Source organism: Sus scrofa, chromosome 2 (genome assembly GCF_054392235.1).
Source record: "Sus scrofa isolate SSC_HxYL_T2T_F1_AM1 chromosome 2, Sscrofa_HxYL_maternal_Yorkshire_Landrace_v2.0, whole genome shotgun sequence".
NCBI lineage: Eukaryota > Metazoa > Chordata > Mammalia > Artiodactyla > Suidae > Sus > Sus scrofa.
In genome coordinates this window covers 53,533,777-53,605,865 of record NC_139384.1, presented here as the reverse complement: position 1 = coordinate 53,605,865, position 72,089 = coordinate 53,533,777, and the positions used below count along the sequence as shown (strand labels likewise).

The window sequence follows — 72,089 nt, the reverse complement described above, 5'->3', positions numbered from 1 at the left end:
CTGTGGCAGGGGTCAGAGCCAGGAACAGGCAGGGAGGCCTGTTGGGGACCAGAGCCAGGTAACAGGTGAGGCCCAAGGATGTACTTGAGCAGGTACATCCCCCAAGTGGGGATCATAACAGCCCAGGTACAGACCACAGCCTGAGGGGCCAGGTTAGGACCAGGCGAGGATTCACATCTCTCGGGGGCAGGTATGTACCTGGTGGGATTGGAGCCAAGGTTGAGCAGGTGAGGTCCAGGGGGGTCCAGAGGCAGCAGGAGCAGGTGTGTCACTAGCAGGATCAGAGTAGGTAGGAGCAGGTGAGGTGCTAGCGACTACTCTTGGGGCAGGGTCTTGTGGTGGGCCCAGCATCAGGCATTCCTTGGCTCCCTCAGATGTTCTGCTTACACCCTAACCTTGTTGCCCTATCTGGGTTTCAGGGGCGCTGGTCAGGGTCTCCAGCAGCCCCATGGGATGATGCTGACCTCTCGCTCTACAAAGTCACCAACATTCTAGGTTTTTTTGCTGTGAGACATCTGGATACCCCCTCCCCTTCTCCCCTGGGAAGGGTTGCCATTTGCCAAATCACCTCTGGAGGCAGGACCCTTCAGCCTAGCTCGGGGCCTCCAGCCCTGATGGCCATCTGGGACAAGGGTCCACACTAGGCTCATGATGAGAGAGCTCAGGGAGGTGGTGCAGGCAGAACTTGGGGCTGGGCTGGCCTGGGCCTCAGTCCCGTGGCCTCCACACCCACACTGGGGAGAGCCCAGGGTGTCTGTCCAGCAGTGTCAGGGTCTGTCCAGCAGTGGGAAGAGGGACACCTCCCAGGGTTCTGCAGTCTGCTCCAGAGCCATCACCATCCTGGGGTCAGTCCACTTCTCTAGGTCTCCCAGGATCAAATGGGGCATGGCAGGGGCAGGGATTTGGGGGCACCTGGTCCCCACTACTCTACTTCTCTTGCCTTGCAGTCAGGATCAGCCTATCCTCAGCACACAGGGCCTCAGCATCCATGACCCCAGCACCCATAAGTTGAGAGTGAGAACCCATTCATGCTATGCTGGTGGGAGGTGGGATGTGGGAGGCAGTGAGGGGTGGCTGTGGTTCGCTGCTGCCTGACCATAGAGCAGTTGAGGGGTCCTCAGGCTGTGAGGGGTCTGTTCCCTCACTGGTTCCTCTAAGATCACAGCCCTGAGTCAGGGCCACTTTAGGGAAGTGGGGAGCTTGACTAACACCACCGTGTCCCCTTTTCCAACAAAGAGCCCTGGAGATCAGGCAAGCCACTAAGTAGGTGAAGAGGCTGAGAAATTGGAGTAAACCCTGGAGCAGTCAAAAGGTAGAAAGCTGAGCATCCTGACCCTGAAGGGGGCTGGCCTGTGTCCCCTGGAACTTCCCTGGCCACTCTAGCCCAGAAAATACAGGGCAGGACCATCCATGCGCACACCACAGCCTATTCTTTGTCGAGGGAGATGGGCACAGGTTCGGGCAGAGCCAGCCTCTCCTGAGCATCTTCTGGATGAGTCTTACTCCATCTTGCAGGGTGTCACTTGCAAACTTAGGGCCCCTTCTTTCCTGCAGATGCACCAGTGGATCTACAAGGGGATTCCTCCACAGGTGAGAGGACAGGCATGGCCTCTGCTGTTGGACCTGGAGAAAGTGAAGGCAGAGAACCAAGGGAAATACCAGGTATGGCCCCTAAACCTGTGCTTCAGGGACCCCTCACACATCCCAAGCTTTCCTGGTACCTCCCAGGCTCACAGGCCCAAGGCCCACCTGCCAGGAAAGCCATGTCCACCTCCTTGCTGCCTGTTCCCCTAGTCCAGTGCAGACACTGGGTCCAGAGTTGCACAGGTACCACCTGGCCCTAGAATAAGACTTCCCAGATACCTGAGGAGGACAGAGTCACAGAGCAAGGGACAGAAGCCAAGAGGAAAGAGTAAGGAGACCCCCACAGAAACCATAGAAGGAGATGGCCAGGCCAGATGAACCCAGGCTTGGCTGACTTGGGACAAGAAACAGGTCTCAACCCATTGACCCAAAGAGGTCCCTGCCCCTGGCCAGTTCCCACCATTCAGCCCCATAACCACGGTGGGTACCCCAGGTCCCACTGCCCAGGGAGGTTGCTCTATGCATCCAGGCTGGACACCATTGGCAGGGTACATGCAGTGGAAGTGGCAGTGACCGTGGCCATGGTTATCCAAGTGGCTTGAGGATGGGCAGACTGAGAGGCCCAGAGCGTGGTCAATATCCACTGACACTGTGGGAAAAGAGCCAGCATCACACTTAGTCCTCAGGCTCTCAAAAGGCCGTGAAAACCAGGCATGGGCTCCCCTTCTGGCCCTCTGCCTCACCCAGCCTGTGTGTGGTGGGACTCAGAGGGGTCAAGGGACAGAGGCCCAGCCACCCTCCCAGCCTCCCCACTTCCCTGGGACACCCACACCTGGGAACAGCCTCCCAGGGGACAAGCCCAGGCCCGAGGTGGTGGCACTGTCATCCTGGACTGCCTTGTGAGGGGTGGGTGTGGAGGGGATCTGGTGGCCTGGCCGGTGTGTCACTATTGGGTGGGGGTTTGGGCCCTTCAGAAGCCACAGGCTGATCATCCACAGGCTGGCATCCCCTGCCCAGGGCTGCTGGGCACAGGCTGTGACCGGGGCACCCCTGTGACCCTGCCTGGCTTCCGAAACTAGCAAAAGAAAGGTTCCACCAGAAAACACTCCCGTTGGGCCAGCAGCACCCACTCTGCTGTGGCAATTGATTAGGGTTCTAGATGTCTGACCTCACTGCCCTCCACCCCAGCTCCACCCACATAGAATGAAGGAGCAGGCCAGGCTCTACTCTCTGGACATCAAGTTTATTGAGCCACACCTTCCAAAACAATATTATGTTCTGGGAGCACTACAGCATCAAGTGAGGCCACTGAACCCCTGGTCCTGGGGCAGAGGGGCAGGGGGTTGGTGGCCAGGGGTCCTAGGGTTGGGGAGGCACAAGGATGAGGTGTGGAGCTGAGGTGGCAAGAGTGGGGCCTGTGGAAAGCAGCTGTGGGAGTGAGGGCACACAGGGTGGGAGTGGCCCTGAGGGTGGCTATCTGTGCCCTCAGGGGTCAACAGACCCCCATGGGGAGGGTAGGGGCACTGGGTAGCAGAAAGACTGGACCAGGACACAAGAAGATGGAGTGAGAGTCAGAAGGGTCAAAATGACACCTCACTTTGATATTTGTCTACTTTTTTAGACAATCTGTATCATTTGTTAAAGTAAAGTGTAATGGAGCCCCCAAGTCTATCACCCCATCCTACATTAGACCCTTCCCCATCCAGTGTCCCACACTCACCACATACTTGACCAGTGGCAGGTGTTTATAGTGAGGCCATTGTCCCCTTTCCAGGCAGCAGGCCCTCTTCAACCTGCTCGCAGCTTACTCTGTCTACAACAGAGTGAGTACCCGCCCCTGGCCAGCCTGCCCACAGTGGGGTCTGGTGCTGCCCCACCACCATTATGGCCCTCCAAGCACCACACATGCCTGTCAGCAACCCCCTGCCTTTCCTCATGACAGGACCTCCAAACCTTGCTGGTCCCAAGCACCCAGCATGCCTCATCTGGGAAAGGGGGCCATGGGATGGTACCCAGGCACAAATGGGAGCCCGTCCTATAGCTGAGAAGCAAGTGCCAGGGAGGGGGTGGTGGAAGCCTCCAAGGTGGTCCCTGCAGCTATGTCTGACTCTTGCAGGAGGTGGGCTACTGCCAGGGCATGAACCACACTGTCGCCATCCTGCTCATGTTTCTTAATGAGGAGGATGCTTTCTGGGCACTGGCCCAACTGATGGACAACCAAAAACACGCCATGCATGGTAGGTGACTGCCATGGACCACTGGATGTGACTCAGGATCAGGAGTCTCCCTGCAGAGTTCCCCCGGTGGTGGGGCTGGCAGGGACAAGCCTGGTCCATCTCCCCAACAGCAAAGGTCACCAGCTCCCCCCACAGCCCTCTGGGTCCTGTAACCACAGCCTGCAGCCCCAGCCATGTCCAGATTACTCCATCCCTGCTGGACTTTCTGCCTCTCTTCTGCCACCCACTGGGCCACCTCCAACCCTGCTGCAAGCCCCTGATCAGGAGAGGCCCAGGTGGCAGCATATCCCTGCTGTGCCCCCCACCTGACTCCAAAGGCCAGGAGATGTTTGTGTACACCCCATCCCCCATCCCATGGGTCACACTCCCTGCCCCTCAGTACTGGGACCCTCATCCCCCTGCTGCAGCCACTGTGGGAAAGGCCTGTGCCAGAGACAGATGTTTGCCTCATGCTCAGCAACAGGCACCCGCCAAGCTGGGCTTCAGTGAGCATTTTCTCAACCCCAGGCCACACCACGCCTCAAAGGCAGTCAGTCCTGTCTGGGAAGAGCCATCCAGCCAGGCTGGGTTGGGCCCTGCACACTGGGGTCACTGCATAGGGAGGAGGCCCTGGATGGGCACACAAACCCCTGCCAGACACACCTCTGACTTTTGGGTGGGTGATTCTTGTGGCTTCTCAGGCTCCTTCATTCATTCCAGGGTTCCTGAAACTGCAGAGACTGCAGGCCCATCATGATAAGATTCTGGACAGGACCCTCCCCAAGCTGAAGTGGCACCTGGTGAGTAGAAGTGGCCCTCACAGGGCCTGGCCTGCCTGCACTTTCATCTTCCTGGTCCTGGTGTGGCCAGGCCTGAGCTGGGGTCCACTGGCCATGGGGGTGGCTTCACGGGGCCCCCAGTGGGGAGGTTTGGGGCCAAGCAGGCCGTCCCTGATCACTTGTGCCTCTGTCAGGACAAGGAGCACATGTCCACAGCAATTTACACTAGTTGTGGTTTCAATGATGCTTCATTGACTGCGTAATTGTGCCCAGGGAGACCAGTTCCCTGAGGGACATCCCAGGGGAAGCCCAGAGCCCTGGGGAGGGGTCATCTGGGTTCCTCAGGCAAGCCGTCTTCCCCTGGGCTCCTGGAGGGAAGGCTGGGTCAGCCCAGGAGGAAGGCAAGCCTGTGCCCACCCTACAGTCAGCCCCAGCCTCTTCTGAGGAGCTCCTATGGAGCATGGGGCAGTCTTTTTTCTCCAGGTCAGCAGAGGTGCAAGCCAGGCCCTTAGGATGCCAGGTGGCCTGATGGGGACCTCATCAGTCCACTCAGTTTAGAGCTGTAGGACCTTTTGGGAGACAGCCTGTGGGACTGCAGGACCCAGAGGCAGTGGGGGCTCCTACCCTGTGCTGCGACACCCCCCACACACACACCTCATGCCCTGCTCAAACCGCCCCTCCTGGGCCTGCTGTCCCCAGACACCATTCTCACTCACACTGAAACTAAGGGATGCATACCTCCTGGAGGGTGAGCAAATGCTCACAGCCATGGCCTATACAGTCATCAAGCTGCACAGAAGTGAGTAAGCCTGAGCCTGGGTCACTCAGGCCACAGAGGAGGGCCAGCTGACACACAGGCTGGGCAGGAGCCCTAGGAGAGGTGCTGGGAATGGGGCCGGCCCCTGGCCATGGCACTGCCTTAGCTCTGCTGTGGCTCTCCTAGGCCCAGCAGAGCATGCCTGCTGCCCCCAGGGAGGGGCCCCAGGGTGGGGGCTGAGTCTTCCCAGCAGGGCCCTTGTTGGCCTGATGGCATCTCCACCCCCAGAATGCCTCCTGAAGCTACCCCTTTAAGGACTGCATGAGTTTCTCCAGGATATGATCTCTAGGCCCTGGCCCTAGAGGATTACGCAGTGATCAAAAGGCTACAGGCCTTGATGACTGAGCTGTACAGGAAGAAATATGACCTTCCCCCCTGGGTGGGCTCAGCAGGGGTCTTCTCCTAATTCTCCCTCCAGGGGAGTGACCCGTGGATCATCCAGGGCCTTCCTGCTCACCCTGTCCACCTGCTCCTCTGCTCTAAGTCTCAGCCATCATGGGCTGGGCCTGGGGGCAGCCTCTGCAGATACTGACTCTAACCTTTCCTGGGCTGAGGGATGGTCTCAGGGTGGGGCCGGGTTGGCCATTCAGGCCACTGGGAGCCCCACCCTGCACAGACTGCACAGCCTGGGGAAGACACTGACCCCAGTATGCTCACTTCCAGCAGAACCTGAGGAGTTCCCCACAAGGTCCCTGGGCCTGGGCCTTGCCTGGGTCCCTCCCTGGAACCCAAGCATCAAAGAACTCTCTGGAGAGGATGGGCTAGCCCTCCCTGGCCCACCTGCCCAGCACCAGCAACCCAGACCCTCACCTGGCCAGGCCTGCCTGAAGGCTGAGGAGAAGCAGCAAGAAGGGGCCATGGCATCAGGACTCCCTCAGAGGCCCAGGAGTCTCTGAGTCTGGCCTGTCTGTTCCCATCATTGGGCATACTTCAGGACAGGATGCAGCCATGGAAATGGACTTCCCTGCCCAACATTCCCAGAAACTATGAGTGTCCACTCAAATGGCCAATCAATATAGGGTCCTAGCTGGAGTTTTGGGACCTTTGCCCTTCAGGATGGGCCAAAGTCACCCTCAGGGCCACACTGCAGGCCTAGCCCTGCAGCCCCACCAAGGCCCAAGCCACAGGTCCTGCCCCAGCCCACTGAACATGCAGCCACAGGGCCCAGGACACCCCTCCTGACCCATGGTGAGTGCAGCCAATGCCCCTCCTGGGACAGTGACCAGCACAGCCAAGATAAGATATGTTATTTCAATTTCATTAAGATTTGTAATGCTACTCCATCATTTTGCAAATGACCCCCTGACATTATCCATGACATGAAGGGCATTTGTGATGAAGTTAAATTTTCTACAAAAATCCAGTGACTTCTAGGATTTGTCTTTCAAATGAGATGTATCTGGTCACTTGTAGCAAGGAATTATTGAATCCCAAATCCAAGTGTCCACCACAGCATGGCAGAATTCATCTTCTGCCTCAGTCCTCAGGCTGCAAGTATTCACGCAGCAGACACTTTTAAAAACATGTAAACTTTCATATTGAGGAGCTCCAATGACAATGCATGAATAATTTTCCACTATAAATCCCCCAGAGCTAATTTCATTGATTTCTTGTTACTATGATGCAGAAATGGTAGTGGTGAATTTGGTAGGGTTTGTAGAATGTCTCTAACAATCTTGGACAATGTTATTCCCAAAAACTTGCCTCATTAATTAAGCCCTGTTGTTTGGCTAAACTGAACAGTTATACAGTTACCCAAATTCACACATATATATTTAAAATAAGGATTTTTCAGTATAAAATCTGGAATTCCTACTGTGGCACAATAGGATTGGAAGCATCAAGGACACAGTCTCAAGCCCCAGCCTGGCACAGTAGGTTAAAAGATCCTGTGTTGCTGCAGCTATAGAGTAGGTTGCAACTGCATCTCAGATATGATTCCAGACCTGGACACTCCATAAGCCACAAAAATATGTTTCAATTAGGATAATTTTAGTTGTAAATGAAAGAAAAATCAAATGAAATTGTTTTTAAATGTTGGGATTTTTGTTGATTGGCTTATGTAAATACAAACACCAAAATCCTGGAAAGCCTTATAGTGAGTTGATAAAAATTATATATGATACTATAATAAAATCCTTTACTTTCTTCTTTTTGTCCCATTTTTCAGTGTTGGAATTAGCTTAAATCTTAGACCTGGGCACTAGACGGAGTGCAATCTGTAATAATTCATAAAAGAGGCTCTTTCTATGACACTGGCAGAGGCAACTGATCCTGAATACTAGGTGGAAATGGAGATGCTATGACAGAGTGGGGTCAGGAAGAATATTTTTGAAGAAGTGTTTAGACCTTGTATGGGTAAGGTTCAGGACTAGACCTCCAGCTAATTTATGGAGGTCAGTTGAGCTGCAGGTGAAAAGTGGAGCCAGAATAGAATTGACAGTGAAGGAAGAAGATGAGAAGTAGAAGATGCAGCTCTAAGATCAACTGAAGTAGCAAAGGACAGAATTCATCCCTCTAACCATCCCTTCTAAGTCACCCTCAGAAACAGGACCCTAGAGGTGTCACACTCACAGTGCATATAGGAAATGGATTCAAGCGGCATAAGGGATGGACTGTGGTGACTATGGTAATGTATTAGAAAAGAATAATTTATTGCTCCTATTGCTGGGGGTGCTGTTAGCAGACAGCCTCTTAAAGATTTGCATATGCCTCCTCATCAGAGACCTCATGTCCTTATCCAGAGCTGTCTCTCATGGCTTTTGAATCAAGAAAGTTTCAGGCATCACTAGAGCTCAAATAGGAAACAGAGTCTTGTTCCAGAAGGAAGTAGCTTGTTCAATCAAAAATTGTAGAATCTAGGAACAAACATGGGAATGTATCCTTTTGCTAATGGAATGGATAAGGGGAAAATATAAGGCTTCATCTGGGAAATTTCATTAGCATGGGGGTCTTTTCCCATGAGTATGGCTAGCATGAAGTACAAAATGGCCAAAGCTTACTGAGCACATACTGTATGCTAAACATATAGGAGGATATTCCAAACTTTCAGTGTAGGGTGTACCATGTGGTACTACAGCTCAGCCTTCAGCAGGAAATGCCAATTTTCCACTCGGTTAATGATTCTTGGTGATGGGAGGTGGAATGACGCCAGTGAATTCTATGATGGCAAGTGATTTGCTTTATTTACTATATAAGGTGTGAACTTGTTAGAGGTGGTAGTGAGTAGAGTAGCATGGCAAAGGATCATGGATTCTGCTCCATGAATAATAAAGCATATGGAAGAACTACAAGTAGAGGGAACACATATACACCCAGAATATATTATGACAAGATGCCGTCTCCCCCAGGTTGAGAGGGTGTTTGTTTGTTTCTGTTTGTTCATTTGTTTGACTGCTGGCTGTGCCAAAGGCATGTGGAAGTTCCTGAGCCAGCAGTCAAGCCCACACCATATCAGTGATCTGAGGCATAGGCATGAAAATGCAGGATCTTTCACCCATTTTGCCACAGGAGAACTCCCAGGTTGAGGAGTTTTAATGATCTGAGATGCCACAATTTTTGGCTGGTTTCTCTATAGAATTATGCCCTATAAGGGAGTTAGTGGTGGACTTTACTAATGGAATTTTGGACATTCAGCAATGACAGGAGCCATTCAAGGATGGTAACAGGTAGATCCTGTTGCTCATTGAGTCTATACAGAGCATTCTTCTCTGCCACAGTGCACAGTGACCATAAAAGTGGATGAAAAGAATTACTGACATCACATTCTGATTCAAAACACTTTTGCTCTCTACCAACTTTTGCAAGAATTGATTTTTTAAGAGCTAAGCAACTGAAATTTATTCCATAACAACCACTCTGTTTCCCACTGCCCAGCAATTACCACCGCTTTCACATATAAACTCTCTTTATCTATTTTTTCAGCTTTCCATCTAGTTCAATTAGTTTATATAATACTAGAGTGTCTAAATTACTGCAGTATTTCAAACACCTTTGTCTTATTTAAAAAAAAAATCACCCCTAAATATAGTGGTTTAAAACATCAACGTTTACTATTATATTAGATGGTTTCAGTGGGGTCTGGAATTTGATCAGTTCATTTGGGTACTTCAGGCTCAGCATCTCTGATGAGGTTGCAGTTAGAAATTCTCTAAGCTCTGAGTTCCCATCGTGGAGCAGTGGATATTGCACCCAATGAGTATGCCTGAGGATGAGGGTTGGATCCCTGGCCTTACTAAATGATTTGGGTATCAGGTGTTGCTGTGAGCTGTGGTGTAGGTGTCAGATGTGGCTCAGATCCCATGTTGCTGTGGCTGTAGCATAGATCATCAGCTGCAGCTCCGATTGGCCCCTAGCCTGGGAACTTCCATATGCCACAGGTGTGGCCCAAATAAATAAATAAATAAATAAATGGAAGAAATTGGGTGAGGCCAAAGTCATCTAAAAAATTCTTTATTCATATAATAGATGTATAGGTTGGAAAGCTTTGAACAGTAGAGACTGAAATAGCTGTTGCTTCTTAATATAATAAGGGTGGGGCAATAATAGAGTAGAACTAGTGTTTGCATGTTTGCTTAGAGGAAAGGCCATGTGAGGACAGAGTGAGAAGGCAGTCATCTACAAGCAGGGAAGAGAGGACACACTAGAAGCCAACCCTGTTCTCCTCACCTTTATCTTGGAGGTCCAGCCTCCAGAACTGTGAGAAAATAAATGTCTGTTGCTTAAGTTACCCGGACAGTAGTATTTTGCTGTGGAAACTCTAGCCAATAATCTGACAACAATGATGACAATGATGATGATGATGATGAAATACAGTCTGAGTTGGTGAATAGAGATGGATGAATGAATCACCAGATTCAATTCAGAACAAACTTCACCCTCAACCAATCATCAAAGGTGGATATATTCCATATCCATAGATTTTTTTACTTTATTTTTTATTACTCGATTAATTTATTACATTTATGGTTGTACAATGATCATCACAATCCAATTTAGAGGATTTCCATCCCACACACCCAGCACATCCCCCCACCCCACAACCTCTCTCCATTGGAAACCATAAGTTTTTTCAAAGTCTGTGAGTCAGTATCTGTTCTGCCAAGAAGTTCATTGTGTCCTTTTTTCAGATTCCACATATCAGTGATAGCATTTGATGTTGGTGTCTCATTGTCTGACTGACTTCACTTAGCATGGTAATTTCTAGGTCCATCCATATTGCTAAAAAGGCTCTTGTTTCATTCCTTTTAATGGATGAGTAATATTCCATTGTGTATATATACCACATCTTCTTTATCCACTCCTCTGTCAATGGACATTTAGGATGTTTCCAGGTCTTGGCTATTGCAAATAGTGCTGCAATGAACATTGGAGTATATGGGTCTTTTCGAGTCATGTTTTTTCTCTGGATGTATGCCCAGGAGTGGGATTGCTGGATCAAATGGTAGTTCTAGTTTTAGTTTTCTGAGGAATCTCCATCCTGTTTTCCACAGTGGTTGCACCAATTAACAGTCCCACCAACAGTGTAATAGCATTCCTTTTTCTCCACACCCTCTCCAGCCCTTATTGTTTGTTCACTTTTCGATGATGGCCATTCAGGCTGGTGTAAGGTTGGACCTCATAGCTGTTTTGCTTTCCATTTCTCTAATAATGAGTGATGTTGAACATCTTTTCATGTGTTTTTTGGCCATCCATATGTCTTCTTTGGAGAATTGTCTGTTTAGATCTTCTGCCCATTTTTGATGGGGCTGTTTGTTTTTTTGGTACTGTGCAGCAGGAGGTGTTTATAAATTTTGGAGATTAATCCCTTGTTGGTCAATTCATTTGCAAATATTTTCTCCCATTCTGTGGGTTGTCTTTTCATTTTGTTTAGTGTCCTTTGCTGTGAAGAAACTTTTAAGTTTAATTAGGTCCCATTTGCTTATTTTTGTTTTTATTGTCATTACTCTAAGAGGTGGGTCTGAGAAGATGTTGCTGTTGTTTATGTCAGAGAGTGTTTGGCCTATGTTTTCCTCTAAGAGTTTTGTAGTGTCAGATCTTATATCTAGGTCTTTAATCCATTTTGAGTTTATTTTTGTGTATGGTGTTAGGGAGTGTTCTAATTTCATTCTTTTCCATGTGGCTCTCCAGGTTTCCCAGCACCACTTATTGAACAGGCTGTCTTTTCTCCATTGTATATTCTTGCCTCCTCATCCATGGATTAGTTGACTGTAGGTGCGTGGGTTGAATCCTGGGCTTTCTATCATGTTCCACTGATCTATATGTCTGTCTTTGTGCAGTACCATATGGTTTTTATGACTGTTGCTTTGTAGTATAGTCTGAAGTCAGGGAGCCTGATTCCTCCATCTCCATCTTTCTTTTTCAGGATGGCTTTGGCTATTCTGGGTCTTTTGTGCTTCAAAATAAACTTTAAACTATTTTGTTGGAGTTCTGTGAAAAATGTTCTTGGTAACCCTAACCCTAACCCTAGGGGTTGCATTGAATCTGCAGATTGCCTTGGGTAGTATAGTCATTTTGATGATATTGACTCTTCCAATCAGTCATAAAAACCATATGGTACTGCACAAAGACAGACATATAGATCAGTGGAACATGATAGAAAGCCCAGGATTCAACCCACGCACCTACAGTCAACTAATCCATGGATGAGGAGGCAAGAATATACAATGGAGAAAAGACAGCCTGTTCAATAAGTGGTGCTGGGAAACCTGGAGAGCCACATGGAAAAGAATGAAATTAGAACACTCCCTAACACCATACACAAAAATAAACTCAAAATGGATTAAAGACCTAGATATAAGATCTGACACTACAAAACTCTTAGAGGAAAACATAGGCCAAACACTCTCTGACATAAACAACAGCAACATCTTCTCAGACCCACCTCTTAGAGTAATGACAATAAAAACAAAAATAAGCAAATGGGACCTAATTAAACTTAAAAGTTTCTTCACAGCAAAGGACACTAAACAAAATGAAAAGACAACCCACAGAATGGGAGAAAATATTTGCAAATGAATTGACCAACAAGGGATTAATCTCCAAAATTTATAAACACCTCCTGCTGCACAGTACCAAAAAAACAAACAGCCCCATCAAAAATGGGCAGAAGATCTAAACAGACAATTCTCCAAAGAAGACATATGGATGGCCAAAAAACACATGAAAAGATGTTCAACATCACTCATTATTAGAGAAATGGAAAGCAAAACAGCTATGAGGTCCAACCTTACACCAGCCTGAATGGCCATCATCGAAAAGTGAACAAACAATAAGGGCTGGAGAGGGTGTGGAGAAAAAGGAATGCTATTACACTGTTGGTGGGACTGTTAATTGGTGCAACCACTGTGGAAAACAGGATGGAGATTCCTCAGAAAACTAAAACTAGAACTACCATTTGATCCAGCAATCCCACTCCTGGGCATACATCCAGAGAAAAAACATGACTCGAAAAGACCCATATACTCCAATGTTCATTGCAGCACTATTTGCAATAGCCAAGACCTGGAAACATCCTAAATGTCCATTGACAGAGGAGTGGATAAAGAAGATGTGGTATATATACACAATGGAATATTACTCATCCATTAAAAGGAATGAAACAAGAGCCTTTTTAGCAATATGGATGGACCTAGAAATTACCATGCTAAGTGAAGTCAGTCAGACAATGAGACACCAACATCAAATGCTATCACTGATATGTGGAATCTGAAAAAAGGACACAATGAACTTCTTGGCAGAACAGATACTGACTCACAGACTTTGAAAAAACTTATGGTTTCCAATGGAGAGAGGTTGTGGGGTGGGGGGATGTGCTGGGTGTGTGGGATGGAAATCCTCTAAATTGGATTGTGATGATCATTGTACAACCATAAATGTAATAAATTAATCGAGTAATAAAAAATAAAGTAAAAAAATCTATGGATATGGAATATATCCACCTTTGATGATTGGTTGAGGGTGAAGTTTGTTCTGAATTGAATCTGGTGATTCATTCATCCATCTCTATTCACCAACTCAGACTGTATTTCATCATCATCATCATCATTGTCATCATTGTTGTCAGATTATTGGCTAGAGTTTCCACAGCAAAATACTACTGTCCGGGTAACTTAAGCAACAGACATTTATTTTCTCACAGTTCTGGAGGCTGGACCTCCAAGATAAAGGTGAGGAGAACAGGGTTGGCTTCTAGTGTGTCCTCTCTTCCCTGCTTGTAGATGACTGCCTTCTCACTCTGTCCTCACATGGCCTTTCCTCTAAGCAAACATGCAAACACTAGTTCTACTCTATTATTGCCCCACCCTTATTATATTAAGAAGCAACAGCTATTTCAGTCTCTACTGTTCAAAGCTTTCCAACCTATACATCTATTATATGAATAAAGAATTTTTTAGATGACTTTGGCCTCACCCAATTTCTTCCATTTATTTATTTATTTATTTATTTGGGCCACACCTGTGGCATATGGAAGTTCCCAGGCTAGGGGCCAATCGGAGCTGCAGCTGATGATCTATGCTACAGCCACAGCAACATGGGATCTGAGCCACATCTGACACCTACACCACAGCTCACAGCAACACCTGATACCCAAATCATTTAGTAAGGCCAGGGATCCAACCCTCATCCTCAGGCATACTCATTGGGTGCAATATCCACTGCTCCACGATGGGAACTCAGAGCTTAGAGAATTTCTAACTGCAACCTCATCAGAGATGCTGAGCCTGAAGTACCCAAATGAACTGATCAAATTCCAGACCCCACTGAAACCATCTAATATAATAGTAAACGTTGATGTTTTAAACCACTATATTTAGGGGTGATTTTTTTTTTAAATAAGACAAAGGTGTTTGAAATACTGCAGTAATTTAGACACTCTAGTATTATATAAACTAATTGAACTAGATGGAAAGCTGAAAAAATAGATAAAGAGAGTTTATATGTGAAAGCGGTGGTAATTGCTGGGCAGTGGGAAACAGAGTGGTTGTTATGGAATAAATTTCAGTTGCTTAGCTCTTAAAAAATCAATTCTTGCAAAAGTTGGTAGAGAGCAAAAGTGTTTTGAATCAGAATGTGATGTCAGTAATTCTTTTCATCCACTTTTATGGTCACTGTGCACTGTGGCAGAGAAGAATGCTCTGTATAGACTCAATGAGCAACAGGATCTACCTGTTACCATCCTTGAATGGCTCCTGTCATTGCTGAATGTCCAAAATTCCATTAGTAAAGTCCACCACTAACTCCCTTATAGGGCATAATTCTATAGAGAAACCAGCCAAAAATTGTGGCATCTCAGATCATTAAAACTCCTCAACCTGGGAGTTCTCCTGTGGCAAAATGGGTGAAAGATCCTGCATTTTCATGCCTATGCCTCAGATCACTGATATGGTGTGGGCTTGACTGCTGGCTCAGGAACTTCCACATGCCTTTGGCACAGCCAGCAGTCAAACAAATGAACAAACAGAAACAAACAAACACCCTCTCAACCTGGGGGAGACGGCATCTTGTCATAATATATTCTGGGTGTATATGTGTTCCCTCTACTTGTAGTTCTTCCATATGCTTTATTATTCATGGAGCAGAATCCATGATCCTTTGCCATGCTACTCTACTCACTACCACCTCTAACAAGTTCACACCTTATATAGTAAATAAAGCAAATCACTTGCCATCATAGAATTCACTGGCGTCATTCCACCTCCCATCACCAAGAATCATTAACCGAGTGGAAAATTGGCATTTCCTGCTGAAGGCTGAGCTGTAGTACCACATGGTACACCCTACACTGAAAGTTTGGAATATCCTCCTATATGTTTAGCATACAGTATGTGCTCAGTAAGCTTTGGCCATTTTGTACTTCATGCTAGCCATACTCATGGGAAAAGACCCCCATGCTAATGAAATTTCCCAGATGAAGCCTTATATTTTCCCCTTATCCATTCCATTAGCAAAAGGATACATTCCCATGTTTGTTCCTAGATTCTACAATTTTTGATTGAACAAGCTACTTCCTTCTGGAACAAGACTCTGTTTCCTATTTGAGCTCTAGTGATGCCTGAAACTTTCTTGATTCAAAAGCCATGAGAGACAGCTCTGGATAAGGACATGAGGTCTCTGATGAGGAGGCATATGCAAATCTTTAAGAGGCTGTCTGCTAACAGCACCCCCAGCAATAGGAGCAATAAATTATTCTTTTCTAATACATTACCATAGTCACCACAGTCCATCCCTTATGCCGCTTGAATCCATTTCCTATATGCACTGTGAGTGTGACACCTCTAGGGTCCTGTTTCTGAGGGTGACTTAGAAGGGATGGTTAGAGGGATGAATTCTGTCCTTTGCTACTTCAGTTGATCTTAGAGCTGCATCTTCTACTTCTCATCTTCTTCCTTCACTGTCAATTCTATTCTGGCTCCACTTTTCACCTGCAGCTCAACTGACCTCCATAAATTAGCTGGAGGTCTAGTCCTGAACCTTACCCATACAAGGTCTAAACACTTCTTCAAAAATATTCTTCCTGACCCCACTCTGTCATAGCATCTCCATTTCCACCTAGTATTCAGGATCAGTTGCCTCTGCCAGTGTCATAGAAAGAGCCTCTTTTATGAATTATTACAGATTGCACTCCGTCTAGTGCCCAGGTCTAAGATTTAAGCTAATTCCAACACTGAAAAATGGGACAAAAAGAAGAAAGTAAAGGATTTTATTATAGTATCATATATAATTTTTATCAACTCACTATAAGGCTTTCCAGGATTTTGGTGTTTGTATTTACATAAGCCAATCAACAAAAATCCCAACATTTAAAAACAATTTCATTTGATTTTTCTTTCATTTACAACTAAAATTATCCTAATTGAAACATATTTTTGTGGCTTATGGAGTGTCCAGGTCTGGAATCATATCTGAGATGCAGTTGCAACCTACTCTATAGCTGCAGCAACACAGGATCTTTTAACCTACTGTGCCAGGCTGGGGCTTGAGACTGTGTCCTTGATGCTTCCAATCCTATTGTGCCACAGTAGGAATTCCAGATTTTATACTGAAAAATCCTTATTTTAAATATATATGTGTGAATTTGGGTAACTGTATAACTGTTCAGTTTAGCCAAACAACAGGGCTTAATTAATGAGGCAAGTTTTTGGGAATAACATTGTCCAAGATTGTTAGAGACATTCTACAAACCCTACCAAATTCACCACTACCATTTCTGCATCATAGTAACAAGAAATCAATGAAATTAGCTCTGGGGGATTTATAGTGGAAAATTATTCATGCATTGTCATTGGAGCTCCTCAATATGAAAGTTTACATGTTTTTAAAAGTGTCTGCTGCGTGAATACTTGCAGCCTGAGGACTGAGGCAGAAGATGAATTCTGCCATGCTGTGGTGGACACTTGGATTTGGGATTCAATAATTCCTTGCTACAAGTGACCAGATACATCTCATTTGAAAGACAAATCCTAGAAGTCACTGGATTTTTGTAGAAAATTTAACTTCATCACAAATGCCCTTCATGTCATGGATAATGTCAGGGGGTCATTTGCAAAATGATGGAGTAGCATTACAAATCTTAATGAAATTGAAATAACATATCTTATCTTGGCTGTGCTGGTCACTGTCCCAGGAGGGGCATTGGCTGCACTCACCATGGGTCAGGAGGGGTGTCCTGGGCCCTGTGGCTGCATGTTCAGTGGGCTGGGGCAGGACCTGTGGCTTGGGCCTTGGTGGGGCTGCAGGGCTAGGCCTGCAGTGTGGCCCTGAGGGTGACTTTGGCCCATCCTGAAGGGCAAAGGTCCCAAAACTCCAGCTAGGACCCTATATTGATTGGCCATTTGAGTGGACACTCATAGTTTCTGGGAATGTTGGGCAGGGAAGTCCATTTCCATGGCTGCATCCTGTCCTGAAGTATGCCCAATGATGGGAACAGACAGGCCAGACTCAGAGACTCCTGGGCCTCTGAGGGAGTCCTGATGCCATGGCCCCTTCTTGCTGCTTCTCCTCAGCCTTCAGGCAGGCCTGGCCAGGTGAGGGTCTGGGTTGCTGGTGCTGGGCAGGTGGGCCAGGGAGGGCTAGCCCATCCTCTCCAGAGAGTTCTTTGATGCTTGGGTTCCAGGGAGGGACCCAGGCAAGGCCCAGGCCCAGGGACCTTGTGGGGAACTCCTCAGGTTCTGCTGGAAGTGAGCATACTGGGGTCAGTGTCTTCCCCAGGCTGTGCAGTCTGTGCAGGGTGGGGCTCCCAGTGGCCTGAATGGCCAACCCGGCCCCACCCTGAGACCATCCCTCAGCCCAGGAAAGGTTAGAGTCAGTATCTGCAGAGGCTGCCCCCAGGCCCAGCCCATGATGGCTGAGACTTAGAGCAGAGGAGCAGGTGGACAGGGTGAGCAGGAAGGCCCTGGATGATCCACGGGTCACTCCCCTGGAGGGAGAATTAGGAGAAGACCCCTGCTGAGCCCACCCAGGGGGGAAGGTCATATTTCTTCCTGTACAGCTCAGTCATCAAGGCCTGTAGCCTTTTGATCACTGCGTAATCCTCTAGGGCCAGGGCCTAGAGATCATATCCTGGAGAAACTCATGCAGTCCTTAAAGGGGTAGCTTCAGGAGGCATTCTGGGGGTGGAGATGCCATCAGGCCAACAAGGGCCCTGCTGGGAAGACTCAGCCCCCACCCTGGGGCCCCTCCCTGGGGGCAGCAGGCATGCTCTGCTGGGCCTAGGAGAGCCACAGCAGAGCTAAGGCAGTGCCATGGCCAGGGGCCGGCCCCATTCCCAGCACCTCTCCTAGGGCTCCTGCCCAGCCTGTGTGTCAGCTGGCCCTCCTCTGTGGCCTGAGTGACCCAGGCTCAGGCTTACTCACTTCTGTGCAGCTTGATGACTGTATAGGCCATGGCTGTGAGCATTTGCTCACCCTCCAGGAGGTATGCATCCCTTAGTTTCAGTGTGAGTGAGAATGGTGTCTGGGGACAGCAGGCCCAGGAGGGGCGGTTTGAGCAGGGCATGAGGTGTGTGTGTGGGGGGTGTCGCAGCACAGGGTAGGAGCCCCCACTGCCTCTGGGTCCTGCAGTCCCACAGGCTGTCTCCCAAAAGGTCCTACAGCTCTAAACTGAGTGGACTGATGAGGTCCCCATCAGGCCACCTGGCATCCTAAGGGCCTGGCTTGCACCTCTGCTGACCTGGAGAAAAAAGACTGCCCCATGCTCCATAGGAGCTCCTCAGAAGAGGCTGGGGCTGACTGTAGGGTGGGCACAGGCTTGCCTTCCTCCTGGGCTGACCCAGCCTTCCCTCCAGGAGCCCAGGGGAAGACGGCTTGCCTGAGGAACCCAGATGACCCCTCCCCAGGGCTCTGGGCTTCCCCTGGGATGTCCCTCAGGGAACTGGTCTCCCTGGGCACAATTACGCAGTCAATGAAGCATCATTGAAACCACAACTAGTGTAAATTGCTGTGGACATGTGCTCCTTGTCCTGACAGAGGCACAAGTGATCAGGGACGGCCTGCTTGGCCCCAAACCTCCCCACTGGGGGCCCCGTGAAGCCACCCCCATGGCCAGTGGACCCCAGCTCAGGCCTGGCCACACCAGGACCAGGAAGATGAAAGTGCAGGCAGGCCAGGCCCTGTGAGGGCCACTTCTACTCACCAGGTGCCACTTCAGCTTGGGGAGGGTCCTGTCCAGAATCTTATCATGATGGGCCTGCAGTCTCTGCAGTTTCAGGAACCCTGGAATGAATGAAGGAGCCTGAGAAGCCACAAGAATCACCCACCCAAAAGTCAGAGGTGTGTCTGGCAGGGGTTTGTGTGCCCATCCAGGGCCTCCTCCCTATGCAGTGACCCCAGTGTGCAGGGCCCAACCCAGCCTGGCTGGATGGCTCTTCCCAGACAGGACTGACTGCCTTTGAGGCGTGGTGTGGCCTGGGGTTGAGAAAATGCTCACTGAAGCCCAGCTTGGCGGGTGCCTGTTGCTGAGCATGAGGCAAACATCTGTCTCTGGCACAGGCCTTTCCCACAGTGGCTGCAGCAGGGGGATGAGGGTCCCAGTACTGAGGGGCAGGGAGTGTGACCCATGGGATGGGGGATGGGGTGTACACAAACATCTCCTGGCCTTTGGAGTCAGGTGGGGGGCACAGCAGGGATATGCTGCCACCTGGGCCTCTCCTGATCAGGGGCTTGCAGCAGGGTTGGAGGTGGCCCAGTGGGTGGCAGAAGAGAGGCAGAAAGTCCAGCAGGGATGGAGTAATCTGGACATGGCTGGGGCTGCAGGCTGTGGTTACAGGACCCAGAGGGCTGTGGGGGGAGCTGGTGACCTTTGCTGTTGGGGAGATGGACCAGGCTTGTCCCTGCCAGCCCCACCACCGGGGGAACTCTGCAGGGAGACTCCTGATCCTGAGTCACATCCAGTGGTCCATGGCAGTCACCTACCATGCATGGCGTGTTTTTGGTTGTCCATCAGTTGGGCCAGTGCCCAGAAAGCATCCTCCTCATTAAGAAACATGAGCAGGATGGCGACAGTGTGGTTCATGCCCTGGCAGTAGCCCACCTCCTGCAAGAGTCAGACATAGCTGCAGGGACCACCTTGGAGGCTTCCACCACCCCCTCCCTGGCACTTGCTTCTCAGCTATAGGACGGGCTCCCATTTGTGCCTGGGTACCATCCCATGGCCCCCTTTCCCAGATGAGGCATGCTGGGTGCTTGGGACCAGCAAGGTTTGGAGGTCCTGTCATGAGGAAAGGCAGGGGGTTGCTGACAGGCATGTGTGGTGCTTGGAGGGCCATAATGGTGGTGGGGCAGCACCAGACCCCACTGTGGGCAGGCTGGCCAGGGGCGGGTACTCACTCTGTTGTAGACAGAGTAAGCTGCGAGCAGGTTGAAGAGGGCCTGCTGCCTGGAAAGGGGACAATGGCCTCACTATAAACACCTGCCACTGGTCAAGTATGTGGTGAGTGTGGGACACTGGATGGGGAAGGGTCTAATGTAGGATGGGGTGATAGACTTGGGGGCTCCATTACACTTTACTTTAACAAATGATACAGATTGTCTAAAAAAGTAGACAAATATCAAAGTGAGGTGTCATTTTGACCCTTCTGACTCTCACTCCATCTTCTTGTGTCCTGGTCCAGTCTTTCTGCTACCCAGTGCCCCTACCCTCCCCATGGGGGTCTGTTGACCCCTGAGGGCACAGATAGCCACCCTCAGGGCCACTCCCACCCTGTGTGCCCTCACTCCCACAGCTGCTTTCCACAGGCCCCACTCTTGCCACCTCAGCTCCACACCTCATCCTTGTGCCTCCCCAACCCTAGGACCCCTGGCCACCAACCCCCTGCCCCTCTGCCCCAGGACCAGGGGTTCAGTGGCCTCACTTGATGCTGTAGTGCTCCCAGAACATAATATTGTTTTGGAAGGTGTGGCTCAATAAACTTGATGTCCAGAGAGTAGAGCCTGGCCTGCTCCTTCATTCTATGTGGGTGGAGCTGGGGTGGAGGGCAGTGAGGTCAGACATCTAGAACCCTAATCAATTGCCACAGCAGAGTGGGTGCTGCTGGCCCAACGGGAGTGTTTTCTGGTGGAACCTTTCTTTTGCTAGTTTCGGAAGCCAGGCAGGGTCACAGGGGTGCCCCGGTCACAGCCTGTGCCCAGCAGCCCTGGGCAGGGGATGCCAGCCTGTGGATGATCAGCCTGTGGCTTCTGAAGGGCCCAAACCCCCACCCAATAGTGACACACCGGCCAGGCCACCAGATCCCCTCCACACCCACCCCTCACAAGGCAGTCCAGGATGACAGTGCCACCACCTCGGGCCTGGGCTTGTCCCCTGGGAGGCTGTTCCCAGGTGTGGGTGTCCCAGGGAAGTGGGGAGGCTGGGAGGGTGGCTGGGCCTCTGTCCCTTGACCCCTCTGAGTCCCACCACACACAGGCTGGGTGAGGCAGAGGGCCAGAAGGGGAGCCCATGCCTGGTTTTCACGGCCTTTTGAGAGCCTGAGGACTAAGTGTGATGCTGGCTCTTTTCCCACAGTGTCAGTGGATATTGACCACGCTCTGGGCCTCTCAGTCTGCCCATCCTCAAGCCACTTGGATAACCATGGCCACGGTCACTGCCACTTCCACTGCATGTACCCTGCCAATGGTGTCCAGCCTGGATGCATAGAGCAACCTCCCTGGGCAGTGGGACCTGGGGTACCCACCGTGGTTATGGGGCTGAATGGTGGGAACTGGCCAGGGGCAGGGACCTCTTTGGGTCAATGGGTTGAGACCTGTTTCTTGTCCCAAGTCAGCCAAGCCTGGGTTCATCTGGCCTGGCCATCTCCTTCTATGGTTTCTGTGGGGGTCTCCTTACTCTTTCCTCTTGGCTTCTGTCCCTTGCTCTGTGACTCTGTCCTCCTCAGGTATCTGGGAAGTCTTATTCTAGGGCCAGGTGGTACCTGTGCAACTCTGGACCCAGTGTCTGCACTGGACTAGGGGAACAGGCAGCAAGGAGGTGGACATGGCTTTCCTGGCAGGTGGGCCTTGGGCCTGTGAGCCTGGGAGGTACCAGGAAAGCTTGGGATGTGTGAGGGGTCCCTGAAGCACAGGTTTAGGGGCCATACCTGGTATTTCCCTTGGTTCTCTGCCTTCACTTTCTCCAGGTCCAACAGCAGAGGCCATGCCTGTCCTCTCACCTGTGGAGGAATCCCCTTGTAGATCCACTGGTGCATCTGCAGGAAAGAAGGGGCCCTAAGTTTGCAAGTGACACCCTGCAAGATGGAGTAAGACTCATCCAGAAGATGCTCAGGAGAGGCTGGCTCTGCCCGAACCTGTGCCCATCTCCCTCGACAAAGAATAGGCTGTGGTGTGCGCATGGATGGTCCTGCCCTGTATTTTCTGGGCTAGAGTGGCCAGGGAAGTTCCAGGGGACACAGGCCAGCCCCCTTCAGGGTCAGGATGCTCAGCTTTCTACCTTTTGACTGCTCCAGGGTTTACTCCAATTTCTCAGCCTCTTCACCTACTTAGTGGCTTGCCTGATCTCCAGGGCTCTTTGTTGGAAAAGGGGACACGGTGGTGTTAGTCAAGCTCCCCACTTCCCTAAAGTGGCCCTGACTCAGGGCTGTGATCTTAGAGGAACCAGTGAGGGAACAGACCCCTCACAGCCTGAGGACCCCTCAACTGCTCTATGGTCAGGCAGCAGCGAACCACAGCCACCCCTCACTGCCTCCCACATCCCACCTCCCACCAGCATAGCATGAATGGGTTCTCACTCTCAACTTATGGGTGCTGGGGTCATGGATGCTGAGGCCCTGTGTGCTGAGGATAGGCTGATCCTGACTGCAAGGCAAGAGAAGTAGAGTAGTGGGGACCAGGTGCCCCCAAATCCCTGCCCCTGCCATGCCCCATTTGATCCTGGGAGACCTAGAGAAGTGGACTGACCCCAGGATGGTGATGGCTCTGGAGCAGACTGCAGAACCCTGGGAGGTGTCCCTCTTCCCACTGCTGGACAGACCCTGACACTGCTGGACAGACACCCTGGGCTCTCCCCAGTGTGGGTGTGGAGGCCACGGGACTGAGGCCCAGGCCAGCCCAGCCCCAAGTTCTGCCTGCACCACCTCCCTGAGCTCTCTCATCATGAGCCTAGTGTGGACCCTGGTCCCAGATGGCCATCAGGGCTGGAGGCCCCGAGCTAGGCTGAAGGGTCCTGCCTCCAGAGGTGATTTGGCAAATGGCAACCCTTCCCAGGGGAGAAGGGGAGGGGGTATCCAGATGTCTCACAGCAAAAAAACCTAGAATGTTGGTGACTTTGTAGAGCGAGAGGTCAGCATCATCCCATGGGGCTGCTGGAGACCCTGACCAGCGCCCCTGAAACCCAGATAGGGCAACAAGGTTAGGGTGTAAGCAGAACATCTGAGGGAGCCAAGGAATGCCTGATGCTGGGCCCACCACAAGACCCTGCCCCAAGAGTAGTCGCTAGCACCTCACCTGCTCCTACCTACTCTGATCCTGCTAGTGACACACCTGCTCCTGCTGCCTCTGGACCCCCCTGGACCTCACCTGCTCAACCTTGGCTCCAATCCCACCAGGTACATACCTGCCCCCGAGAGATGTGAATCCTCGCCTGGTCCTAACCTGGCCCCTCAGGCTGTGGTCTGTACCTGGGCTGTTATGATCCCCACTTGGGGGATGTACCTGCTCAAGTACATCCTTGGGCCTCACCTGTTACCTGGCTCTGGTCCCCAACAGGCCTCCCTGCCTGTTCCTGGCTCTGACCCCTGCCACAGCTACACCTGCTCCTAGTGACTTCACTCCCTCTGGGGCCTCACCTGCTCATACTTGGCCACTATTTCCGTCCATTCCAGGGCCAACAGTGTCTCCAGCTTCACCATCTCTGATGCTGCAAGAAAAAATCGTAATATTCCACTGCATGAAAGATCTCCAGAGAACCAACAGGTTAAAGTGGGCTCCTTGTTGGAAGCTCCCTGTCTGTCTGATCAGAGGGGAGAAAAACATGCCACCTGGGTGGGTGACATCCTATACATCCTAACACTTCCACTTACAGACCCTTCCCAGCAGCCTGGGAGAGCCTATCACAATGAGATGAGGGACATCAAGAAGGGGGCCCAGAGGCCCAGGGCAATGGCTGTCCCAGGTGAGCCAAGGGAAGGGCAGTCCCTGCAGGCTCATGGGACTCACATTTTGCCTAGGCATCAAAAGCCCAGGAACCAAAAGGTAAATATTGAAAAATTGGACTTGATTAAAATTAAAGTGGCTGCAGCTCAAGTGACACTGCCAAGAAAAAGGCAACCCACACAATGAATAAAAATGTGAGAATGACCTGACCGATAAGGGCCTGGTATACAGAATATGGCCAAACTCCTAACTCCACTACAGAAATGGACCTAGTAGACAATGGGCGAAGGGCCTGCATAGACATTTCTCCAAAGTCAACCCAACTGTAGAGAACAAGCACAACAGGCATGGGGGACATGGCTCAACTTTAGCATCAGGGGGATGCAAATCAATCAAAGCCACCAGAGGGCCAAACTTCTCACCCACTGAGGTGAATGTTACTGATTAAATGAGGATGTGGAAAAGCTGGAAGCTTCCTAATGGCTGACAGAATTGTAAAGTGGTGCAACGTCTATGGAAAACCAGTCCTTTCTCCAAAAGTGAAATGAAGAGCCACCACATGACCCAACGGTTCCACTCCCAGGTATAAACCCAAGAGAGGTAAAGACTGGGATGCAGACCTCTAAACAGGTATGTTCACAGAAGAGCTACTCACAAGAACAAAAAAGTGGGCCCCATCTAAGTTTCCTTGGACAGGTGGCCAGAGGCCCAGGATGTGGTGAAACATCGTTCAAACAGAGAGGGAATGAAACACTGCCATGTGCTGCAACATGGAGAGAGATGATGCTCAGGAAAGAAAGCAGGCACAGAGACTTCCTATTGTGAGGTTCCGAGGAGGTGCCCTGTCCAACAGAGCCAGGCCAGAGCCAGAGAGACAGGAAGAGGTCAGTGGTCCCCAGGGCTGCATGAGGGCTGAGTGGCAGTATCTGCTGATAAGAGATTTTCTTGGTGAGGTAGTGGAAGGTGGAAAGAGTGGTGATAGTGGCATGGCTCTGCTAATACACTAAAAACCTTTCAGTCATATACATTAGCAATTGCCTTTGATATGTGAACTTTAAGAAAAATGCTCCGAGCCGGATTCCCCACCTTCTGGGCCCTGAGTCTCTGAAGTTGGGAGTGGAAGTTGCACAGGTTTAAATAATGCCAGCCAAGGTGCTTACCCAGCCAAGGATAGCCCTTTGCTCCTAACCACTAAGCTCTTCCTTAACCATACCCCTACCCCAGATGTGCCCACTGGGAAGGCAGACTGGGATGTGGGGATGAGAGGTCTCTAGGACAGGAGGCACCCATCTGTTCCATTCTTCTTAACTCTCAGCTAATTCTAGCTGGTGAATCAGAGAAGAGTTCCAGCCTATCGGGAGGAGGGGCAGGTTGGGGAAAAGATGACATATTTGACCACAGTTGGCCTCTGTGCTATGAGACCATCCCTAGGTTCATGCTTGTGAACAGGTCACAGGGGGAAGGGGCTCATTTTCCCCGTTCATGTGGTGGGAGACATCTGTTCTGGGACAACATAAAGAAGGTGTAGCCAATGGAGAACACGGCTGGGGTCTGTGGGTCAGATGATTCATGGAATGATGGGGGACAGTATGCTGGTTCTATGTCCCCACCCCAGCCCACAGACCACACATGCTCACCTAGCTGGGGTCTCTGATCTCAGGCAGGATGGATGGGAAACCTCTAGGATTCAGGCCAAAGAAGAGGCTTTGAGGGATGAGTGGGCCCTGGAAAGTTGCCTAAGTGCAGACCTCCTCCTCCTCAGTTCTCCTGTGCTGCTCCTTGTCCCTCCATCCAGGCCTCTCCTCCTCCTCCTCTGCCTCCCTAATCTCCACCTCCAGCCATCACTTCCCCACCTTCCTCTTCCCTCCACGCTTGTCCACCACTGTCCTACTGCTGTATTCTGCCCACTCCCCAGGGTCCATATCTCCTCCGCCTACCTCTGCAATGGTCTCCCTCCACATTCCTCCTCCCCACCCACTGCTCCTCCACCAGCCATTCACCTCCCTCCACCTCCTACACCCATCTCTCCACCTGATCCAGCTTCCTTGCATGTCCAACTCCTCCTCCTGCATCCCCTCCCCTCCTCCTCCTCCCCCTCTTCCTTTTCTGAGCAGGGGTCTGAGCTCTGGCTTCAGGCCTCCTTGCAGGGATTCTGTCACCTCTGGCAGCCAATGGCACCCCATGGGGCCCTGAGGGGGCTGCACACTCAGTGGTTGGTGCTGGAGGTCCTTGTCACTTTGGCTACAGACCAGACTGGTCCAAGCTCCTCTGTCCCCTAGTGTCCCTATGTGGTGTGGGTGAAAGTCACACTTACCTTTGTGACCTCTCATGGCTGGAGCTGTGCCTCTTTGGTGGGACAGGGCAGGAGAGGTGGAGAAGATGGGCGAGTGTCAGAGCAGGTCAGAGACCGCAGGGCCTCCAACTACTTGGGGACAAGAAAACAGTGAGTGCCAGGCAGCAGACTGAACACTTGGGCCACTGCCATCCCACCCATAATAGGGCCAAAGCCAGAGGTCTCAGTTAGCAATGTTCCCGTAACCAAAGAGTTTATCCTCTTCAGGTGCAGGGATATAACCTGGCAGTGTAGATGGCAGGGGAAGCTGTAGCCTGGTAGGTGATGGACCCGGGCACAGAAAAACTCAGGAACACATGGTCCTCCAACTCTGACCTTCCTCCACGCCTGCTCTCCCCCTCCATCTTAGGGGTTCAAGGAGGATAATGATGTGGACCCTAAGCCCCTGGGGTTTAACATGACTCAGGTCCGTGATGGATCACCCAGGCCTCACCAGCTTCTATATTTCTCTGGTTCTCACATGGGCAGGTGCTCACATGGGCACACGTTTAGGCAACACCGCCTGGGTCCAAATAGAGCAGGATGTGAGTTGGCCTGGACCTGTGGCTTCTACTTCAGCCCCTACTCCATCTCACCTTCATTCTCTTCCATCCACATCCCACTCCTCCCTCTCTTGCTTGGTTCTCATATGCCTCCTCCATCTACACCTCCTTCATCCTCCCCCTCCCTCTCCATTAAAATTTCCTTTTCCTCCTCACTCTCCAGTCTTCCATCCTCCCATATCCACCTTTCCTCCTATGTCTATCTCTCAGCTGACTTGACCATCCTTCCTCCCAATCCTCCTCCTCTTCCTATGCCTGCATCCTCTCCCATCCTCCTCCTCCTCCTGCAACCTCTCCCCTCCCTCCTACTCCCCCTCTTTGTTTTCTGGGCTGAGGTTCTGAGACCTGACCTCAGGCCCCTGACAGGGCCTCAGGCACCTCTGGCAGCAGCCCACATTTCATGGAGGCCTAAGGGGGTGCAGGCTCAGTGGTTGGTGCTGGTCATCTTTGTCACCTCAACCTCAGACCAAAGTGTTCCACCACAGGCCTCTTCTCTTTAAGTGTCAGTAGGGGGTGAGGGTACAGCCCATGCTCACCTTTCTGACTCTCCCTGTTGGATGTGGGCCTCTCCTCTCAAGATGGTAACAAAGTTACCAGGTCGGTGTGGGGAATCAGATGGATCAGAGCAGGGTGGGCAGGTGAGCAAGCGTCAGAGCAGGTCAGCAAACACAAGGGCCTCCAACTGCCTGGGGACATGATGCAGAGTGGGTACAGGGCAGAAGGTGGAAATGTGGGGCCACTCCCAGACATTCCAACCACTGTGGGGCCCATCCCACTGGCCAGGAGCAGCACTGGGCCCTTGACCTAAAATTGACTTTCCACTGGGGAGGGTCCTCTTTCTATACAGGAAAGCATCACCAGGGGCAAGTTGAGACTGGCTGGGCTGGACCCTTGCAACCAGTTGGTTCTCTAACCCTTCCTGCACTCCTCCCCTCCCCCTGCTTGATAGCAGTGCCAGGAGGATACTGATGTGGACCCTAAGCCTTTGCCATTGGACTTGAATCAGTCCAGCTATTTCCCACCTAGGCCTCACCAAGTTTCCTGTGCCCCCCGGGTCTAAGCATCAAGCCAGGGGCTCACTCAGGTACAACCATTGCAGGGACCACACCAAACCCCCAGAGAGCAGGGTCTGGGCTGGCCTGGACCCCCTGCTCCCCGTCCATCCATCCATCTACTCCTGATTCATCCTCCACCTCCAACCCATCCTCCACTTCATCTCTTCCTGCTCCTTTTCTTTCCTTCTTCCCCTCAACTTACTTTCACATTTCCTCTTCTTCCTCCCCCTCCTGACCTGCTCCTGCATCCTCTCCCCTCACTACCCCATTTTCCCATGAATTGCCCCCCACCCAGAAATCCAAGTTTCTGAAATCTGGCATGGGCCCCCTCACATGGACTCAGGCAGGATGGAGTCACCCACCAGGTTGCCTCTGTCCCCAGGGGTCAGTATGTGGTGAGGGTGCAGTTCTCACTGACCTCTCACTGTCAAAGCTGTGTCTCTGCTGTATAAGTAGACTGGGGGTCAGGTCACTGGATCAGAGGAAGGAGGGCAAGCATGTGTCAGAGCAGGTCAGTGACCATGAAGGTCTTGTCCAACTGCCTGGGGACACAAAGCAGAGAAGGTGCTGTGTGGTGGGTGGAACTCCGGGGTTGCTGCCATCCCACCCACAAGGGCCAAGGTCAGAGGTCAGGATTAGAATTGAGTCTATAACAAAGGGTGTCATCCTCTCCAGGGGCAGGACTATAACTTGCAGGAGAAGGTGATAGGGAGATGGACAAGGGCACATGGACCCTCGCTGACTCTTGTCCCCAAACCCTGACCATCATTCTTTCCTCCTCTCCCCTCCCAGCTAGGGTTTCTAGGAAAGTACTGATGTGGACCCTAAGCCTCAGTTTGACTTGACTTGGGCCAGCAATTTTCCACCCAGGCCTCACCATGCTGATGGATTTCACTGCATCCAAGCATCAAACCAGGTACATCCTTTAAGTGGCCCCACCCAGCTCCCAATACCACCTGCTCTAGGCTGGCCTGGACCCCTTGCTTGCCCCCCACCACATGTGTCCTTCATCCTCTTCCATCCACCTCTTCCATCCGTCCATCTCCTCCTGCTCAGTCCTTTCTTCCCCCTCATCAACCTATTCCTCTTCCTCCTCCTGCTCTTCATTCTCTTCCTGGTCCATCTTCCTTGAATCCTCCACCTCACCTCCATTCATGTTTCCTCCTCTTCCTCTCACTCCTGTCCTTACTTCTCCTCCTCAATCACCTCCTCCTGCACCCTCCTGCATCCACCTTTTCTCCTGAATCCATCTTCCCTCTTACTAGACCTTTCTTCCTTCCCATCCTCCTCCTCCTGCATCCTCTCTCTTCCTGCACCTCCTGCAACCTCTCCTGACCCTCCTCTTGCCTTCTTCCTTTTCTGGGCAGAAGTCTGAACTCTAACCTTGGGCTCCTCACAGGGAGTCACATGCCCCTGGTAGCAGCCTGAAGCCCATGGAACACAGAAGGAGCTGCATGCTCAGGATTTGGTGTCAGAGGTCCTTGTCACCTGCACCACAGACCTGCATGCTCCAAGTACCTACCACCCTCCTCTGTCCTTGATAAATCAGTAGGGGGTGAGGGTGCAGCTCAAGCTCTCCTTTCTGACTCTCACTGTTGGATGTGAGCCTCTCCTCTCAAAATGGTAACAAGGTAAGCAGGTGGGTGTGGGGATCACGTGGGTCAGAGCAGGTCAGGCAGGTGAGCGATTGCCAGAGCAGGTCAGTGACTACGAGGGCCTCTATCTGCCTGGGGACATGAAACAGAGTTGGTGTCATTGAAGCAGGCAGAATTGCCAGTTCACTGTCATTCCACCCACAATTGTGTTGATGTCAGAGGTCAGGGTCAACGTTGAGCCCATAAAAAAGGATGTCATCCTCTCCAGGGACTGGGATGTCACCCTGTAGGGGAAGGTGACCAGGGCAGCTGTGGCCTGTGATGGACCTGGGCACATGGACACTCAGGAACACTTGGTCCCCCAACCCTGACCTTCCTTCACTCTTCCTCTCCCCTTCCCTCTTAGAGGTTTCCAGGAAGAAGCCAACGTGGACACTAAGTTTTTGCCATTGGATTTGAATCAGGCCAGAGTTTTCCCACCTAGGCCTCACCCAGCTCCTTGAGGTTCCCTGGGTCCTAGCATCAAACCAGGGCCTCAGTCAGGTACAACTTTTAAGCAACACTTATTGGAACTCAATACAGAGGCTCTGGGTGGTCTGCCCCCACCCTCACCCCGTGCTTCTCCTTCACTCCCTTGTTCATCTCACCTTCATTTTCACCTCAACCACCCCCTCTTCTCCTCTGCTTCCTTCCTGTGTCCTCTGTCTCTGACTCCAACCATCTTTCCTTTACTTCCTCGCCCTCCTGTCTTTTATAGTGCTCCTCACTCACCTCCTCCTTCCTCCATCCAACTCTGGTCCAGCTAGAGCTTCCTTCATCCCCATCCTCCCCACCCTCCTCCACCTCCTGCATCTTCTCCCATTCCTCCTCCTCCCCCTCTTCCTTTTCTGGATCAGGGGTCTGAGGTTTCAACTCAGGCTTCTCACAGGGATTTGGGCACCTCTGGCGGCAGCCCATACCCCACAGAGCCCTGATGGGGCTGCACACTCAGTGACTGGTGCTGGAGGTCCTTTCCACCTCAGCCCCAGACCTGAGTGTTTCAGGAACCCATGAGTGGCCCCTGTCCTTGAGCTGTTGGTAGGGAAAAAGGGTGCAGCTCATGCTCACCTTTCTGACTCTTGCTGTTGAATATGGGCCTCTCTTCTAAAAATGGTTGCAAGGTAACCAGGCAGGAGTGGGGATCAGGTTGGTCAGAGCAGGGCAGGCAGGTGAGCAAGCATCAGAGCAGGTCAGTGACCACGAGGGCCTACAACTGCCTGGGAACATGAAGCAGAGTGGGTGCAGGGCAGGGGGTGAACTCTGGGGTCACTGCCTTTCCACACACATGGGAGCCTATCGCATTAGCCGTGAGCAGCACTGAATCCTTAACATGAAAAATGACTTTCCTTTTGTGTGAGGGTCCTTGCTCCATCATGCAGGGCAGTGTGATCAGGAGCAGGTGGGGTGTGGCTGAGATGGACATAGTCACCTGGACTCTCATGACCAGCTAGTCCTCCAACCCTGACCTTCCTTAACTCCTTCTCTCCCCCTGCTTGCTAGCAGTGCCAGGAGGATATTGATGTGGAAACTAAGCCCTTACAGTTGGACTGGAATCAGGCAAATTGTTTCCCACCTAGTCCTCACCCAGCTCCCTGAGATTCCCCAGGTCCAAGCATCAAACCAGGGACTGGTTTGTTCACAGGCTGGTCCCTGTGCAGGGACCCCACCCAGACCCCATAGAGCTGGGTCTGGGCTGGCCTGGAGCCACTGCTCCTCCTCCATCCATCCACCTCCTCTGGTTCTGTTCTCCTCCTCCTGGTCTACTTCTCCTCCAGCACCTTCATTCCTTCCTCCCCTCCACTCATCTTTCCTCCCCTTCATCCCCTTCCTGTGCCTCCTCCAGAAAACTCTCCCTGTCTATCCTCTTTCCCCTGTGCCACCAACCTAGAGTCAGTTTTCTGAGCTCTGACCTTGAGCTCCTCACATGGAATTGGGCAACGTGGCCAGCAGCCTTCACCCCTTGGAGACACAAGGTGCTGCATGTGCCTGGCTCATGGTGAGGTCTGGGTTTGGCATACTCTTGGCTGAGACAGGGATGACTGAGTAACCCACCCAGTTGCCTCTGTTCCCAAGAGTCAATATGTGGTGCAAGCCTTGCTCACCTTTCTGACCTCTCACTGTTAGAGCTGGTCTTCACCGTATAAATGGACTCCAGTTTTGGGCCCATGGGTCAGAGCAGGGGGGGCAGGCGAGCATTAAAGCAGGTCAGAGACCACAAGGGCCTTCAACTGGGGACATGAATCAGAGTGGGTGCTAGGCAACAGGTAGAACTCTGGGGTCACTGCCATTTCACCCACAGTGAAGCCCAACCCATTGGCCAGGAGCATCCCTGAACCATTGACCTGAAATTTGACTTTCCTTGAGGGGAGGGTCCTCTTTCCTCACAGGGGAGGGACACCAGGGGCAGGTGGAGCCTGGATGAGATGGACCTGTGTACCTGAACCCTCATAACCAGCTGTTCCTTCACTCCTCCTCTCCCCCTGCTTGTTAGCAGTGTCATGAGGATACTGATGTGGACATGAAGCTCTTGTAATTGGTCTTGAGTCAGGCCAGCAACTTCCCACCCAGGCCTCAATCAGTACCTTGAGGTTCCCTGGGTCTGAGCATCAAACCAGGGGATCACATAGGTACAACCTTTGCAGGGACCCCATCAGAACCCCAAGGAGCTGGCTTGGGCTGGTCTTGGCCTCCTGTCCTCCTGCTCCCCCTTTCTGTGCTGGTCCTCCTCCTGCTCATCCTCTTGCTCTCCCCTTCAATGTTCATATTCATATTTCCTCCTTCTCCCCTTCACCACCTCCTTCTGCCCCATCCTCCCACTTCCATCACTTCTCTTCTCCATTTTAATCTCACCTACCCTCCCTTCCCCACTCCAGATGTCTAAACTCTGATCTTGGCCTCCTACATGAGCCTGTGCCCCTTGGCTGCAGATGGCAGCCCTCAGCCCCCTGAGGGGCTGCATCCCCCTTGCTTACCTTCAGTAGCTCCAGTGTTAATGTCAGCTTAGCCACAGCTCAGGGGGAAGGGAGTCACCAGCTAAGTGGTCTCTGTCCCCAAGGATCCCATTAGGGATGAGGGTGCAGGTCTCGCTCACCTTTCTGACCTCTTGCTGATGGAGGTGCACCTCTTCCCTAGAAACAGTAACAAGGTGAATGAGAGGGTCAGTGGGTCAGAACAGGAAAAACGCGCAAGCTCCAGAGCAGGTCAGAGACCACGAGGGCTCCCAACTGCCTTCAGACACAAAGCAGAGTGGGTGCCTGGCAGCTGCGGAACTGTGAGGCCACTGTCATTCCATCCATACGAGGGCCCATCTCATTGATCGGCATCAGCCCTGAGCCCTTTACCTGGAAGCTCTTGCTTTCAGGGGAGGGGCCTATGACCAAGCTGATTATCCCAGGGAGGCCTGGCCTTGTCCCACTGCCCCTCATTCCACCCCCTCCCATGTGTCCAGTGCCCCTCGGAGAGCTGTGTATCACAGTTGTGCTCTGTTCCTGCCCACAGGCCACCGCAGAGCTTCTGCATGTGCCAACACTAGAGATCTTCATCATTACCTTCAGGGGCCAGTGTCAGTGGCTGTGTAACATGCATATTATGGATCCATCATGATTTTATTAATGGTTCTTGTTTTTGAACACTCAGGTCTTTCCATTTGGCAAGTACCCAGGAGCCCGGGGGAGCCCCAGTCCCCTGCTCTTCCCCCATGTGGAGGTGCTGTCAGTCACCTCTGTCTGTGGTTATAACTCAGGGTTTTGGTGGTGCCCACTGACCCTAGCTGCACTCTCTGAGACCGCCTGACCCTCAGACCTTCCCTCTCAGCTGTGACCTTGAAAACTGCTGAAGTGAGAAATGCTTGCTGCCATGGCTTTTGCTTTCCATCTGCATATCATTTAGGAGTGAGGTCAATATGCATATTTTATCTCTCCTCCCTTTGCATTGTGACCTACAGGTCACATCATTTCCCATCTCTTTGCCTTTAAGAAGTTGATTGGGGGGAGTTCCCGTCGTGGCGCAGTGGTTAACGAATCCGACTAGGAACCATGAGGTTGCAGGTTCGGTCCCTGCCCTTGCTCAGTGGGTTAACGATCCGGCGTTGCCGTGAGCTGTGGTGTAGGTTGCAGACACGGCTCGGATCCCGCGTTGCTGTGGCTCTGGCGTAGGCCGGTGGCTACAGCTCCGATTCAACCCCTAGCCTGGGAACCTCCATATGCCGCGGGAGCGGCCCAAGAAATAGCAACAACAGCAACAACAACAACAACAGACAAAAAAAGACAAAAGACAAAAAAAAAAAAAAAAAAAAAAAAAGTTGATTGGTAGAAATTCCTCATTCATTAAGGGCATTAGAAGTGCAAAAGTTTTTTCAGTTTCATATTTTCTTTGACTTCAGTGAGGGTTCCCCCCCATGTCAAACTTCATTTCCATGTGTTTGAATCTGTCCCTTTTTATAAGCGGTGTCCAGGATTTTTTCAGACTTAGCAAGGCTTTTCCTACTTATGGTGGCCTTTCAGTAAGCTTTATTTGTCTTCTTAGCTGCCATGACCAGCCCCTCTTTAACATTTTTACAGGTTTTCTAGCTATTCTTACTTAGTTAATCTAGATGTGAACTTTTGAAGCAGGCCACATAGGTCTTGAAACAACTAGCACATTTCCCCTGGGCTCCATTGTATCATCCACTCAGGTAGAGGCAGGTCTATGGAGGAATTGACCTGGAGGTGGACACTGGTGGTGGTGGGCTTGAGGGATTCCTGCTTAGTCCTGGAGTGGTGTTGGCTAGCTGGGCACACAGTCCCATTGCTACAGAGACAGGTGAGTTTGAGTTTGGGGAGCCCCTGTAATTTCCCTGACACCAAGAACCTCCTAAAGAATAGCAACCTGGGAGTTCCCATTATGGCTGAGTAGAAACAAACCTGACTTGTATCCATGAGGACGCACACTTGATAAGGGTTGATCATTGGGTTAAGGATCTGGCAGTTCTGTAAGTTGTTGTGTAGGTTGCAGACATGGCTGTGGCTGTGGCATAGACTGCGGGCTCCAGCTCTGACTCTACCCCTAGCGTGGGAACTTCCACATGCCACACATGAGCCCCTAAAAAAATAAAGTTAAAAAAAAAAAGAATAGAAACATGAAGAAGGCCACTGGTGTCCCATGCCAGCCCCCTTGTGCTGGTGGCCAAGATTACAGCAATGTCACCTGATATAGGTATCCCCTGTAGCTCCACCACCCACAGTGGCACATCTGTGCATGCGACCACATATGTGCTGTGTGTGTGTGTGTGTGTGTGTGTGTGTGTGTGCGCGCGTGTGCGTGTGTGTCTGGGCACTTGGCTTCTCCTCTGGACCCAGCCCACCCACCTCACACAAGCTTCTCATTACTGTTACCCACAGCATGGGTTGAAGCAGGTGTGGCTGCTCCCTAGTCTTCCCCCTCTTGCCTAGGGATGTACTAAAGGTACAGAGGGGTGTGGGCACTGGCTCCAGGACTGCCCAGGATTGTAGGAATCCACAGCCCTTTCCATCACCCAGCTTCCTGGCTAGTGGGGCTCAGAGATGGAGACCTCATGAGGGAAGTGCAGCCCTGTATGGTCCAGGTGGCATGGCTGCCCAGGCCCCAGGACTTGAGTGGCTGTGGATCCTGGAATATCAACTCACTACCTCTTCCCCCAAGGGTGCCAGCTGCCTCCCCCACACTGGAAAGGAAACAGAGGAGAACTGGGGCTGACCATGGCCATGTGGTTTATCCTGCTCAGTCAGCCCTCCTGCCTTGGGTTCTTGCCCTTTAACTGGTAGCCTGGCCCAAGCACAGCTGCCACACAGGCTTGGAGACCCCACTGACTATGCCCACTGTGTCATGCCCTGCTCAAGAGAGTGTCTGAGGGGGCCCTGCTCCCACTCCCCTGTTCCAGTTTTCTCTTCACAAGTTCAGGTGGGCAGGGTGGCTTCTGTTCTAGTCCCTGTGCCCTGGACAGCTCCTGAACACAGAGCACAGGCATCAGAATGAAATCAGTTTAAACATGTGTGGCTGGAAAGCATCAGTTCTAAAGATGCCCGTGGTTAACAATGTTGTGCTGTGCATGTAAATGTCAAGGGGTAGATCTCCTGCTTATGCCACAGTGAAATAAAGAAAAGTGAGGCAAACATGATGTAAAGTAAGACAGTGACAATAAACCCCACTATGTCAGTAACTAAACTAACTGTAAAAGGCCCACACTTACTAGTAGCGATTTTAAGTGAGATAAATTAAGTTTTACTTAAAAGCATTTACAGCCAGAGTTTCTCATGGGGTTAAGGATCCTGCGTTGTCAGTCCAGTCGCTCAGGGTGCTGCTGCGGCATGGGTTCAGTCCTTGGCCCAGGAACTTCTGTATGCCGTAAATGTGGCCAAAAAAGAAAAAAGAATGAAAGAAAGAAAGGAAGGAAGGAAGGGAGGGAGGGAGGGAGGGAGGGAGGGAGGGAGGAAGGAAGGAAGGAAGGAAGGAAGGAAAGAAAGAAAGAAAGAAAGAAAGAAAGAAAGAAAGAAAGAAAGAAAGAAAGAAAGAAAAGAGAAAAGAAAGAGAAAGAAAGGAAGAAAAGAAAAGAAAGAGAGAGAAAGAAAGAAAGAAAGCAGAAAAGAAAGAGAAAGAAAAGAAAGAAGGAAAGAAAGAAAGAGACAAAGAAAGAAAGAAAGAAAGGAAGAAAGAAAGAAAGATAGAAAGAAAGAGACAAAGAAAGAAAGAAAGATAGAAAGAAATCAGAAAGGAAAGAGAAAGAAAAGAAAGAAAACAGAAAAGAAAGAAGAAAGAAAGAGACAAAGAAAGAAAGAAAGAAAGAGAACGAAACATTTCAGAATCACATGTGTAGGGAGATCCTTTTGTAGCTCAGCAGGTTAAGAACCCAACCAGTATTCATGAGGATGCGGGTTTGATCCCTGGCCACACTCAGTGGTTAAGATCCCTGAGGGGGAGGGAGTGGGAGGGATCGGGAGCTTGGGCTTATCAGACACAACTTAGAATAGATTTACAAGGAGATCCTGCTGAATAGCATTGAGAACTATGTCTAGATACTCATGTTGCAACAGAAGAAAGGGTGGGGGAAAAAATGTAATTGTAATGTATACATGTAAGGATAACCTGACCCCCTTGCTGTACAGTGGGAAAATAAAAAAATATATATATATATTAAAAAAAAAAAAAGATCCCTGCATTGCCACAAGCTGTGGCATATGTTGCCGATGTGGTTCGGATCTGGCATTGGTGTGGCTATGCTGTAGGTCAGCATCTGCAGCTCCAAATGGACCCCTAGCCTGGGAACTTCAACATTCCACAGGTGTGACCCTAAAAAGACAAAACAAAAACAAAAGCAAAACAAAATGCATGTATAGCCAAAAATCCAGAAGTTTAGTGGGGAGTGCCCTCTTGGGTACCTCAGACCCAGAACACAGTGACTGCCCTGTTGTGGCCTCAATACTTCCTTGTTGATGGTTTAAAATAACCCCACAGATTGGAAACAAAGACTCATCTCTCAATAGTTCACTGGTCTATGCAGAACTCATAATGGGAAATAGAAATACTTAGTGACTACATCTACAGGCATGTGGGATGCAGCTTGGGTAGATTTCAGAGAAGAGTGGAATCAGTCTGTTTGAACCAAGTGATAGGAGACCCTGCAAGTCCTCGAGCAGGTCATGGAAAAATGGGGCTGGATACAGATTGGGCTGAGCCAAGGGTAGGAGTACAGTTTTGAGGAAGCACCAGGAAGGTGTGTGGGCAAGCGCACATCTCAGTGACCTGGCAGTGGGGGAAATTCCCAGAGCCAGGGTGGAGCCAAGGCACTGCCTGCTTGCCTGAGCCTTCAGAGCTCTCCCTGGGGGTCCACTAGACACACCCTCACTGCTGGTTTCCACTGAGCTCACCAAGTGTGTGGGAGGCTTGTCATGGGCAGAAAGCCATCTGTGGTCCTGGCTCCTGGCTCTGTGGATGTGCACCAGTGATGCCTGCCAGGTCACCAGATGCCATGTAATTCTGGAGAGAGTGAGGACATTCTGGGGGCCTCTGCAGGGCAGGTGAGTTTTCAGCCACAAACAGGCCTGTGCCCCACTCTCTTCTGTCCAGCCCAGTCCCTGCAGAGGCACCAGGCTCTCCATCCCTCTGTGTACTCTGCCCATGTGGACCTCCATGTGTGGCAGTGCTGGCTCTGCCAACCAGCACCTGGAGACTGGCCAAAACTCCACTCTCCTGACTGCTCCCAGCTTGGGCCAGGCCAGAAGGTTCTGAGGAGATGCCAGCCAGGATGCCTCCAGTTCACCGCATTGTATGACCATCTACCACTTCTGATTTTCTGATCCCTACAGTGTTGAAAGTGCCAATGAAAACCAAAGGAACTCCACTGCCCCACACCCAAAACTCTGAGGATAGCATAGCTCCTGGAAGGTGACAGTTACTTCTGTGTCCAGTTACTTCTCTGCAGCTGGTCAGTATAAGTCCCACCCCAGGTCACACTGCAAAGTGACAGAGTCACAAAGGAAGACCTCCTTTGACATGACTTCTATCTCTCTCTCTCTGTTCATCTGGGTCTCTCTGTCTCCCTTGAACTTCACCAGTTCCTGGACTGAGTACAGGTCCCTCACTCTGGCCTTAAAGCCTGTGTCATCTGGTTTTGGGGGCACATCCAGAGTCACCGTCTGTTCCCATCTGTGGATCCAGCCACACTATGATCACTACAGACAGACTAGCCCTGTGTTGTAAGTGACATTGGCCACCACATCTGAGGTCTCTTTGGACAGCATGTGAGTTAGGTCCCATCTCTGTCCCTGGCCTTTCCCTGGGGTGGGAGTGACACAGCAAGTCTGCTCTTTCTGCCCCCTGCAAAGCAGCTCTGAGAATCCCAGCTGCTTCCAAAGGCAAGAAAATGCGGACAGACTGGGAGAGAAGAAATCACAGTCCTCATCGGCAGAGGACATCAATGACTAGAAAATCTCAGGGAAGTAAGGAAAACACTAGGAGAACAGCGGGCTCAGCAAGCACACATGACAGGCCACAGGCTTCTCCATGCCACAACACCACGTGGAAACCAAATGAAGACACCACACCAGATATTGTCACACCTCAGAAAATAAGGTACTTAGGCATGAACATTATGCAATGTGCATAGGACTGCATGCTGAAAATTACAATCATAACAGAGCTGTGTAATCAGAATCCAGATTAAATAGCAATAACAATTAAAAAAACAAACTAAAACATTATTGGGACCCCAGAGGGATCCTTTATTCTTCTTTCTACCCTGAACTGTTCCCTTACATATACACACACCTTCATACACTCATGAAGGAGTGTATGAGGGAGGGAGGATTTATGTGGGATTATATTGATTTTATGGATCAACACACATACACACACATAACATTCTGGCTTCTATTAACATAAGTCATTTTCAACTGTTTTTGTTATTTTATATAAAGGAAATCCTATATATTAGTTTTGGTTTTGTCTGGGTTATTTTACTTAACGTAATACATATTGTAATATGTACTTCTAGATTGTTCATTCTCTAGTATCTTATTCTATTTTTTTAAATTGTCCAATTAAGCTTTTAAAATATCTTGTAGTTATCACTTTGTGTGTTCTGTTTAAAAAATTGTACATGTTCCAATACCACAAAGATTTGCCACCATGTTGTCCTCTAAAATGTCTAAGTTGGCATTTCACATTAGGCTGTTTAGTCTGGGTATAATTGATTCTGTACAGGATATTGTGTAGATGTCCAGTTCTTTTATGCTTTTCTCAAATTAAACATGCAAATTACCTAATACCATTTACTGAAAATACGCGTTCTTCTCTTTTGGAGAATAGCATAAGTCAGGTAACAGCAGATGAGTGGATGGATCATTTTCTGGAATTACTTACTTCATTGATTGGTCTGTCCTCACAAAAGTGTTTTCTTCATTACTAAATCTGTATAATAGGCCAAGGTATCTGGCCATGTAGCATGTGACTTTTTAAAATGTATTCTCTTTCTTCAAGGTTATTTTTGCTATTTTTTGTGCTTTACTTTCTGAATCAATTTTACCATGAGGCTTCAAAGTTCTGCAAGGAAGGAGAAAGAAAAAAGAAGGAAGGAAAGGAGGGAGGAAGAAAAGAAACAGGAAGAAATGGCAGGAGAGAGAGGAAAGGCGGGAGGGAGGATTTATGTGGGCTTATATTGATTTTATGGATCAACCTGAAGATTTTAGACTTTGCTGCAGTGATAAATCTCCCACTCCATGGACAAATTTGGTATCGGTTTTCACTTATTTACTTATTTTACAATTGTCAAATTTTTCATGGGTTCCCTGCTGGCTTAATGGGTTAAGGATTTGGTGCCACTGTTGTAGTGTGGGTTCAATCCCAGGATACTTCCGCATGCTGGGAATAAATAATCAAATAAATAAATAAATAAATAAGGTGTTAAATTTTTATACCTGTGATGGCTTAGATCTTTTTTGTTATATTTATTCCTAATTTAGGTTTCTTTTTTGTGGTTTTATAATTGTTACAATCTTTCAATTTTATTTTCTAATTGCTGTGAGTAGGATGTAGAAATAAAGTTGATTTTTCTAAAGTTTTGTATCCAGTAACTTCACTAAATTCACTCATTATTTTTCGTACATTATGTATAGATCTTTCACTGTGTAGTTAATCATAATATTTACCAATTTTTTAAAATGTCAGTTTCTAATTTCTTTTTTTTTGTACCTTTATTTCGTTATCATGGTGAAATAATTACTATGTCCAAATATATTCTGACTATTAATGGAGAGACTGGATCTCCTAGTCCTGGGATCATTTTCAAAGGAGTAGATTACAGTGTTTCAGTGTTGCATTAGATATTTTATGTAGATATTTTTGTTGTTGTTTTGAGGTTGAATAGTGTAATGTTAACATCCAAGTAAAACAAATAATTACCTCTGTGGCAGCTCATTAACAACTGGTAACAAAGGGCAGTCATTGCACCAGAGCTTAAAAAAAAGATCCATACAACTGGGGACCCCTCCACAAGGGGATGCAAGTGGTACTCATATTACCAACAGTCACCCCAAGAAATGCAAGCAGCCATATCCACCCTCCTGCAGGGTGAAAATTCACTATACTTGTAATGTAGATAAGCTACATTGTCACTGGAGCTTTGGATCCAGCCATCCTCCCAGACATGGTAGAGGTTGACCAAGCCTCCTGAGTAGGCATCACTTTAGCTGGCTTAATAGGTGGCTTGACTGGCCATATCATAAGCCCGTTCCACCTCCAGGTCATAGGAGTAACCCATGAACCCATAAGCATGCACAGATCTAGAACCTACAGAGAAGTCCACCCCCCAGATCCAGTTTCCTTCACTGTCCATATAGTAGAGGCCAGGGCCTCTCTTACCCCAAACACAGATCATGGTGCCCATGGACAGCCCCATGCCTTTATACTGATACACCATGTTGGCAAGCAGCTTGGAGGCAGCTGCTACTGAGATGCATCCCTTGTTTTGAAGCTCATAGATTCATCACTGCTGAGCCAGGAACCTGCAATTCACTGCACCTACAGCCCCAGTGGCCAGCAGGTACAGGCTGATCTCTATCACATTTTTGACTGTCTGGGAGGCAATGTAGGCAACTGCCATGTCCCAGGAGTCTGCTGCAACAATGACTCCAAGGAGAATCTTGAAGGCCAGGATGGTGGTATGGTGAAGCATTTTGATTCTCGGCTCTTCTGGGACACCCCCACTGGGCACTACCAGGCTCAGTCCATTGCCAGGGTACCCTGGACCAAGGTCCGGCAGATCCACATGATCCCCTTGTCTGTAAAACTGGTCCTGGTTCATGGCGAGTGGCATCTCTAACATGCTGGCCAGCAGCTTGTTTAGAAAAATCCAATGATACACTATATTTATATAATATAAATATATAATATAATGTATATATATATATATATATATATATATATATATATAATGTAAATATAATGTATTTTCACTATCCTAAAAATTCTCTGAGTTCTGCTTATTCACCATCTCCCTAGATGTAGAAATTTGTATGTAATTATTTATAAAATTGTTTTTGTCTTTTCTAGCCTGCTAGACAGCTTATTACAAATGGATATTGAATTTTATTATTAACCTATTCTAATGTATAATGATTTTAATTACATTGATTGATTTCTAAGTGTGAGATCAACCTGTTATTCTTGGTTACATATGGTACCCCTTTGAGTGTATCAAAAATTCTTAAAATAAAAAAATGTAACATACAAAGTATTGGTGTCTTAAGAGTACAGCTCAGTATATTTCATATTTGTATATATTGGTGTAACTTATAGAGAGTCTTGTATCTTTCACTTATTGTATCCATTTATTTTTCTCCTTCTTCTTCCCCTTCACATTCTTCTCCCCCCTGCCATTACCTCCTTTCCCTCACTTCTTATAGAACACATTGTGTGAGTGCTGAATGTGCCGTTATGTATTGATCCATAATATCTGGGCTGTTTTTTACCTCCCATCTATAATGAATACATGTGCCAAGACAAGCTATTAACTTATCCTCAAGTAGACCTAATCACTCAGGAATGGAATTGCTGCATCACAGAGAAGGCACAATTAAAATTTAGTATTTACTGCCCTTATTTTTCCAAAGTTTTTATAGCAACATATATATGGTCCATAAACAACTGAAAGTTTTAGTTTCTTTATGTTCATATAAAATTTTGAATTGTTTGAAGTAATTTTTCAGTAAAACTCAAAAGCGAAAAGCTATCCTGGTGGGTGTATAGTGATATCATATTATAATCTTAAATTGCACTTAGCTAATAATGAATAATTTTTGAAACATATTTATGCATTTTTTGGATATTATGACACACTCTTTTGTGAAGTGTTTTGTCAGGCATCTTGCCTTTTTTTTTCCCTTAATAAGTTGACTTTCTGGATCATACTGATTTTAGAAATTAGGCAACCTGTTGTCTTTTTGTTTCATTTTTTACAAATTACTGATACCAGTACTTTGTAGGGTGCAAGTGTACCAAATATACTCCCCCAGGATTTCCTTTTCACTCTCCTATGGTGTATTTTGATAAAAAGAAGTTTTAATTTTGGAAAGTGATGTTATCCATTTTTTGGTGTTATAATTTTTGCACCCCATTTTGGAAAATTTGGCTTGTCCCAAATAATAAAGATGTTAGTTTTGTTTTTCTTCCAGGGACTTTGTGACTGTAGCTTGCACATATCTATTTATGACACATCTCAATTAATGTTTACATATATTGCAAGTAAATGACAATGGTCCATGTTTTACATAGGAAACCTAATTGGACAAGGTCGATTTACTGAGAATCTCTTCTTTCCTTGTTATATTGCTGTGGAGCTTTTGTTTGAAATTATACAGGTGAGTCTGTTAATTGAATTTACTTTCTTTTGTTTTATTGTTTTTTTCTGTCCATATGTGCATTGATGACACAAATGTTAAAATAATCTAGCCTTATTTAAGGACCTGATATCTGCTATTGGAAGTCCTCTGGAATCCTTCTTCTACTAACATATTGTCCTGACTGTTCTTGATCATTTCCATTTCCATGTAAATTTTAATACTAACTTGAGTATTAAAATGTGGAATTCTGATTGTTATTGCATTAAGTATATGGGGTAATTTAGGCACAAATTACCTCATCATGTTTATTTCCTCCAGCCAAATGTATATTGCTGCATGCATGTCTTCTTTACTAATTCACTAGTGTTTCCATAGGTCCTAACAATGAAGTCACACAAGTTGTTCCCATGTAATTAATTATTTAAAATTGTGTTTTTTAACCTGTTTTATGCTAGTATTATAGCAAAATAATTGTGTTTTTGTATGCTGAACTTATATCTAGCAATGTTGCAAAATTCACTTTCCTCATGCGAGAAATTCTTGTAAATTCTTTTGGACTTTTAATTAGTACAGTTAAACCACTTGCAAACAGTTACACTTTTTTTTTCTTGTTAAGGCTGCACTTGTGGCACATTGAATTGTCCCAGGCTAGGGGTCAAATCAGAGCTGCAGTTGACAGCCTACACCACAGCCACAGCAACACTGGATCCTTAACCCACTGAGTGAGGCCAGAGCTCCAACCCACATCCTCCTGGAGACAATGTCATGTTCTTAACACACTGAGCCACAATGGAAACACTGAAAAGAGTAACGCTTTTATTTCTGTATCCCTATATTTATAAATGTTCACATACCATAATTTATAAGAAATCCAAGATGCCACCAACACAGAGGAGAGAGGGTTAAATTGTCACTAGGCAGATTTTTTTTTGTCTTTTTGCCATTTCTAGGGCTGCTCCTGTGGCATATGGAGGTTCCCAGGCTAGGGATCTAATCAGAGCTGTAGCTGCTGGCCTACACCAGAGCCACAGCAACACGGGATCCAAGCCACATCTGCGACCTACACCGCAGCTCATGGCAATGCCGGATCCTTAACCCACTGAGCAAGGCCAGGGATTGAACCTGCAACCTCGTGGTTCTTAGTTGGATTTGTTAAGCACTGAGTCACAATGGGAACTCCCAGGCAGACATTTTTGATATAGTATTCATTGCTATATAAATACTCAGGACAAAGAACAGTACTGCCATCCTCTATGTGTCAGTACACCAGTGTGATGGGCACTAGTATTGAAATGTTGGCTAACACACAAAAAACATTTATTAAAACACGTAAGAATGCCTTTTTAGAAAGATTATTTAGTGATATATGCAGTTAAAAAAAAAGGATAGCCTTCAATTGCCAACAATCTACTTGGCAATGTGAAAACAGTGATCTGGACTTTAGTCTCTCGCACTGAAACTTGAGGCAAATCAAAGTTGATAACTGGAGGGATCATCACTACTTGAATATCTATAAATTGAAAACAAGAAATTCTGCCTGCTTTTGACAAATGACTGCCTTCTAATTGTTTATCACATATAATAATTTTCTATAATCAAATGCATTATATGCACATTCTATATTTAATTTTGTATAGGGTGTTTGTGCAGGTTTTTCCATATCCTATGCAGAGAACCCTTTTCTTCTTTGTTCCTCAAGCTGTAGATCATAGAATTCACCATGGGGAAAACCAAAGTGTAAAATGCAGAGGCCATTTTATCAGTATCAAAGGAGTGACTGGACTTGGGCTGCATGTACATAAAGGATAGAGTTGCTTCCACTATCAGGTGCGATCCACAGGTGGAGAACGTCTTGTGTCTTCCCTGTGCGGTGTTCATCCTGAGGCTGGACTTAAGGATCAGTATGTAGGACACAGGACTATCAGAAGAGATGAAACCAAATTAAATGCTGAACAGGTCAGTGTGAACAGCTTGATTTCCCATGTGCTTGAGCATAGCAAAGTTTACAAGGGGAGACTGTCACAGTAGAAATGACATCATAGTCACAAAAGGATGAAACAAATATCTGTATGGTGATTATCAGAGAAACAAAGGCACTGTAAAGATAGGGGACTGCTACCAGCACCCACCATACTCTTTGTGACATAACTGCTGTGTAGAGCAGAGTGTGGCAAATGGCCACATAGCGGTCATAGGCCATTGCTGACAGAATGAAAAGTTCACTAATGATGAACAAAATGAAGAAAGTCAGCTGTGTAGCACACCAATGATAGGAGATTGTATTTCAATCAGCTACAAAGTTTACCAAAATTTTGGGTCCCACAGTCATTGAATAACCAAAATCAATGTAAGCCAGGTATATGAGAAAGAATTACACAGGTGTCTGTAGATGCAAGCCCACCTTGGGGAGAATGATCATGCCCAAGCTGCCCACCACTGATATGGCATAGATGAGGAAGAACAGTCCAAAGAAGGGAGCCTGAAGCTCACGAAGCTCTGTGATTCCCATGAGGATGAAGTCATTTAGCACAGTTTGATTTTTTTTTGTCCATCCAAGCCATTAAGGACAATAACTGTGGGAAGAACCATTGGAAAAGACATTGCATTTCATGAGATCTCATCTGTTAAAAGTTTATTATGCAAAGCCATTGCACATAAGATAAATAACAATCATTTTAGATAGAGTGATTTAAATCAAGATTCATGGATTTCCTGTTGGGCTCAGTTGTAACAAACTCAACTAGTATGCATGAGGACATGGGTTTGATCCCCGGCCTTGCTCAGTCTGCTAAGGGTCTGGTGTTGCTGTGAGCTGTGGTACAGGCCGCCAGCTGCAGCTCCAATTGGACCCCTAGCCTGGGAACTTCCACATGCTATGGGTGTGGCCCTAAAACTCAAATAGATAGATAAATAAATAAATAAATAAATAAATAAATAAATAAATAAAAACAAGACTCACCTCCAGTATAGAACCTGGAGCCAAATTTAGAAACCACTGCAACCTTGTTATGTCCTGGTTCTCATTACAAGGTCTATACAGACTCTCTACAGTTTTGTCAACAATATATCTTTAGAAATATATGGCCAGAATGGAAATGCTGATGTTTTTAAAAATGTTTTTTATTTAAAAGAAATAATTGGGAGTTTCCTGTGGGGCTAGCAAGTTAAGGCACTAGCATTGTCACTGCTGTGTCTCTGGTCACTGTGGTGCTGCAGTTTATCCAAACAGTTTATCTGGCCCTGTGAACTTCCATACACCATGGCTGTGGCCAAAAAAAAGGGGGTTCAATCTAGATGTCCAAGTCCAAAATAAGTAAATAAATAAATGAACAAGAAAACATGTAATTAGTTAAAGTGTAACAATTTTTAGAAAGAATTAAAATAAGAAGTATTAGCCCTCTGCTTCTTGCCCTTGCAACTTTGGTCTCTGTCTCCAAAGAAAATCATTGATAAGCTCATTTAATAAACTTTGATTTACTTGCCTTCATTATAACTCTACATAACTAAATATTATTTTATTCCACTATTTGTGTCATTTTTAAAATTGTGCTCTCATCCAACTATGTTTTTGTGAATTTAAATGTTATTTAATGATTTTTATGATAGAAGGTAATTTAGCTACCTTGCAGTAGACCTTAACATGCCCACTTTATTTCACAGAAATGTATTTCACTTCCTCTAAAAGAGTGTATATGAGTTCCAGCATTGTGTGCTGATTTTTGAAGTTTCTGATCTTTTTCCTCTTTTGCGTATCAGGTAAGCCTTACATCTATAATTTATTCAGTCTGAAAAAGGACAACAGGCAGGCCCTCCAACACTTGCCATGACTGTGGTTATATTTTCCTAGCACACTTCATGAAAAGCAAAAACTTATTAAAACATGTCACTAACGAACCACATAAAATTGTCCAGTAAACTATTATGAATGTACTTATCTAACACACAGAAACATCGCTCTAAAGTATAGAATGCTATTTCTGGGGAATTCCTGTTGTGGCGCAGTGGTTAACGAATCCAACTAGGAACCATGAGGTTGCAGGTTCGGTCTCTGGCCTTGCTCAGCGGGTTAAGGATCCAGTGTTGCCATGAGCTGTGGTGTAGGTTGCAGATGCGGCTCGGATCCTGCGTTGCTGTATCTCTGGTGTAGGCTGGCAGCTACAGCTCCGATTAGACCCCTAGCTTGGGAAACTCCATATGCCTCGGGAGTGACCCTAGAAAAGGCAAAAAGACACACACGCAAAAAAAAATAAAGTATAGAATGTTATTTCAAATGCCTCAGGGGCTGGAAAATGATATCATTGTATGAAGTATAAACATGAAAAAGAGAGGAAATAATAAGAAACAAGCAGAAGTAGCTATTGCCTGATTCATTTGAAGTATTCAAGTTTTACTTGATTAAATATACAGGGACAGGACAACAGATTGTTTGATCCAGATTAAGTCAACTGGACATGACCTTCATACAAATAAGGAATACTTACTATATTTTGATTTGAAAGCTATTCTTATGCCTTTGATTCATCTTCCATCAGGGCTACCTACATCCCATGTTTTGAATGAACCCATTTTAAGTTAAGGAGCATCTTAACATCTACTTTCCTAACTCATCTTTCCTTCAATTTATTAAAAGTCAGGTGCTTCTAAACTTTTATGAAAAATAATTATACAGGGAGTTCCCTTCATGGGTCAGCAGTTAACAAAACTGACTATGATCCATGAGGATGCAGGTTGGATCCCTGGCCTTGCTCAGTGAGTTGGTGATCTGGCATTGCCATGAACTGCGGTGTAGGTTGTAGATGTTGTTTGGATCCTGTATTGCTGTGGCTGTGGTGTAGGCTGGCAAATATAGCTCAGATTCGACCCTTATCCTCTGAAACTCTATGGGCCACAGGTGTGGCCCTAAAAAGCAAAAAAAAAAGGGGGGGGAATACAGTGGAAATTGGATAATGATAAAATATCATATAAAAACTAAATCAAACATTCAAAAAAGGAAAAAATTAAAACATCATTGAAAAACATGACCGAAACTCTAAGTTGCTAAATATACTATATTCTTGGATTGCATGACCAAATGTTATAAAGATGTCAATTCTGCTGAAATTGATTTAATTGCTTAGTGCCTTTGCAATTAAAACCTCATTGGGCAATTTGACACCAACTTAAAATGTATTTAGAAAATGCAAAGTAGGAAGAATAAGTTAGATGCTTTTGAAAAGATTGGCACTACCAGATATTAAATCTTACACAGCTAGGGTTTTTGAGACAATGTAGCATTGGTACAAGGTTGGGCATATACATCAGTGGAACAGAATAGAGAACTCAGAAAAGACTCATGATTGTATACAACTGTCTTATATGAGAGAGGTGGCACATCAGGACAATGAGGACAATCTTATCTACTTGATAAATAGAGTTGGAGAAAATGATTATCCTTATAGAAAATGATGAAATTGACCATATACTGGTCAAGAACTTACCATGAAAATATAATGTTTAAACTCATAGTCTTAAAAACTAGAACTTCTGCAGGTCACTAACTAAATTTAAATTTCAAGAATATCAGAATTTAAATTCAAGAGGAATTTGCAAGATTAAATATGCCTCTTATGATTTACTCTTTCCAAAATTCTATTTACAATATTAACAATGTATTGACCTAAAAGTAAAAATATGCATTCATTAGCACTAACCAAACAAGGAAGATGTCATCAGCAGATATATGTACACATATACTATTTAAAAATAATTAAAAAGTACAAACATTCGTACTTCTCTTATCCAACACAGCTAATAAAGCCACTGGCTCTTATACATGTTTCCATTCCTTATTTTGTAAAATACATGGCATTTTTTTTGGCAATGGCATGATGTGGAATCTCAGTTCCCAGACCAGAAATCAAACCTGGGCTGCAGCTATGAAAGCACAAAATCCTAAATATTAGACCACCAGAGAACTCTCCTTGAAGATTATTTTTTAAAACTGAACTTCATTATTATTAGTTCCCATGATGCTAGATTCTCAAACATGAATGCAAAATTCTATGAGCTGAGTAACACAGTTTGTGTTTTACTTGTGTCACATAACTGGAATCTGTGGAGATGTGTGGGAAGGTCATCTGCCATCTCTTCATACCCCACAAAAGAATAAATTTTCCTATTCACTTGTGATATGTGCAATTTGTAATATGAAAAACAAGAGACTAAGAAGAAAATGCCCCTCAATGCATTTAGGTACATTATGAAATAGGAAAGGAAGTACCCTAGGCTAGATTCCAGGGTGTTTCAGGCATGGCAATTTCACCAATACTAAAAGCGTAATGCAAGCACTAGATTGATAATTCTTCCAAGAACTGAGCTTCTTTGACCCTTTAACGACATTGAATTTAGATGCAGTTTTGGCCCTGCTATAAATATATTAGAAGATACTTACAAGACTTTAACCTCACTATCTATATTTAAAAAATGCAAAGATAGTAGAGGAAAAAATCATCATTTTATTGTTGTGTGGTTAACATGTTAACCTAAGTCCAAAAGCCTATTTTGGAGGCCAAGAAAAGACAATACAGTCTCTTGATGTATGGGTTTGGGAGGGGCAAGTTAGTGCAGGCCACATACTCCACGTTAGCAATGTATTCTCATACCCATATGAGAAGACAACACATATAAATAGGAAAGAATAAATTTACACTTTGGTCTCCATATGGGAGGTGATTTTTTCCTGAATATCTCTTGAGACAAAGGGTAGAAGAAGGCCTTTTCAGCATTTCTAGTTCCTTCTGCATGTGAAAGGAGCAAGTGAGGGAGCTGTGCTGTGGCCTTTGAAGATACTGATGTGGTTCCTCAGCATAATATTGATGGTAAAATGATCCAGAGCAGGAGGAAGAAGAGGAGGAAATGGCACCTTCTCGGATATATATATATATAGAGAGAGAGAGAGAGATAGATAGATAGATAGATAGATATAGGTATAGATATAGATAGATATAGATATAGATTTTTTTTTTTCTTTTCAGGGCTTCGCCTGCAGAATATGGAAGATCTGGGGCTAGGGATCAAATTAGAGCTGCAGCTGCCTGCCTATGCCACAGCCACAGCAACACATGATCTGAGCTGCATCTGCAACCTATGATGTGGCTTGCAGCAATGCTGGATCCTTAAGCCACTGAGCAAGGCCAGGGATCAAACCCTCATCCTTACTGACACTAGTCATGTTCTTAACCCACTGAGCCACAATAGGAACTCTCCTTAATTTTCTTTTCAAAGACTATTTTGCATTATTTTGTCTTTGCCATCAACTTTATAATGTGGCTATCACTGTAGCAGACACATCTATTTCCCATTCTTTGTCATTCTTCCCCCCGCCCCCGACCCCATGACTTGACCTACAGCCATGCCGGCATGCTGGTAACTTTCCATTTCAAGAGTTTGGCTTCTCTTCCTGGGGTCAAAGGATCCTGAAATCATCCTCAGACCATATTCAAAGTGGTCTGGAAGTGCCTGAGGTCTGATGTACTAAGAAAAGTGCTCAACTATGAAGGTATAGAACTCAATGGATAAATACCCTAGCTCTTTAACCTTCATTTGGACTATTTAAAGGAAAACTTCAAAACATCATAAGTTGATTGAAACATAGCTGCATACAGAAGATGTGGTACATGTATACAAATGGGGTGTCACTCATCCCTAAAAAAGAATGAAACAATGCCATTTGCATCACCATGGATGGACCTAGAGATGATCATACTATATGAGGTCAGAAAGTAAAAAGCAAACATCACCTCCAGGTGTAATTTAAAATAAAGGATACAAATGAGCTTATTTGAAGAACAGAAAAAGACTCACAGACTTTGAAAACAAGTTTATGTTTACCAAAGGGGAATGCTGTGTGTGGGGATGGACTGGGGTTTTCAGACTGGCATATGCACACTTGCCAAGGGGGACCTGCTGCATAGCACAGAAAAACTCTACCCAATATACTATGATAATTTATACGGGAAAAGGATCTGAAATAGAATGGATGTGTGTACATGTATAACTGAGTCCCTTTGTTGTACAGCAGAAACTATCACAACATTGTAAATTAACTATGCTTCAATAAAACTTTAAAAATATGAAAAATATAGCAGAAATTTACTCATTTTGCATACTTTATTAGCTTTCTTCCTTCTCTTTCTCACCCTCCCCATTCTGTCATTTTTACTTCCTAGAATCTTTCACCAAATAAACATCATATATCCATCATATATAAATATATATATCCTAGAATCACCTACCTAATAAACATATACCAAGTAAACATTGTATCATTCATGACTCTGTCTTCTCTTGTTAACCGAAAGAGGTCACGGATATCTACAGCATAAATAAACTCTGTGGATACATGGTCATAAGAGATAATGGTAAGGTCATGTTCCTGAATCACTGAAAGCCCTGAGGCATAGACACAGCATCAACAACTCTGGCTTGATGATTAGCATCTTTGCTTAGCCAAGATCCTAGGTGGAGCTTTAAAGAAATTCTTACTCCATCCTCAGAGTTCTTGTGGCCTAGAGTCCTGGTATTTAAATTATAACTTGTAGAAACAAGGTTGTTTACTCCTTTCAAAGAACACAATAACAGTGGTAAAAACATATTCTTTCTCCAGAAATCATAGTTATGAAAAGATAATTCACATTCATGGTATAGTGTGTTGAGTCTGGCATCAGGACTAAAACTCATATCCGTAATTTTAAATTGAAGACAGGTCGATAGTTGTCACTGGAGCTATTCTAGTAATTACGCTAATCAATGCCATCTACCCACCTAAAACAAGAAATGCCTTCTTGTTCCCCCGTGTGATTATTAGTCTGATTGCAGACAGAAATTTATGAGTGTCTCTCCCTGTGGAGACAGTGCCCTGGGAACTTGAACACAATTTTGTGGTTATTCTGAAAGCATCTGAGAATAGGAAATGATGTCAGTGATCTTTGCTAATTATTCAGGGTACACTTGATTTCCCTATTGAGGAAATTTCTCTTAAATATGATTCACCTGCTTTCTTTGGTTATTACTTTTAGTGCAACTCCCTCAAATATCTGGATTGAAGTTTATTATTTGTTGGATAGGTGCTTTAATCGCCCACAAATCACTTCCACATTCAGTGTTTTCCACAGTGGCTTCTTCCAAAGTTTTAGGTCTGAAGATAAAGATAAACCACATTAAATATGCCCTACAGTTTTTTTAATGATCCAAAAGTAATATAAACTCTGAACATGTATCTGTTTTTTTACCTAAAATGATTAAATTGAGCTAATTATACTTTGATTCCATACCACAAAATCATGATATGAGAAAAATGAGCAAAATTAATTCACTTAAATAAATATGGATCTATTTCAAGATTTCTTTTATAAATATATTCCATCATCAGTACACAAGAATTTCATACTCAGCACATCCAACTTATGAATATGTACTGTTTTTGCATGTGTTAAGGGATTGCAATAAATAAACGAATCAGATTTAACTCTATAGAACTAAAATTGTTCCACTTAATCCATTATTTTTACAAAGTCCAAATACTGGTCTTAATTTGGAATAGAAAAATGTACTAAACACAATCCATGTCAATAAAAAAAGTTAAAAGATTAAAATGGAAACAGATAAACACAAATTTTAATACAGTTTTTTTAAAAAAATATTAAAGCATAGTTAAATTACAATGTTGTGTCAATTTCTGCTGTACAGCATATTGACCCAGCCATACATATATATACATCTTTTTAACATACTGTCTTCCATCTTGTTCTAACCCAAGGTAGATAGTAGGGTCTCATCACTTACCCATTCTATATGTCATAGTTTGCATATACCACTACCCAAAAGTCTGTAGCAGTGAAAATATTGACAATCTTGGATAATGCTGATGAAACAGTTACTGAAGTGACACCAAAAACTGGCACACACACCCTGTAGCAGAGGCAGGCTGGCTGATCACCAAATCCTTTTTGTTTTTGCTCCTTCTACCACATCTCCAACTTTCAGTTCATTCTACTTCTTTTTTGAATGATTTATTTAAATGGACTTCTTTCATTTCCACGGAGGTGGCTTGTAAAAATATCCTTTGGTAAGCAGAGATGGCAGGTGTGACCTATGACTATGTAGACAAGTGGAGGTGATGCTTGAGGACTGTCAGGGTGAGAAGCTGCTCAAACCAAACTTAGCTAGAAATAGACTGTTTGCAAAATATATTTCTTTTAAAAAATTATTAAATCATAGTTGATCCACAATACTACCTAGATTTCTGCTGTAGAGAAATGCGACCTAGTCATATATATATATATATATATATATATATATATATGTATATGTGTATGTATATATATATATATATATGTATATGTGTATATATATATATTTTTTTTTCTAACACTATCTTCCATCATGTTCTGTCATTAGCGATTTGATCTAGTTCCCTGTGCTGTACGGCAGGCCCTCAATGCTTATCCATTCCACATGTAATAGTTTATATCTTCCGACCCCAAACTCCCTGTTCATCATCCCACTCCCTCCTCCCACTCCACTCGGCAACCAAAAGTCTGCTCTCCATGTCCATGATCTGTTTCTAGAGTATTTTTTTTTTTTATTATTAGTGATCTCTTTTGAGCAAGGCATAAGAAAATCTCCACAGAAGTCTTAAAATTCCTCAATTTTTCTTTGGAATGTATAAAATTATAAAGTGTGTCAACTTCTCTTTTCTTTTTGGTTATTGATGTGGCAGGAGCTTGTTTTGTTTTGTTTTGTTTTGTTTAAACCAGAGTGTTATAAGATGTATGTAAAGTACTGAGATATTTGATCACGTCCTTCATAATAACAGGAAATGCTGGGAAAAAGCTGGGCCTGTAAGTAAGGTTTGGGATTTAAATTTGTAGAATGATATTTATTATTCTGATTTGGGGAAAACCGAGTGACTTTTCTTATATCATCATCTTAAAAGTGTTCACAGTGTGCCACCCAGGATGCACACACTTTATCTTCTTTTCTGCGTAGGAAATCCCTACCGTACAGAGTTGGGACAAGCTTCTTAATGCCTCTGCTGCAGGTACAGAATGAGAGGTTCCTGTCGTCGATGTCTCAAGTCTTTCCCAACTTTCATTATTTGGACACAAAGACCATGGATGCAGGGAGGTGAGGAGATGCAGGAGGCGGAGGAAGGGAACTAGCCTGATGGCACAGTTCCGAAGGCAGGGTTCCCAACAGAGGTATAAAAAGCCTACCCACCGGCGCAGTTCCGAGGGCAGGTTTAGAAATAGGGAAAAGGGCTTACCCAGTGGCACAGCTCCCAAGGCAAGTCCTAAAAACAATGAGGCTCACCTGCTAACCAACCCGACAACAATGGCAACAATAACAAAATGAAAGCTTTGCACAACAGTGCAACAATAAAAAAATCGCTTCTTGGAGAAATCAGTCTTTTCTGTTATTTACTTATTATTCAGTCTTTCCTGTTATTTGTTTGCTATTCTTTGTTATTTTCCTATATTGTTTTGTGACTCAATAAAATTGGAACAACAACAAAAAAAATTGGAACAGTAATAAAATAATAAGAGCTTCACCTTAGTGGAATTCCCCCTATTCAGGTCTAATGTAGGGAAAAACAAAGTATTCATTAGTTTGTTACAAGTAAGAGTAGGCTTTAGAGTTAGGTAATTGTGGAATGTACAATTGGTTAGAATAGGTTAGACATACATTATTCTTGATGGAAAAACATAATAATTTTGCTTTTAATGAATTTTGTAGGAAGCTTTTAAGTTTTAGGAAATTAAGTTGCTTTGATAGAAAAAAAAATATTTTCTCATACTGTCCCCTGACCATAACGCGTTGAAGTTAGTACCCCAAGCTTTAATCTAAAAAATGAGTTTTTGTAAATGTCAAATTCTTGTGCTTGTGACCTTTCTAGTTGCTAAAGATTAGCTTAAAACAATAATGGGTGGCGCTTGCTAAGAGTAACCCCAAAACGCTTTGTACCAAATCGCCTTATTTTCACATAATGTTTTTTCCACATGATGTTTTGTACCCATTATAGTTTTACATGATGTGTTGTATCTGTTAGTTTTAATTAAAATCTTTAGGACACAATGTATATCTACTGTACCATGTAATCTAAAAGTTTAACCTTTAAAAATATGATCTAAGCACTGTGACGTAAGTTACAATTAAGCTGTCTATATAAACTGCTACTTATGCTAATAAAATTTGAGCTGTCAAGCACCCTGAAAGAAGGGACAAAGAGGCTGTCTCCGTGTGCATCCACCGACACCATCCATCCCCGTAGGAACACCTTGGCTGCTGGAGCTGGACTCTGGCACATGGACCCACCTGAGCACCCAGGTAGGCATAATCTGAAAGTACAAGTAGCTTAATGCCCCCCAGAGGATGAGCTTTGAACAACAGGAGATGAAAGCTGGCAGATAAATTCTTTTTTATGTCTTACTTCATAAAACTGATGACTGGATGATGTGCCTGTGTGGATGATTGATGGAGTCAGTTCATCATTTCTGATAAATGAGTGACAAGTGATATGCAAGTACATGTATATGTGTGTAACATATTTGGAAACTTTGAACCACATACTTCTTGTTTATGTTTCCTTCAAAGGAGGCTTTGTGTATAGCTCGTTTAGAACAGATTCTGTAGCCAAGTAATGCAGAAAGGGTACACAGTTTGTAAGCTTTGGTGAGACTATCTTATTGAGTACTAATGACAGGTGCAAAATTTTAGATTGTCCAATTTCACAAAATGTGCCAATATGGATATTGATGTTTTAGATGGAGTGACACCACCACCCCCGCCCCCAGCCTGCCAAAGATGCCTAGGTCCGAATCAACAGAATCTGTGAACATGTTGCTGTGGAAGATAAAGATGCTTGCTGTTGTGATTGAGTTATGGACCTTGAGATGGAAAGGCTCCCCTGGATTGTTTGAGTGAGTCCAATGTAATCACAAAGGAGAAAAGGACAAGAGAGGAGGAATCAGAGAGGAATATGTGGTAGTGAAAGCAGAGGTCAGAATGACAGCCTTGCTGGATGGAAGAGGATGCCAGGCATGGGCTGTGGGCAGCCTCTAGGAGAGGCAAAAAAAAAAAAAAAAAAAAAAAAAAAAAAAAAGATTATTTTTTCCCCACAAGTCCTGAAATGCATACAATCTCCTGATATTTTGACTTTAGCCTAGAAAGACTCATTTTGAAATTCTGCCCTCCAGAACTGCAGTAGCCCACAGTTGAAGTTCTTGTTAGAGTTCCCATTGTGGCTCAGTGGTTAATGAACCCAATTAATATGATGAGGATGCAGCTTCGACCCCTGGCCTTTCTCCTGGGCCAAGTATCCAGTATGTCAGTGAGCTGTGGTATAGCTTGGATCCCCTGATGCTGTGGCTATGGCTGTGGCTGTGGTGTAGGCCAGCACCTACAGCTCCCATTTTATCCCTAGCCTGGGAACCTCCATATGCCTTGGGTGAGGCCCTAAAAGGACCAAAAAAAAAAAAGTTCTTTCTGTTTCAAACCACTGAGTTATTGGTGATTTTTTTGCTTTTTGGTAAAAAAAAAAAATCAGAAGCACTATGAAACTAATACAAGGGACAACATAATTATTTTTAGAAAAATATGTATATGTTAACCAAATTAAAAGGTAGGAAACACTACAGCCTTCATTCTTAACTTTAATTCATTTTTTAAAATATGGAGGGGTAGTCCAAGGCCACTGGTCCCAGAAGCTGGCAGCATCCAAGAGCCCGGGTGCTGTGCCTGTGTGAGGCTGTCAGGGCCCATTGCCAACAGGAAGCTGAGCCTGATGGGGGCCCCACAATGGATCTGAGGGAGCCAGGGATGGGTCCCTGAAGCAGCTAAAAGTAGCCCTGGAGGAGTTCATGCAGGTCACCTCGAAGGGCAAGACCCCTGGCAGCTGTCAAGGGCCTTGGTCTCAGGGTTGCAGGTGCCTGGGCAGGAGGAAAAGACACAGGGAACTGAGGAAGGAGAAGCAGCACCTGAGGTAGGCACCTTGGCTCCAGCGGACTGCAGGCCCTGCCCGGGGCCAGGTTCTGGCAGCAGACCTGGGGAAGTGAGCTGGCCGTGGGCATAGGTGGGCAGTGGAAGGGCAGTTGGCTGTTTCCATAGGCTTTGGAGGGGCTAGGACCTCCCCTGGCCCAGGGCCCCCTTCCCCTGGCTAAGTGGTCCCCTGGGAGGACCATGGGCCCCACAGCCACTACAGCTGAGTGGAAACAGGTGATTCTGGTGGCCAATGAGGAGGAAAATCAGAAGATCCTATAGCTGGAGCAGTGCCTTGGCTTGAGCAAGCACAGAAAGAAGGGCAAAGGGGGCTCCATGCTGCTCAGCTACATTATGGGAGCCCTAGAGTCTAGGAAAAACTGGCTTATGTGAAAGCAGTGAGGAGGAGGAAGAGGGTGCAGGATAGAGGGACCCCAAAAGTGATGAAGAGAGTGACTGGGAGGAAGAGAGTGACTGGGAGGAGGAGGACATGGAAGAGGAGAGGGAGTGGGAATTGGGAGTGCAGAGCGAGGGCGAGGAGGGGGAGGAGGACAAGGACTTGAAAGAGAAGGACATGGAGGGGGAGAACAACAACCAAGAAGAGGAAGAGCAAAAAGCCAAAGGGAGAGTGAAGGAGAAAGGGAGGAAAAAGAGGGGCCATTTTGCTGAAGATGAAGAGAGGTGTGAAAATTCCTCCAAGGATGTTGACACAACTGACCAGAGTCTTTTTGAAAATGCTGGAAAGTACATCCTGGCCCATGTGAGGCTATCAGAGGAGACAGTGGATGCTCAGAAAAAGGAAATACTGGAAAGGTTAAAGAAACAGGTCAAATGTCTGATTAACAGGTCAAGTGACCGAACATGGCCTCCATAAGCTACCACCTAGAGGACCTGTACATGGTGCACAGCAGGAAGGACCTGAGAGACACCATGACAAGCATCCTCCTGAGCACCAGCGCCCCGTCTGAGACCATGCACAGCAGGCTGGTGATGGAGCATTTGCTTCTGGTCAGCATCTTGTACCACATGGTTGGGATCAAGGTTGGCAACCACATTTTGGAGGCCATGGTGAGGAGGTTTGATGATGTCTATAGAAGTGGATGTGATGGGAAGAAGCGTGACAACCTGGTCACCATCATTGCCCACTAGTAAAACCTCCACATGGTGCAGTCTCTCCTCATCTTTGACTTTTTGAGGAAACTTGTTGGAACGTTCACAGAAAGATACTGAACTGATCCTGTTAAGGCTTTGTTACTTAAGGAACTAATCACTGAATCCCAGGCCAGGACCAGAGTAGCATTTGGTTCATTCTGGAGTCACTGCTGGCCCTGAAGAACAACAATGTGTGAAAGATCCCAGGCTATGACCCCAAGCCCATGGAGAAGCTGTGGAAGCTTCAGAGAGCCCTGGCCTGCAGAACTGGCTCAGGGATGGAACTTTCCCAAAAGCAGAGAATGAACAGTGACATCTGGAGAAATATATTTTGTACAATAATGACGAGTGAAAAATTTTTGGACATGTTTGAGAGGCTTCTAAAGCTTGGACTTAAGGATCATCAGGAGAGAGAAATCATTCACGTCCTACGTGGACTGCTGCCTTCAGGAGAAGATGTGCAATGCTTTCAACACCTTCCTGGTGGGAAAGTTCTGTGACCACGAGAGGAGGTTTCAGATGACTTTCCAAATCAGCCTATGGGACAAATTTCTGGACTTAGAAAATTTGTCAACCAATGATTTCTCTAATTTGATTCATTTGGTGGCCCATTTGTTGAAGACAAAATCACTTCCATTTTCCATCTTAGAGATCATTGAATTCAGTGAATTGGCCAAACCCAGGGTCCACTTATAACAAAAAGTATTAATATACTCTGTTAATGGAAACAGAAGTTGAAGACCTTGGTTTAATTTTTGCAAGGGTGTCCAGACAAACCTGTGCTGGGCCTGTTGAGGGAGGGCCTGAAGCTGTTCATAAGCCACAGGGAGTGCCAGCACCTAGGAGGCCAGAGAGCTGGAGCTGTGGGAGAGAGCCGAGCTCAGCACTAGGGCCCTGCAGGGTGGGGCTTCCCTAAGGATGTAGTCCCGGGCCCAGGGAAGGGGGCCTGCCTGAGAGCACCGTGTGCACATCTTGGTGGAGCTGTGGCACAGTCTTTTGTACTTAAAATAGCATATTTTGATCCAAGGTTATATTGTATTTGTGTTTTGAGCCATTTTCAAATAACTAATCTCTAGGAGGAGGGAGAGAGGGAGGGAGAGGCAGGCCCTGGGTCCCCTTCCTTAAGAGATGAGACTTGGCAGAGGGTATGCCCATGTCTTATGTTTTTTATAGACCAAATAGCCCTCTAGAAAGTGTAGTTATAAAGAAATTGATGTGTTTTTATCTTTTTTATATGGTGGTTAAAAGTTCAGAAACCATCTGTTAAATGTGCCTGGTGTTTCATTGATCGTTTCAAGTATCTGGGCTGTAGTGTTTCGAGAAGCAAGCATGTTACTCAGGCCTTGGTGGGGGAAGAGAGTCCATCTTAACTCACATACAGCCCTGATGTGGTCAAGGGCCTCTTCCCTGTTTGTGTCTGTCACTCACACGTGTTGATGCCAGGTTTAGATGCACTTTCCTGAACGATCTCAAAGTCACCAAGTAGGTACGGGCCAGTTAGCAGGTGTGGTTCACTGATCTGGGCTCTGGGAGGTGTAGATGTGCATAGAACTGAACTGCCTGTGGGGAATGAGTGTTCATCTTGTGAGACACCCAACCACCAAACATGTAAATGGATCAGTTGCATGAAGTAAAAAATGCTCATATACTTACCATTTGCCACAAATTCACAAAGGTCTTGTTTTTCCTGCCCTTGGAATGTGCTTCTCTCCCCTAAATGCTGCAGACCTGATTTAAATGTCGCCTTCAGTTGAAAAAGTCACCAGGATGTGAGTGTAGAATAATATTCTGTGCTCTATAGATGCTTACGACCAAGCAGTGTGTGTACTAAACCTCTGGCTGGCTTTCCGGCAGAAGATAAACTTCCATAGACGGAGACCCGTTTTTGTATCATTTTTATTATTAAAAAAATTTTTTAATCAAAAAAGTCTTTCCCCTCACCACAGAATGTATTTGTGACTTAATTCATTGAGTAGGTTTTACATTTGTTATATGGCAGGTCATCCAAAAATATGCCCTCTGTAAGTGTAAAACCCCCCTTTTACAAGAAAATATCATGGGTTTCCACATGATGGTAAGTAACTATGCTTTCAAGTAGCATGACCTGAAGCTACTGGAATTCAGAATTGCTTAAATATATATGTTTTGTTATTTATTACAATAATTTGCATTTGGAAAGTACTGCCAGGTGCTGAGACAACCATTGCTTGGTGTATATATGAATTTTTGGTCTTAATTTTGATGCAGGTTGAGAGCAATGCACATAGATTTTGAAAAAAGCTGTCTTTTGGGGACTTATCATTAAAATAGGGGCATAAGAAAATTTTTAATGCATTAAAATGTGTCAGTGAAGTCTATTACATATATTTTGAGTGCCAGTGTAGGGTATTTTTAAATAAGAGGCTCGTTGCTAGTCAAAACACTGCACTTTACCTTTCCATTTTCCACCTTATCACATGATTTAGGTTGCAGAGTCTAAACAGTTTCTGACCCTTGCTTTCTCTTTGCCCCCACACATAGAGGAGGCAGATAGGCAGACTGTTCATTGTTGGTGAATCTGGGTTAAGTTTGTACAGATGAGGAGTACTTTTATATTTTTCCTCTAAGTTTTAAATTTTTTCCAAATGAAGATTTTTTGGCTTTTTCTTAAGGCCATGCCCACAACATATGGAAGTTCTCAGGCTAGGGGTTGAAACAGAGCTGTAGCTTCAGACCGACACCACAGCTATAGCAACGCAGGATCCGAGATGTGTCTGAAACCTACACCACAGCTCACAGCAGCACCAGATACTCAACCCACTGAGGGAGGCCAGGGATTGAACCTGCATCCTCGTGGGTCCTAGTCAGGTTCATTAACCACTGAGCTATGAAGGGAATTCCCCTCAAAATAAAGAATTTTTACAAAGCACAAAAAATATGGAGGACATGGATGAACCTAGAGATTATCATACTGAGCAAACTAACCCAGACAAATATCATATATCCTTATCTATGTGGAATCTAATTTTAAAATGGCACAAAATAACTTATTTATAACAGAAACAAACTCACAGATTTCCAAAACCAAGCTTGTGGTCACCAGAACTGAAACCACTGGGGGGAGGGAAGAATTGGGAGGCAGAAATAACATATTCACACTACTGTATAAAGCAGATGATTAATGAGAATCCACTATATAGCCAAGGAAAATATGCTCAATAGTTTGCAATAACTCGAATGGGGAAAAAAGAATGGATATATTTATATGCCTATCTGATTCATTTTGCTGTAAACCTGAAATTAATACAACACTGTAAGTCAACCATACTCCAATAAAATTAAAATAACAAATAAAAATAAATTTTTAAAATATAGAGGATTTGTAGCAATTCAAGTGAGTTCAGTCCTGTTGCTCCAATTCTTCACCTAAGAGGATTGTTTTCTGCTCAGGAGTATAGATTTTTAATTGCAAGTGACTAAGCTGATGAAGGCAAATACAACCATAATAAAGTAAAAACAATTAGACAAACAAAATAAAATTATACTTCATGTACTTTTATATATTTATAAATAGCACAACATAAAAATCCTAAAGGCTAATGCTATCAAGTTATTGCTGATTTTGTCCCAAAGACCAGAAGTTTCCATCACATGGCATGACACTTCTGTTTTCAGCTATTCTGATTATTTGAGGCTAATGTTAGAAATTAACTCATGAACCCGAGTCTCATGGTTCCCATGTTTAACTTATTTCTGACTTCTCTGATAATGTCATGAATAATTTATCTTTTGATGTCATCTGTGCCTCCCATAACATGCTCACTCTTCCCCACTCCACTTTACATCAGTAGCATTTCATGTGTACAGACAGAGATGGGGCACAAAATGACTTATTTCATTTTGTGCAATGAGAGCTTTTGAGAATTGGTGTCATTTGGAGAACTGTGATCTTTTTGTGTGTTTGTAAAAATATTTCAATCCAAAATACACTGACTAAAAATGTTAAGAGAAATATGTGTAGTTATGATTTTATAAAAAAGACAATTACTTTTATACAATAATTTTTAATATGAGAATATGACAAATGAAACTATTCTATGTCATATTTGGTTGAATATCAAATTTTGCTTTGTGTATCTATGCCAAGTGTGAGAAGTGCAAAAGTGGACTTCCCTTTTATAATCTTTTTTTTTTTTATTCAGTCTATTTTGCCACAGGGCTATTTTCAAGTATATCTAAGCATTTTATGTTTAGTTTTTATTTTCCACAAAGGTTTATTTCTTTTCCTGTGGTGTACATTTATTTTAAATACAAGATAAAAAATTTGGTCTGAAAAGGTTGAGAAACTGATGGGTAAAATGCAGCAAAAAGTTACAAAACTTTTAAAAGCTGAACAAAAGAGATTAGTGACAAGGAAGATGATTTACCTCACTCTTGACAACTGCCCAAGAAATCATTCCTGCATGCATTCCTCCATCGTGAGCCACAATGCTTTCTCTTCCATGTTTAGCAATTCTGAAAACCCTTTGCTAACTCTAGTAACACATACTAAAAATAAATTTTATTGAAATATAATTGATTTAGAAGGCTGTGTTGGCTTGATGTATACACACACACACTGCTGGTGTGGCCCTAAAAAGCCAAAACAGTAAAAAACAAAAAGATATTGAGTATAGTTTCCTGAGCTATAGAGTAGTAGGTCTTTGTGGTTATCTATTTTATATATAGTGTGCATATTTTAATCCCCAAATCCTAATTTATCCATTCTCTTTCCCATAAATATTTTTCCTACCTCTGTGGGTCTATTTCTGTTTTGTAAATAAGTTCATTTGTTTGTTTCATTTTTAGGTCACACTTGAGGCACATGGAGGTTCCAAGGTTAGGGGTCAAATTGGAGCCACATCCATAGCAACTCATGATTTTGAGCCCCTTCTGTGACCTACACCACAGCTCAAGGCCACACTGGATCCTCCACCCAAAAGGTGAGGCCAGGGATTGCACCCACATCCTCAGGGATCATAGCAGTATTCATTTCTACTGCAACACAAGGGGAACTCCAGTTTTGTAAATAAGTTCATGTGTAAACACATTACTTTTAAATGTGTTTACATTCAAATGCCTTTTGACTTACATTAGTGCATTTTCTTTGAACAATGAGTGCATTTTTCTACAGGGAAATTTTGGTATTTAAAGTTGGTATGGAAAGAACTAAGTTTTTTTTTTTTTTCCATTGAAAATAATTGATTTTTTTTTAAACTATTGCCCGATCACTTAGCAGAAGAAAATAAACCCTTAAACAAGGGTAGGTGTCATTTAAATTTGTCATTCATTTGAACAATTGTCAGGGGTTATCCAGAAATCTCTTCAACGCCTCCTTGACATCCTTGTTCCTTAAGCTATAAATGAGGGGATTCAGCATTGGTATCACTAGGGTGTAGAAGACCGAGGCCATCTTATCAGTGTCTAAGGAGTGGTTGGTCCTTGGTTTCAAATACATGAAAAAAAGGGTGCCATAGAACACAGTGACAGCCAGTAAGTGAGAAGCACAGCTGGAAAAGGTTTATTGTCACCCCTCTGATGGATGTATCCTCAAAACGGCAAGGGCGATGTTGAAATAGGATGTTGGAATGATAATTAAAGGGAAAAAACAAGTTGGTCCCTGAAAAGGTAAACACTTCAGTTTCTGGAATGTAGGTATCAGAACAGGACAAGACTAACAGAGGGACATTATCACAGTAAAAATGATTGATCACATTGGATGAGCCATACCACACAGAGAACACACAGAAGAGACTGTAGAGGTGAAAAAGAGACACCAGGAGAAGGCAGATCTGTGGGGAAACCACCACCAAGTAGAGCAGGGGTGTGCAGATAACCACATAGCAGTCACAGGCCATGGCACCGCATGAAACTCTCAGCATGATAAACACTAAGAATCCACCCACTTGGGCTACACACCCATAGTAAGATATGGTTTTCTTTGTATCCAAGACATTAACCAGAATTTTAGGGGCAATGACAATAGAATTGCCAAGGTTAATGACAGCCAAATGCCAGAGGAAAAAGTACATGGGGGTTTGAAGTTGAGAGTCAGCTCTGGTGCGGGTGATGATGACCAAGTTTCCTCTCAAGGTCAGAGCATAGATCACCAGGAAAATACCAAAATGAGGGATCTGGAGCTCTGGGTGGATTGAGACCCCCATTGGAATGAATTCAGTCCCTCGAGTGAGATTTTCTGGAGCCATTTATTTTGCTGATTTTATCTTTCAACAGGGAAATGGAAAGAAATTAATAGATGGCAAAATGTTTTTGTTTTTGTTGTTTCCTATTAGATAACCAGATTCTTAAATGTTTCTTTTAAAATCAGTTTACTTATGTTCACAAACAACTAAAAGTTTCATATCTTTTAAATTGTTTTTCCTCTCCACCTATTCACAATGTTGAGGAATACAACTATCCAGAGACCCATTTCTGGATCTTAAACCTGCTTGACCAAGTTATTAATGTATTTATGCACTGTAGGATATGGCTTATATTGGAAAGGTATGCATTGATTTATTACGATTATACATAGGTATTTTCATGCATATATAATGTATAAATTTCATGAAAATATACCTGCAGGTATATATGTGTATGTGTGTATTTACATATACATGCTTCTGTGTATGTGTTTGTGTTTCTAGTGATAAAAAAGTGCTACCTATAAGATGCTGATGAGCTATAGTGATACCTAGGTTTTCTTTTTTTCTGCTTACATGCTACAGGCCTTCTTTCCAGCCCAACCTTTATCATCATCCTTGTATTTTCTTATTTCTATGGAAAAATCTTTCAATATCCTGGTTTTTTCCTCAACAGTCATTATATCACTACTCTGATTCAACCAGGAGACCTACACTTCAATACTGTTCCTTCTTATAACCATTCAGAAATTCTTTTTTATAATTTTTTTAATTTTTTTATTTATTTTGTTGTTGTTGTTGTCGTTGCTATTTCTTGGGCCGCTCCCACGGCATATGGAGGTTCCCAGGCTAGGGGTTGAATCGGAGCTGTAGCCACCGGCCTACGCCAGAGCCACAGCAACGCGGGATCCGAGCCGCCTCTGCAACCTACACCACAGCTCATGGCAACGCCGGATCGTTAACCCACTGAGCAAGGGCAGGGACTGAACCCGCAACCTCATGGTTCCTAGTTGGATTCGTTAACCACTGCGCCACGACGGGAACTCCCCAGAAATTCTGAATATGCTTTTATTAAATCACATTTCCTTTCTTTGATCAAATGAACCAGTCCTGTTCTAGCTATCCCTCTATCTTTTAGCTCCTTAGATAACATCTTAATTTTGTTTTAGAAGGCCTTTCTTTTCTTTCTTTTCTTTCGTTCGTTCGTTCTTTATTTTTTACCTTTTTATGGCCATACCTGATGCATACGGAAGTTCCTGGGCCAGGGGTTGAATCTCAGAGCTGGAGCTGCAGCCTATGCTACAGCCACAGCAACACTGAATCTAAGCAAACTACACCAGAGGTTGCAGCAACACTGGTTCCTTAATCCACTGAGTGAGGCTGGGGATTGAACCCAAAACCTCACAGAGACAACGTCGAGGCCTTAACCCACTGAGCCACAACAGAAACGCCCACTCTCCCTTCTTAATTAAAAGAGACTTACACCTCTCTTCTTTAAAGTTAAAGCCACTTTTGATTTTTAAAAGTGTGTAAGGTATAGGTTGATCTGTTTATTTTGCTTGCAGAGAGAAATGAGTGATGGAGGAGTTACCATTATTTAGCATGCAATGTATTCTGTGCCCAGAACATACCAAACTCTTTGAAATAATGATTTCATTATTCTGCAGAAGTGACCTAGAAGGTGGATATATTATTTAATACATCTGATGAGACAATTTAGACCCAACGAGATTCACTTTTTCAAAGAGTCTGTATGGGATATTTGTTAATGGCATGGTATTGTGATTTAATTTTTTGTGTTTCTTGCACATAAAGCAACTTAGTGAATGTTTCACTCTGAGGTAATATATTCAATAAATGTATCCTTAATTTAAACAGATGAAAAAAGAGCATTGGATAGCAATTATTTTTCACTAAATTTGTGCAATTAACTATTGAATAGGAGGACATTTGTGTATATCCTTATCTGTTATTAATTATTTTTTAGTGAAATGTAACTGATGACACACCAAGAATTCTTTTTAATTTGGTTAGTACATGTCATCGAAATAAAATTTCTGCAAACAGCCTCAGTTTTCTCCTATTGTTGGATTTAGCATTTGACCTTTATAAGAATCTCTTTTAATTTTTCCAAACAGTGCTTTTTTGATTTGTTTTGCTTTTTCAGAGCCACTCTTGTGGCATATGGAAGTTCCCAGGCTAGGGGTTAAATTGGAGCTGCAGCTGTTGGCCTATGCCACAGCCAGAGAACTGCCAGATTTGAGCCATGTCTGTGACCTACCCCACAGCTCATGGCAGTGCCAGATCCTTAACACACTGAGTGAGGCCAGGTTTGGAACCCACATCCTCATTGATCCTAGTTGGGTTCCCTCAAATAGTTTTTTAATTGTTTTTGAAAACAATTAATACGTTTCCTAAAATAATGAATTTTGAGTAAATATAATTGTAAAAGATACATAGTGTTAATTGTTTATGTCATTATTTACTGGAAATTAATTTGAATAGCTTCCAATGTTATTTCAAGACTATGGTCTATTGGTCTCTAACTATAAAAATAGATGTGGACTGTGTTAGGGACAAACACAGCAACTCACCATGGGTCCTCAGGGTCCACTAGCAACAGAGAGATTGATTGTGGACACCGGGGACTCTTTCCATCCTAGGGTTTATCACCCTGGGCAACATAGAAAACAGGAAGGGGAGAAAACTTTTTTCTGTTGACATTAAATAACTAAAAAATCTTTCTTGGAGACCTAGAATCCTTTATTTCAAAGACACTTTGGGAGTTTCTTTTCAGGGTAGAGCACCTCTAAAAACATCCATTAATTCTGCCAGTTCTAGGCAGAACACATTCCTTTTTAGGTTAAGGGGAAATATACTCCCTGAGACGACTAGTCATTACTCTGTACAAAGGTTCAAACAGTCTAATTTATCAATAGTGATGCTAGAAATTCTTACTCAAGTTGTATCACCACCACTTCCACTTAGCACTCAGTGGACGGAGATGTGAGTGACTTGGAAAAGAGAACAGAGTAGATACCATCTCTGTTCTGAGTCTGATTTGAGCTGATAGTTTCCAAGTTGCCTCTTCTCATCCAGAATTAGTAACAATAAGGTATTTGGTTTTACCTACCTGAACACAGAGATTGGCTGAGACTGATCCTAAGGCCTTTGCGTGAAGAGTGCTAAAGTGTTTTTACAAGAGTCTGAAAGTCCCCGAAGACCCTCACACTGAAATCTCTGTTTGTGGTCCCAGTCCCTGAACATGAGAACCAGAATTCCCAGATACAGGTCTGATTCCCAGATACAGGTCTGATTCCCCACAGAAAGAAAGACAAACTGAAGGCTCGTTAGTCAAGTCTCTGTGCAAAAATATTGCCCAAAGAGACAGCCCAGGAACGTGCTTAGGTAACATATTGAGTAACTTAAATGTGATGACTCCCCCCATTGTTTGAATTGTTTTGAATTGTATCCTTTATTTTCTGAGGAGTGTTGCTGATGGCCCTGAGATGGAAAAAATCCAGCCGATATAAAGCACATGACTCTGGCCCTCATGTTCAATTTAATGTGAATGTTGGAACTGATACTGAATGCAGAGCAAAAACATTGTGTATGTCAAGAACAAACATTGGTTTATTTCTCATAAAAATCAGATGATGTACAACATACAGTTAAAACGGAAATGTCAGTATAGACACAATAACAATATTTTAATGAAATTATTAGGACACCTATTATATACAGGGTACAGTTTCTAGCTTTATTTAAAATTATTTGGATGGAAAACATATTTTTTCACATAATCCTGTGAGCTTCCTTTCAGCATATGAGAATGTTGTCATTAAATACTGATAACACTTCTTAATTTTACATGTGTGCGGTATTTTCGAGTCAACAACTTTATAGAAGAAAGGCTATGTCTAAATAAGTTACTTTTGCATGAATACCTTTTAAAATAATGCCCGGGAAAGAGTCGACATTCAAAAGATATTCGTTGACTGACTGACTGGGGGATGAATGATGCATACATGAATGAAGAAGTACAATATCCATCCTAAAATTATGAAGTTATTAGGTTTTTAGTTCCTAGGACCATAGTCTTTCTTTAATATAATTTTAACTTTGATAAAGAATCAATAACAAGTCACATATCTTCCTCTAGAATATTTATTACTATAGAGTAGGGGTACAAGTGTTCTTAGGGTTAATATCTAAAAATATTGCAGAGCTTTTTGGCTTTCAAATAAATAAAGTAACAGACACATTGTGGAGAATAAAAAGAAAATTACAAAGATTTTTTACCAACACTAATCTACTCATTACAATGATTTAAATCCTTGAGGTTCTTTGCAGAGTTCAGATATACACTTGAAAGTTGTTTTTTCCTCCCTCTGTAATGTTCTTTGCATGTTGTCTTTCATGTGACCAAAGACACTGCCTGTACAAGATTCATCTTACAAAACTGTCATTCCCTCATCAGCTCTGCCAACTATCCCATCAATTTAGCATTCCTATAACATGGTAAAGGTTTTTTTTAATATTTATTTTGCAATTTCCATTGTTATTGATGTTTTATTTTACAAACTGATCTCTCATTTGTAGCTTAGTACTCATTGAACTAGAGGTATTTTCTATTTCCTGAGTCTTCAATATGCTATTTAATAAACATACCTTGGTCAACCAGACAAAACTCTAAGACACTACCATCACTGGATCACTAAATCTCACTATTCAAAATATTCGTCCGAAATACACACATAAATAAATATGCTGAAAAATTGCTGACACTGTATTTCCATCACCCAATTAAACAATAGATTTATCTTAATTACATTGTTTTAAAGTAACACAAAACTATATATACATTAAATTTCCATTGATTCAACCTCTCCCATTCTCATTCCCTCTACCACATCTGGAGGCAAAGAACTATTAAATAATTTAACATTTTTCTGTTTTCTAAATCATTTAACTTATATTTACTGTAATAAGAACCCTAAATATCTCTCCTCAACAAATTTTTAAGTATACACTATAGTGATATTAACTGTAGCTATAATGTTGTATGACAGATCTCTAGAATTCAATCATCATACATAACTGAAACTTTATACCTATTAACCGCCAACTCCAGTTCTCTCCTTCCCTTTGTTTCTGGCAACCATTCTTTGCTTCTGGGTGTTTGACTCATATAAATGGTATCAAGCAGTATTTGTCCTTCTGTGATTAGCTTATTTCACTTGGTAATATGTCCTTAAAGTCCATCTGTATTCTTTTTTCTTAAAAATACTTTTATTGTTATGTTCTTGGATTCATAATATATATATATATATCTCATGTATTTTATATATATGTATGCTCAATATATACTCAATGGACACTGAATATCTACATACAAATTACTGAAGTCAGACCCCTAAATTATACACAAAAATTAACTCAAAATGGATCAACAATCTAAACAAAAGGTATAAAGTTATAAAACTCTCAGAAAAAAATAAAGAAGTAGATATTCATGATTTCGATTTGTAAATGTATTCTTACACATGACACCAAAATTGCAACTGACAAAAGAAAAAAATAGATAAATTGGATTTTATTTAAATTAAGTATTTTGAACATCAAAGGACATTATCAGGAAAGTACAAAGATAATCTATGGAATGGAAGAACATTTTTGTAAACTATGCATCTGACAAAGGTCAAATTTCTAAATAAGGAACTCCTAAAACTCAACAACAAAAAGTAAAATAATATATATAAATAGGCAAAAAAAATTTTGGTTTTTTTCCCCAAAGAAATTAAAGAGGCCAAGAAGACATGAAAAGATACTTAACATTATTCAGACATTAGGGGGATGTGTATCAAAACCACAATGAGATACTAATTGCCACCAACTTGAAGAAAACAAACAAACAAACAAAAAAACAGAAACAGAAAATAGCAAATGTTGAGGATATGGAAAAAATTGATTTCTATGTGTATTGTGAGAATGTTAACATTGTGAGAATGTTAAATATAAAATAGTTCAGCTGCTGTGGGAAATAGTCTGGTGCTTTCTTAAAAGTTAAATGTAAAATTACTGTAAGACTCCAAAATCAACCTACTTATATACTCAAAAGAATTGAAAGAAGACAATCAAACAAGGACATGTACATGTAGCATTATTCACAATCGCCAAAAGATGGACTGATGTCAAATGTCCAGCAAAAGATGAATGAATAAACACATTTTGGTATGTGTATACAATTGGATATTATTAATCCAGAAAAAAAATGTAATGAACTATCTCACAAAAAGGAATAAAGTGCTTAGGAATAGACTTAACAACAGAAGTGTAAGGTGTGTCAACTGAAAACTACCAAACATTGAGCAGAGCAATTAAGGAATAGACAAGTGAATGGAAAGATACCCTGTGTCCACATGGATTGGAAGATTTAACATTGGTAAAATACCCATACTACCCCAAATTGTTCTGCAGATTCAGAGCAATCCCATTGAAACCCAAATGTCATTTTTTACAGAAATAGAGAAACAATCCTAAAAATCATATGAAACCACAATAGACCACAATAAAATAAGGACTGGTAAAATTCTCATCATGTTACAACAGGTGGGAATCTTGAAAACACGCTGATTGAAAGAAGCCAGGCATAAGAGGTAATGTTTAGTGTGAAATATCCAGAATAGATAAATTCATAGGACTGAATGCATATTGATGGTAGCCAGCAGCTGGAGAGGAGGGAGTAATGTTGAGAAATTATGTCATGAACACTTAGAAGATACTGAAATGAAAGTAGGTAGAGATGTGGTTATACAATAATTATCACTGAGTTATGTTGTTTAAAATGATTAATATTACAGTATCCATACATTATTTAAAATAAACTTAAATACAGTTAGCATGTTTAACTGTTATTTGTGTCTTTTTCAGTGACGTTCCCAATTTTATATTTTCCCATATAATTTGCATGTATTCTCTATAAAAATTGTGTTACAATAAATTTTGCCTATTATATGCAATAAAATAGTGGATTTTTTGTCTGTTTGTTTTGTTGTTGCACCTGCAACATATGGAAGTTCCTGGGCCAGGAATCAAATCCAAGCTACAGCTTGGATCCAAGTCACAGGGAGCTATGTCACAGCTGTGGAAATGCGGAGTATGTAACACAAGTTGCCACAGCAGGAACTCAAAATAATTGTCTTTAACATTTCTTTATTTTGCCTTATGTTTTACAGAAATTTCAAATTTGGTGAAGCTACATTATTTGCTATTTGCAAATTACCCAACTTAAAAAATTAACCAAGGGGTTTCTGCTAACCTCAAATACTCTGAAATGTATTAACAATTTACATATTTTCCTAAAAATAATTGTTTTTCCAAAATGAATATAACATAAGAATAAAATCGACTTTCCATATTCACATTAATTAGTCTTTTTAGCATAAAAATTCCTTTTTTAAATGAAATTGAAACTCTTTATGTACTCCTTTCTCTTCCTATTAATCTTGGCCCAGATCCCATCACGTTAACTTTCTAACCAGAATAACTCCACATGTTCAATTTGCATTCCTAAGAAAGTTATTATTAGTTAATTTATACTTATATACACATTAACAAAACAATAGAGTTTTATATAATTTTTAAAGTTAAATTATGTGATCAAGCACATGTCTTATTCTGCAAAATGTTTTTTTCATTGATGTGTATGATTTTGGACTTGTCCATATTAATTCATTTAGCTATATACATCATTCTCCAATTTGGCTGGCACTAAAGACCTACTTGAATTTGCACATATTGTGTATTATCCCCAAACCACAGGCTGGAATTTGATTGCTGCCAATGCA

General features: G+C 44.6%; 1 protein-coding gene and 5 pseudogenes across 1 annotated transcript; 1 reads left to right on the top strand and 5 right to left on the bottom strand.

Moving 5' to 3' along the window:
- Positions 1 to 16,082: 16,082 nt before the first annotated feature.
- On the bottom strand, positions 16,083 to 32,809 carry LOC146405395 (USP6 N-terminal-like protein). The gene is made up of 10 exons (XM_085015236.1): positions 32,653 to 32,809; positions 30,630 to 30,778; positions 28,346 to 28,469; positions 27,409 to 27,558; positions 26,292 to 26,399; positions 23,671 to 23,741; positions 21,967 to 22,074; positions 19,808 to 19,928; positions 19,029 to 19,108; positions 16,083 to 17,569 (listed from the first exon to the last, which is right to left on the bottom strand). The coding sequence occupies exons 5-10, from the start codon at positions 26,305 to 26,307 to the stop codon at positions 17,468 to 17,470; spliced, it is 498 nt and encodes a 165-aa protein (XP_084871362.1). The 5' UTR covers positions 26,308 to 26,399; positions 27,409 to 27,558; positions 28,346 to 28,469; positions 30,630 to 30,778; positions 32,653 to 32,809; the 3' UTR covers positions 16,083 to 17,467.
- Positions 17,827 to 18,843, bottom strand: LOC146405396 (USP6 N-terminal-like protein; annotated as a pseudogene).
- Positions 32,810 to 40,587: 7,778 nt separating the features above from the next.
- Positions 40,588 to 41,397, bottom strand: LOC110259574 (proteasome subunit beta type-5 pseudogene; annotated as a pseudogene).
- A 3,136-nt stretch (positions 41,398 to 44,533) lies between these two features.
- On the bottom strand, positions 44,534 to 45,449 carry LOC106507280 (olfactory receptor 8K3-like; annotated as a pseudogene).
- An 11,678-nt stretch (positions 45,450 to 57,127) lies between these two features.
- On the top strand, positions 57,128 to 59,002 carry LOC106507281 (nucleolar MIF4G domain-containing protein 1 pseudogene; annotated as a pseudogene).
- A 4,403-nt stretch (positions 59,003 to 63,405) lies between these two features.
- On the bottom strand, positions 63,406 to 64,302 carry LOC110259733 (olfactory receptor 8J2-like; annotated as a pseudogene).
- Positions 64,303 to 72,089: the final 7,787 nt, after the last annotated feature.

Bases quoted from the DNA above. Each gene is read 5' to 3' on its own strand.
- LOC146405395 (XM_085015236.1), bottom strand. The intron at 19,929-21,966 runs GTATGGCCCCTA...TGACTCTTGCAG, and splicing joins AGAACCAAGGGAAATACCAG to GAGGTGGGCTACTGCCAGGG. The intron at 17,570-19,028 runs GTGAGTAGAAGT...GCTCACTTCCAG, and splicing joins CCAAGCTGAAGTGGCACCTG to CAGAACCTGAGGAGTTCCCC.